Source organism: Mytilus edulis, chromosome 7 (genome assembly GCF_963676685.1).
Source record: "Mytilus edulis chromosome 7, xbMytEdul2.2, whole genome shotgun sequence".
NCBI classification, from domain to species: Eukaryota; Metazoa; Mollusca; class Bivalvia; order Mytilida; family Mytilidae; genus Mytilus; species Mytilus edulis.
This window is the reverse complement of record NC_092350.1, coordinates 63004801-63076889: the sequence shown is the minus strand read 5'-3', so window position 1 is coordinate 63076889 and position 72089 is coordinate 63004801. Positions and strand designations below refer to the sequence as shown.

Genomic DNA, 72089 nt, shown 5'->3' with positions numbered 1-72089 from the left:
TAACATGTTTAAGGTTTGAATTATATTTTTTGCAGGGTGCAACGTTGCCTCAAGTATTGTATATTCAAGCGGACAACTGCTGGCGGGAAAACAAAAATAAATATGTTTTATCGTTTTGCGAGTTACTGGTGCACATGAAAGTATTTCAAGAGGTAGACATTTGATATCTTATAGCCCACAGTAATCATACTACTGTTAGATAATAGAATTCCTATTTTAAAAAAATCAGGGAATACAATCATGACAATGAACACACGTATTTTTCCTACTGAATTGATCGGTGATTCCTCCTACCATTTTTATAAGGGTCGTATCATTATGTATTAACATGAATAACTGTATCCAAATGAACATGATGAATAAGATATAATAAAGCGAGAAAATATACCGACGGAGAATCATAATGAAAAGTCGATTAAAATAAATCATCTCAATATTCAACAGTAAAACAACTTAGACAAACCATTACATAACTAGAGGCTCTCAAGAGCCGGTATCGCTCACCTGATTCTACTTGGGTTTTTGAAATCATATAAAAAATATATAAAATTTGGCTAAAAGTGACAACACAACCTCATTTACATGTATAAGGAAAGGAACATGTTTAATTTCATTCAAAAGTCCCCCACTGGCGGCCATCTTGGATGACGGATCAGCTACAAAGTAACAACACTTGGTCAGCACCTCATAAGGAACATTCATGCCATGTTTGGTTTTATTCCATTCAGTGGTTCTCTAAAAGAAGTCATTTGTATGCATTTCCCATAGGGTCCTATGTTAAACTAAGTCCCCCACTGGCGGCCATCTTGGATGATGGATCGGCTACAAAGTAACAACACTTGGTCAGCACTCCATAAGGAACATTCATGCTATGTTTGGTTTTATTCCATTCAGTGGTTCTCTAGAAGAAGTCATTTGTATGCATTTCCCATAGGGTCCTATGTTAAACTAAGTCCCCCGCTGGCGGCCATCTTGGATAATGGATCGGCTACAAAGTAACAACACTTGGTCAGCACCACATTAGGAACATTCATGCCATGTTTGATTTCATTCCATTCAGTGGTTCTCTAAAAGAAGTCGTGTGTATGCATTTTCCATAGGGTCCTATGTTAAACTAAGTCCCACGCTGGCGGCCATCTTGGATGATGGATCGGCTACAAAGTAACAACACTTGGTCAGCACCTCATAAGGAACATTCATGCCATGTTTGGTTTCATTCCTTTCAGTGGTTCTCTAAAAGAAGTCATTTGTATGCATTTCCCATAGGGTCCTATGTTAAACTAAGTCCCCCGCTGGCGTCCATCTTGGATAATGGATCGGCTACAAAGTAACAACACTTGGTCAGCACCACATTAGGAACATTCATGCCATGTTTGATTTCATTCCATTCAGTGGTTTTCTAAAAGAAGTCATTTGTATGCATTTCCCATAGGGTCCTATGTTAAACTAAGTCCCCCGCTGGCGTCCATCTTGGATAATGGATCGGCTACAAAGTAACAACACTTGGTCAGCACCACATTAGGAACATTCATGCCATGTTTGATTTCATTCCATTCAGTGGTTTTCTAAAAGAAGTCATTTGTATGCATTTCCCATAGGGTCCTATGTTAAACTAAGTCCCCCACTGGCGGCCATCTTGGATGATGGATCGGCTACAAAGTAACAACACTTGGTCAGCACTCCATAAGGAACATTCATGCTATGTTTGGTTTTATTCCATTCAGTGGTTCTCTAGAAGAAGTCATTTGTATGCATTTCCCATAGGGTCCTATGTTAAACTAAGTCCCCCGCTGGCGGCCATCTTGGATAATGGATCGGCTACAAAGTAACAACACTTGGTCAGCACTACACTAGGAACATTCATGCCATGTTTGATTTCATTCCATTCAGTGGTTCTCTAAAAGAAGTCGTTTGTATGCATTTTCCATAGGGTCCTATGTTAAACTAAGTCCCACGCTGGCGGCCATCTTGGATGATGGATCGGCTACAAAGTAACAACACTTGGTCAGCACCTCATAAGGAACATTCATGCCATGTTTGGTTTCATTCCTTTCAGTGGTTCTCTAAAAGAAGTCATTTGTATGCATTTCCCATAGGGTCCTATGTTAAACTAAGTCCCCCGCTGGCGTCCATTTTGGATAATGGATCGGCTACAAAGTAACAACACTTGGTCAGCACCACATTAGGAACATTCATGCCATGTTTGATTTCATTCCATTCAGTGGTTTTCTAAAAGAAGTCATTTGTATGCATTTCCCATAGGGTCCTATGTTAAACTAAGTCCCCCACTGGCGGCCATCTTGGATGATGGATCGGCTACAAAGTAACAACACTTGGTCAGCACTCCATAAGGAACATTCATGCTATGTTTGGTTTCATTCCATTTAGTGGTTCTCTAGAAGAAGTCATTTGTATGCATTTCCCATAGGGTCCTATGTTAAACTAAGTCCCCCGCTGGCGGCCATCTTGGATGATGGATCGGCTACAAAGTAACAACACTTGGTCAGCACCCCATAAGGAACATTCATGCTATGTTTGGTTTTATTCCATTCAGTGGTTCTCTAAAAGAAGTCATTTGTATGCATTTCCCATAGGGTCCTATGTTAAACTAAGTCCCCGGCTGGCGGCCATCTTGGATGATGGATCGGCAACAAAGTAACAACACTTGGTCAGCACCTCATAAGGAACATTCATGCCATGTTTGGTTCCATTCCATTCAGTGGTTCTCTAGAAGAAGTTCAAAATGTAAATTGTTAACGACGACGACGACGACGGACGACGGACGCCAAGTGGTGAGAAAAGCTCACTTGGCCCTTCGGGCCAGGTGAGCTAAAAATATAAAGTAACTCCAATACCACCGGAAAACTCGGTTAACAGCTCCTCGAGGGACACCCGTCGTATTTTTAGACCAACTGAATTCATGGTATGGAACACCGTCCCTGACATCCACTATCATGACTGTCGCAATATTGCTTCAGAGAAATGTCAAAACAATTAGCAAAAGAATGCACATACAAGAATCGTAATGCGGACAGTTTTAAAATATAAATTAATATAAAATTTGATAGAATTTTTTATGAAAATATTTTTTTTTGCAGGTTCACCTTTCTTTTCTGTATGTTGGACACACACATGAGGATATTGACGCCGGTTTTCAGCAAAATAGTAGATTCCCTCCGTCGAAATGACGCAGAAACAATCCCTGAGCTTTTGGATCTCTTACCAAATCCAAGCAACTTAATTTGGCAATACGATATTAGGAACTGGCTTCAACCATTTATTGCTGATGTACGGAAACATACCAAGCCATTACATTATAAATTTACAATGGATGAAGTATCTAATAAGATTAAACTGTGTTACAAATCCAATCATGCGGGGCCTTGGAAGATTTCAACAAGTGGAATGTTCATGTTTAACGATAAAGGTGAAGTAGAATTGCCAAAGGGTGTACCAAAAGTATCCACGCCAGTTTTTGACAAAATATTTATCGAAAAAAATGAAAGTGGAATTAATGACTGGAAATGTCTCTTCACGGATCAAATGTCAAACGCGTTGTCTTTGCTTGTTAACATCACTGAAAAAACTAAATATTTATCTTCTTTTCAAATTAAATATTTTTCATTTGAGCAAAACATCTGGACGTTTTATTAGCGAACTCAACTCGAAATCGGTAATTGACTACTTTATAATATTTATTTGTTTTTCTTTGATCATCAACCAACAACATTTAAGGTCGAAATCAATCGTTGTTTTTTTATGTATTTTCAGGAAATACGAAGAACATAACAACTAGACGCACCATATATAGCTCATATGTATATGGCTATATATGTCAAAAGAAACAGATATTTTATTCTATAATACAGGAACTAATAGAACTCATTTTCTTTTTTGATTTGATTTGTTATATACATGAGGTATCATATTTGTTGTAGCTATTTTACCTAGCAGTTGAACAACATATGGTTTCAACAGCAACAGTACAATTATGTTTTATTCAAAATAATGTGCATGCTTTAATATGTAATTTTCAAGAATTTAAATTTTCTACTTGTGCTGTACTGATATTAAACAGTTTGTAATTATGTTTTCTCTTGAAAAAACATTGATTTCTATCTCGTTTACTTTCCTTTAATTTGATGGATACACGAATACGTGGTAGCGTGATCAACCCGAGTGCGAGAGGTCGTAGTTTGGAACCCGGCTGGATGAAAACGGAGACTTTAGAATTTGTATTTGTTGCTTCTCCGCTTAGCACGCAGCATGAAGGAGTTTGATCAAAGGATTGATTGGCTCGAAGTGATAATGCTATGTCCGTTTCGGTGGACTGTTATCTTATGAACAACGTGACGGTTGTCACATGTGAAGCAGTATTTTCTTCCCTTTCGGAGTTGCCGAGATCACCCCAAGCTTTTGGTGGGATGCGTGTTGCTTGTAGGTTTTAATTTCTTTGACGTTTCTTCTTCACTATTGTTTGTCTTTTCTTTTGTAGCCATGGCGTTAGTTTACTTTCGATTTATGAGTTTGAATGTCCCTCTGGTATCTTTTACTCCTCCTTTATGAATTAGCTTGTTGAAAATCCGACTCTGCGTGTGGTTCAAGTGAAAAGTAAAGTTATTTTTCATGTTAAATTAACTTGTTCTTGTCCTGAATATGCATATTTATTTCCCGCTGGACAGTGCGAATCACCAAGATTCATCTTTTATTTCGTATTTGAATGTTTCAAAGTCATTTAAAGTCTTGCACATGTACATTAGTTAGTGTTAATTATGACCTTCAAATCTAAGGCCCGTTATCTAACTTTGCTAAAAGGATTTAAAGCAGTATTTTCATTAGCTTGACTTGTTTGCAATAAAAAAAAATCAGTCGAAAAGTGCATTGAGAATCACACTGCTTTTCCAAGCTTCACCTGATAATGTTCGTCATTTTTATATTCAAGATTGGCATTTTTAGACGGAAAGTAAATCTTTGCAAAATGCTGTAGAAATGGATAAATACACATAATGGGGACATTTTCCCATTCCATGTATATTGTTTATTTCTTCGACATAGAAAATGACCAATTACACAGCTTGTTTTAAAGATTATTTTCATGTGGGGAAATTTCCCCAATATTGTTAAGTGTTCACATATGTGTTGTCTTCCTGTATGGATGTTTTCCCACTACTTGTAATTTAATGGGGAAATTTCCCCATTTCGTATTCTTTTATCACCATATTGAAAGTCATATTTAATTTGGGGATATTTCCCCACTTTATTCATGATGTTAATTACAGTTACTTACACACACTTCTCAAACTTATAATTATATTTGAAGAAAAGTGGGGATATTTCCCCAGTCTGAAGGTCTTTTTTCTGGGGATATTTCCCCAGTCTAAAGGTCATTTTATTCCGGGGATATTTCCCCATTTTCATTTATTTTTAAATTCATTATGATAATAGATGAGGAAAAATTTCAATGAGTTTCATCATTCTTTGTTGCTGAATGAATATAAAGTTAACATCAGGTGTAATTCTGGATAAATTTTCACTAATTTTTAGCAACTGAATCGCCTCGCTTCTTCAAATAAAGATGTTTTTTACAATAAACGTTGACAATCTTTTTGTTTACCGAATTTGAAACCACACTAAAAAGAGAATAAAATAGATATTCTCTTTTTCAAATAGAACGCGTTCAAATCAATTAAACACTGCAGTGTCAAAGTTACACCATAATTATGTACATTTTGATTACAACGAAACTTCTTTCAGCACTTTCAACGCACGCACGTATCACAATCTCCATGGTTCTGTTTTCAACGTACACCATAAACACAATTCAGTAAACTTTGATACCCGAAGTCGAAAACTAAACATCAGTCAAATTTCTCGATTAACAAACACTGAAGGCTTTGTTTTTTTTCAAGTTCATAGCATACCATGTATACGTTATAGGTACGAGGAAATTATGGAAATGAAAATCAAGTGCGCTTAGGACAGAATTAAGTATTCATGCGTGCACTTTTTCACTAATAATATTTTTTTTTACATAAGCAGAAACTTGTTATACATGTTATATATGACGAAAATGATAATTTAAAATAACCGATTTTTGTTCAATAATCCTTACAAAATGTTTTAATTTTATATCTATGTATATATCTTGGTTGACAGTATTATTTGATTAAGCATTCGGTGGTTTTTAAAAGGATGTCAGAGCTAGGTACAGAGTAGATAACTTGATAACAGATCAGTTGACATTCCACAGATGTGGCTATATCTTACAGATAATAAAGTGTTATTCTTGACTGCGTAAATTATTAGATAATTATCGTAAATACAGCTTTTTAAATCGAAATCTTAACTAGTGTTGGAATTCCTCAATAACATCCGTTCATTTTGTTGTTTTACTTTTGCACTGATAAAATCACACAAATCGGGATATTTTTTATTCTAAATATTTGATAAAGTATATTATTTTGTTCTCATCAAACAATGAAATGAACAAATCATATGCAACAATAGATTATGGCTTACACCATATAGTGTTCCCAACATTTGGTACAAAAAGTTACTAACCATTCTTTTCGGATGGACATTTTTAAGTAAGCTAGCGAGTCATAATTTCTAGAGGTTGTATATCAGGCGTTTTTTGTTCTCTTTCATGGTAGCGAGTAATCACAGACAATGCCATTAGCGACAAACAGCGGCTAACTCAATTAGCAAGGGCGAAAATTTAACTTCAATATTCTTTAACAAAATATACCTCACCATATGTCTTGTAATATTATCATGTATGTCTATGTTTTTCTGTATACCATTGTATTAACATAGGTTCTTCAGAATAAAATATATATATATATATATATATATATATATATAACACTTTCACCATGAACTGTTGAACAACTTGCAACTTTCACGTTAAGCGAATAACACATTAAAAGGCATCTACACTGAATGTTTTTCTATATTTACTGGGTTATTAGTAGTTCATTTGTCAATCCATGTCATCATTAAGGAATACTTTAAATAAAGCTTATTCGTGCAGAATGTGCAAAATACAATTATTTTATTCTATTTGAATATTACAGCTATGGACTTCAAGACGACTCCATCCGACTCATATTTCATTACATACTTGTACTATTTGAACTGTACAAAAAGTGAGACATCAACCATAAACCAATCAATCACAACACCATTTGATAGTTATGAAATAACGACATCAGGTATATATTTACATGCATGTGTTTTTTTCAACAGATAGACTTTAAAACTATAAACATGAAAAACGTAATTAACAATAAAGTATCTGCAAAATACAATCACTTTCACCATACTAAAAGGAATTCGAAGCAACCTCTCCCTCAAGTAAGGAAATACAACGAAAAGTTACCAGAAAAAAACCCCTGCACACTCTAATTTCGCTCCTGTAACATTTAAATATGACAATCCATTTTAAGTGCATCGATTATCTATACCATAATTCATTTGTAAATTTTTGTATTGCCTCTTTGTGATATATAAATTGATCATGTTTAAACTTCGTATTTTTTATTAGCGTCCTTCTCAGATTTCTGTTAATATGCGTCGCATTTTTTTCTTTTATGATATGAAACATGAAACATATGAAACTCTGTGCCTACCATAATTAGGCTAAAATCGACTTCAACCCTTACCTTTTTTTCAGATACTTTGTCATCAATTTTCATCATTAGTGAATCTTTCAAAATACCGATTATGGGTGCTGCAATTTTTGGAATGGTTATGGCTATTATTTTGTATGCAGCTGCCTACCGAGTGTGTTGTTCTGGAGGACAACCTTATCATGATTCTTACACAAAGTCAGTAATTCATGTCGTAATTACTTTGCTTACATATATTTTGTACCTGTTCGACACTGTATCTGATGTATTCATGTTCATACATTACATATCAATTGGACAAACTTCAAAGTTTGTGCTGGTCATGGCTTTTACTTTCGCCCCTATTCTTTTCTTAGCATTTGTTTTCTTTGCAAAGCAACACGACAATTGGTTATGTACATACCAAGATTTATCCTGTAAACAGCAATTGATATTCCAGTTGTTTGGTTTGGTGATAATACTGATTGTCTGTCCATTTGCAGCTTTGTTACCAACATTCATGTAAGTTATTATTTTGGTAATATGCTTGTTTTTGCTGTATACGAAATAATGAGACAACACTCCGTCCAAGTCACAAGTCACAATGTGTAAAAATTTGACCATAACAAACCTAAGTACTACTCTTAAACACGTGGCTTAATATCCCACCGATCAGCAAGGTTAAAAAAGCCCCACAATAAATTATGTTAAACAATTCAAACAAGAAAACTAAAAATTTAATTTATGACGTCATGGTACTCAAATTGCACCGAGTACCACAATGTACTTATTCAACATAAACAGCAGACAAATTCTTAAAAAAATTCTTTGTGACTCAACAATTTGTATTTAGATTATTTGACATTATACACGTCTTACAGAATATGTGAATATATTCAAAAATACAATTAACGTTCACAGTTTACATCAACATATGGAGCTTTCATGGATAATCATAGATAGTTTGGCGGTTGATTGAACCCCATTTTTCTATGACTCAATATGGATTAAAAATCAAATTGGAAACCTATATAATAAGGAGGATACGGCTACACAATTAACACACAATGGACATTTTTGTCTTCAACATAAAAACGTAGGTGAAAAAACTGTCAAAAAGGTGCAATTTGGGTACCGTCATGTTAAAGAAAAACGAGAGACATCTATAAAAACCGCCAACAAACAACAACCATTGAACAACAAACTCCTGACTTAGGACAGGAACCTGAAAATGCAGCGGGTTTATATCTGTTTACATAAAACATTATTCACCCTCATCTGATACAGTACTTTACCATTTCAATACTAAAATACAAACTATAAAAAATCAATTGAAATGACTTCATTCGACCAAAATACACTTAACCTGAAACAAGGTAACATGCACTTAACGAGAAAGTTTGATTTGTGACACAATATCAATATCGAAATCAAAATGTATGTGCGCATATAAAAAGTAAAATTACAAAAATACTAAACTTAGAAGAAAATCAATTCGGAAAGTCAATAATCACATGGCAAAATCAAATAACAAAACGCATCAAAAACGAATGGCCAAGAACTGTCATATTCCTGACTTGGTACAGGCATTTTCAAATGTAGAAAATAGTGGATTAATCCTGGTTTTATAACGCTAACCCTATCACTTTGATGACAGTCTCATACATACAAAATACAGGTAGGATGTCACGTATTAATACAAATGTAAGGTCAATATGACTTAACTCGACTTGGATTAAGTGACATTAACTAAAACAACGTTATCATTTATATTTACACATCCTAAGTTTTTGGTTAGGTACATTGTATACAGAGGTAAATATTATTTCTTTTTTACAAAATAGATAAATCAGTTGTTCAGTGAATCGTTTTAAATAGTAGTTAATTCTTCCAGTATACTTTGTGTTTCAGATATGCCCAGCTACTTGCACGTGGCAAAGAAAATATTAGATGGCAATATCTAACATCTTATTTGACTCTGGTGGAAGCTACACTAGAGTCTGCACCCCAATTAACAGTGCAAATATACCTGGCAATAACAGACACACATTTGGACACTTCTACTACAAGTAAGCAATTACAGTAATTGAAAATGCTATCGGCTAGTTTCTAATAGTTATCAAAAGTACCAGGATTATAATTCTAAAAGTTGTTATTAGTAAGAAACAAACGGACAACGCTTTGGATAGAAATAATAGACCAACATATAATCAAAGTACAAGGTAAAAATTAATAGTTCAAAAAACACAACTAAGAAAACTTAAAACTGAATATCACGAACACCAACAAAACTCTGATGGTGATTTCAGGTAATTAAGAAGTGTAAGCAGATCCTACCTCACATACGGCTATTAAAGTGATTTTTTACAAACCCAGTAGTCTAATGTATGTCAAAGATTAACAGCAATATCTCAGACTTTCAAATCACATTATACATTGTGTTTGCAATGTTACTACTATGGAACACGAGGTTTAACTACTGTAGACTTTCCATTTTGAATTTTTATCGGATTTCAGTAATTGTTGTGAATTTTCTTTTTTCGAGTACAAACCAATGTACCACTATTTCTTATTAGAGTGTAGGATTTTCATTGTAAGTAGTTCAGATGGGTGCAGTCTTAAGCTGTACAGCACGTTAACTTTGATAACCAGTCATTTGAACTGGTCAAAGTTAACCTGTGACCGGATTTAGACTGCTTTGACCGGTCATTTGGACTGGTCAAAGTTAACCTGTGACAGGATTTAGAACTGCTCTGACCAGTCATTGGACCAACATCTAGTTAACTTGAAAAGCTCTCCTAGGATTGTTTTAATGTCTGCCAACAAGTTAACTTGGAAACAGGTCCGCTATTGATATAAGTTAATTTCGAAATAGTCATGTCATAAGTTAGCATAAGTTAACTTCGAAAACAGTCCTGCAATAAAGTTAACATAAGTTAACTTTGATTTGACAATTCCGATTGAAACCAGACCTTTTTCCAAGTTAACCTTTGACAGCTCAACACCAAGTTAACTTGTAACCAGGACCGCTCTACATCGATTTAAGAAAAATGAATATCTTTATTTCTTGGTATAAACATCGATTAATACTTCCGTTATATAAACAGGATCAAACACATATATTTGAAAATAAAGTACGTATAAAACGTTGCTTGGTAATGCGGGGTTCACACATTGCCGATTATTGCTCCCGTTTGAGATCAGACAGCAATACGACACGAAAAGTGAAAAAGTCGGATTAGTATCCTCAATTATCTGGAATGTCCTATCATTGTCTGAACACAGTCGTGTTAGTTCGTAACAGATTCTTACGGGTCGGGAAGGGTCCGAATAGTTCGGCAAAGCACCCCGACAGTTAGGTGCGTCCCGTAACATTCGGGACAACTCAACCGATTTTGTCTAGTCGGATTACAATCGTGGCTATGTCGTGACAGATTCTGCTGTATCGGATCGAATTCCGAACAATGTCTTGTGTATTCTGGACGGTGTCTTGTGGAACGGGAATGATCTGGAGTAATTTTTCATATTTGTTTTTCTGCCGATTGAGTCCAGAATGCATCCAGATCTTGTCGATTGCGAACCGTTTTTTGCCGAAACCGTTCCGAAACAGTCCCGTTATTAATACGAAATTAATCAATGATACCCACGTCAGAGTCCCGATAATTACAGAGTACAATACGACTGAGACCAGACAAAGCCGTTTGCAATGCGATAGAGCGGACCGTGATAGGATTACGTTCCGTCAGTACCTGATCATCCCGAATATGCCGAGAGTTTTCTAACGGATATCTTCCGTCAGCGTCGGTTCACTGTCTGGTCACTGTCTGATCTCTGTCGGATTACGTTCGGTAGAGTCGGGACGAAGTCGTGACATACTCGGTCGAATTTTACCTGGCGAGAAATACAAATCGGATTAAAAGCGGATTCAGAACGGGATTGTCGGTACTAATTCGCTTAGAAACGGTTGAATATCTTCGCTTCCTGAACACTATCTGATTGTTGTCGCGATCAAATTATTTTTTTTACAAATTTTGATTTAAGTTTGAATTTCCATCCACGATTCACAGGATCTTGATCAGACTTTTGATAAATTTTAATCGGGAATGGTCCTGTCGAGGACGGTAGTAAAAATCGTGAATGTGTGATCCCAGCTTAAAGGAGTAGGTTCGGTAAGGACCGATATTGGCCTCAAATTTCAATTTCATCTAACGAAAGATTTTGGACACTTTTTAAACACTTAAATGTCTATTTCAGTTGATTAAATAAGTTTTTGGGAAAGATTTTAACTGATTTAGTCATTAAGGTAGATTCATGGTATACCGCCATCTTGGATTGAACAATCACAGTAAAAAATAGGTCTAGTTATTTGCCTAAATCTGCAAATTTGAAGACAGATTTGCAATTTAATGGTTAGACTGTTTAATAATATAAAGAAAACTTGGCAATTTATTGTATAATCCAAAATATTTAAACAAATATAATTTTTCTTGCTTTTAGAATCTTTTTTTTTCAAACGAGCCATTTAAGGGAAGATAACTCTTTTAGTAAAAAATTTATACTGGACAGATAGGGAATTTTTTTCTTTTTACTTGTAGCAAGAAAACAAGTTCGGTGACACCATTTTTTCTTTTTATTTTCTTAAAACATATTACAAAACCTATCTTTTCACAATTTTTTTCAAAATTCTATCTCATAGATTTTTTTTTATGCACACAAATGTGTTTTCCCATGAACAATCTAACCAAATTTAGGTAATTTTCAACGACTCATAGCTTGAAAAATAGCACGGTGACCCCTCCTTTTTATTATATATTTGAAAAGAGCATATTAAAATCTTCATTCTGGCTAAGTATAAGAAAATTCTGTCTCAAAAAATATTTACTTATGATCTACCTTAAAACGCTCCGATTCAAGCTTAAATATGAAAAATCCATCAAATATGCCAAAGAACGTCACTTTTCAGATGGTTTGTGTCAAAAATGAAAGTGGCCGCATCCGTGTCATCCTCAACCTTTATATATGGTATGTATTATCACCATATACAACTTACATTTCAATATTATGAATGAACACAAATGCGGCCACTTTCATTTAAGACGGAAACCGTCTAAAATTTAACTAAAATGCTAAAATTGTGAAGATTTCAGTAAATTGGCGTGACTTAATGATGCTAGTACCCGATATATGTACATTGTATTGTCAAAAACAGCCCATATTTATGTAGAAGAAGAAATTCTACTTTTCAGTAAATATTTAAAAGATTACATTTGTTGTAAAACTGCTATATTTTGGGGCCAAAAAGGGTTTTTTACTGAACCTACTCCTTTCTGTTATCTGCCAATCTATAAATTAAAAAACGATCTTGGTTACAGTGATAACGGGCATTGAATATATGTTCCAATACCTATCAGATTTAACCACATCAGCAATGTCTTAGTTACCAAGAAAAACTGATAATTTTCATGATCGATTCATTCTTTTCTTGAAATTATACGCACACGCATTTTTGCAAGTATAGTACTCGTTAAAATATAATGAAATTTGTGGCAAAGGTAAATGAACTAATATCAACATGATTAAGATCATGTTAAAATAAACATAGTTCATCTATTGGTTTCAGCGAGTAGTACTCTGTTAAAATCTAGACAAGATGGAAGCACCGTTACATATATAGTTATCATAGTTTTATCATTAATTGATATTTATACCTGCTATTAGATACCATGTTGCTTTGCATAATTATAATAGTTTCAATAGTTACAACAAAATTGTAAAGTAGTCGGAGAACTGTGATCAAGCTAATAAAATGCAATAAACAGCACATATCTATGATTTATACAATTTGATTAATCACTCTTTGTTGCAGGTATCATTCGTTACTTGAGCATGACTGCATCTGCCCTTGGACTTGCTTGGTCGCTGAATGCCCTCAAACATCAAGTTCGAAAAACAGACAATGAAAAGGAGGATGACTTTAAGGTTAAGATGTTTCACTGGTGTGCACGATTGTTTGAAATTGGGCCACGTATTCTTTTGATAGCACTCGTAACTGCTGAATACAGTATACTTGTTTTAATATTTATAATGTATCGTTTTGCATTTGGATGCATATACGGATGTTGTGAAAGGTGGTCGGTAAAAGAACGCTGTAGATTTTTAGAAGAACCTGATTTAATTTTAGGAATAATTGGCAACATTTTTTGCTTTTCTGTGTCAGAATTTTATAAATGTCACAAGAAAGAACAATGTGGCGGGAAGTTCTTTGCAGTTTATTACATTTTATATTACACAGAAAATAGTATTTTGTTGTATCTTTGGTATAGCGATGATCCTGGTTTACTTTACATAAAGCTAGGAGGAGCATGTTCAAACCACGAACGTTGGGCACCTGGTGTATTTGCCGTGGTGACTCTAGCTTGCGTTCTGCATCTATTATGTTTAAATTTATATTATTGTTCACGTCGCAAACAACATCGCACAATCGCCAAGGGCATGTTGGACGAAACATGCAGTCACAATGCGTCCCTGGATAAAGTTGATCAGTTTTCTTCAGGCACAAATCGCAGACAATTTGATAACTGTGGTTTTGAAGTTGAAAATCAGACAAATAACTATCAGAACAGCCTAGAGGGCAATACCTGTGATTATGGCGTAACATATGAAAATGACTCACATATGCAAAGATACTATGAGTATGATAGTGATCGACATGTAGACCAATATCGAGGAGAAAAGCTAAATACTAGACAGTTATACGAGTCAGAAGGCAACTCAAGATGTAATACTGAATCGTATCAGTCTCAACCAATTCAACAATACAACACGAATCAACAACACTTGCAACATTTGAATGATTATCCTTCCCAAAGTGATTGGTATGCAAGCAATCAGCAACATTTTATTCCTACATTTCACAACCAAACATTTGGAGGAAATGTAAGATCCACGTATCAAGTATCCATGCAGTCGATGACTCAAGGTTCCGTGTTTATTGGTTCACAATATAACAGTCAAGGAGAATGCAGGTTTAGTGGATATTAATATGAATAATAGAGGCACAAAAGTCCTTGCTGGTTAATAATTAACGCATACAAGAAAAGAATTAATATGTAAAAAAATAAAAATATATACACATATTCATTAAAATAAATATCCAATCTTCTGATTTCATTCCTTTGTGATGATTTCCCCGAATTTTTGCATTAAAATAAGAACATAATACAGTCTTCACATAACATTGGTTTAACTATTTGTAACCTTGTATATTCTGCAGTTGATGTTATCATACGATAGAGAATGACAAATAATGTCTCAGGTAGTTTTTTTAGAGAGGTAAAGCTTGTTAGCTTTAAATGTAAAATAATATACTGAGTTGATAAGCGAAAATTCAAAGTATAATACCTCTTACACCCAGACGTTTGCTAGTAATAATTTATTCTGAAGAACAGATGTATATTGGATTGATTGATTGTTGTTTGCTTTACGCCGCATTAGCAAAAAAAAGCGAGAGGTATATTGGAAGACAACTATTGACCACATAACAAATGACGTAGAGGTTACCAAAATTTGATCACATCATGGCTTTCAAAAGTAAGCAACACACATCAAGTCTTAAAAAAATGCACTATGCGTAACAAATTGAAAACAACACGTTTAATAATGTATTGCGTTCGAAGCGCTTTTAATGATATACCTTCATCAGGAACGCTCAAAGCCAAACATTTAAAATCCGAGGATGTATAAGTACCAAAACCGTTGAAGAGCTATATGACAAAAAATACATAACATGAATAGCCAAATTCATCTCAAGTTAACTTTGTCTGAGGGAGTTGAAACTTTACTTTCTGAATAATTTTAAAATTTATAAACAGACAATTTTAGTAAAGTTTATAAAATCATGTCAGTAGATAAGTACTGACTAATGATCTGATGATACCCTCGGGGAATGATAGTCCACCAGCAGAGGTATCGACCCAGTGATTTAAAAAATTTAAACCAGCACGTTTATTAACTTCTTGCGTCCAAAGCGATTTCTGGATTTACCTTCATAAGGATCGCTCAAAGCCAAACATTTGAAATCCGAGGATGTATAAGAACCGAAACAGTTGAAGGGCTACAAAAATACCTAAAATAAATATCCAAATTCACAAAAGTCAACTTTGCCTGAGGGAGTTAAAACCGTAGTTTCTGACAATTTTGAAAACAGTTTTGTTAGAAGCAACTACGTGTTTTATCTATTGAATTTATTGAGCTTAAAATGTGAGTCAGTTGTATGCATATACATATTGGAAAATGACTTTTTATGTACTCAAAGTAACGAAAAACAACCAATTACTGAGAAAGTAATGAGTATTTGTCAATTGTATTATTATTGATTCACAATAAACATGATATAAAAAGAAGATGTGATTTAAGATAGATCATAAGTATAGAATTTTTAAACAGAATTTTCTTTTAACTTGCCAAAACTAAGATTTTGCTATGCTTTTTTTTTTTAAATATAATAAAAAGTATGGGTCACCTTGCTATTTTGAAAGCTATGAGTGGTTGAAAATTGCCTAAATTTGGTTAGATTGTTCATAGAATTTTGAAATGAATTTTGAGAAGATCATTTTTATGATATGTTTTAAGAAAATAAAAATAAAAAAATGGTGTCACCTAATTTGCTTTCTTCCAACAAGATAAATAAAAAAAAATCCCTATTAGTTCGGTATCATTTTTTTTTACCTAAAGAGTTATCTCCCCTGAAATGGCTCATTTGAAAAAATGATTTAAAAACAAAACCTTATGGTATTTGTTTAAAGATTGTGTATTATATCTGTCACCAAATTTGCAGATTTGGGTAAATAACTAGACCGATTTTATACTGTAATTGTGCATATCAAGATTGCGGTATACCACGAATCTACCTTAATAGCCAATAAGACAAATCTCCACAAGAGTCCAAATGGCATAGAGTTTAAGTACTATAGATCATTTTATAAGTACATTTTATGATCGCAAATGAAATATGTATATGATATTCTGTGCATTGTAGAGCGTATTTACCTGACGATATTGTGATATACGTAATTAGTCGGATCTTAGCATGTAATTGTGATTTGTTTACAACCGGTATCGATAAATAAAACCAGACAATGTCGAAATGTTCAGGAATTAATTACATCTGTATTTTGGTAAGTTGATGCAAGCATACGATTTGTGTTGCGTCTTACACTTTGAGAAGCAAATAATCTTTAACAACTTTATTAAAATATTGTGTAAAAATGTTAATTATGAGCTATGAATTCGAAGGTCAAGTGACTCGAGCATTTTTCTGAGTAAGTTTTAAAAATTTCAAAGAAACATTTTTTGCAGTGGGTTAGCTTTCATTAGTTTTCACTTTCCTATAGATTAAAAACTTGTGGTTATATACACATGGAAAAAAGTATTGCAACACCTTGATTTTTTTAAAATTTTGAAAAATCAGCCTCTTTTTTGGATGGAATATAATAAAAGAGGGACGAAAGATACCAAAGAGACAGTCAAACTCATAAATCTAAAACAAACTGACGCCATGGCTAAAAAAGAAAAAGACAAACAGAAAAACAATAGTACACACGACACAACATAGAAAACTAAAGAATAAACAACACGAACCCCACCAAAAACTAGGGGTGATCTCAGGTGCTCCGGAAGGGTAAGCAGATCCTGCTCCACATGTGGCACCCGTCGTGTTGCTTATGTGATTACAAATCCGGTAAATAGTCTAATTCGGTAGGTCATATTCATGAAAGGGAAGGGGATTGTAGTTACGACGTAAGGAACATATCCGATATCATTTGTGAAACGGTTATTCCATAACGGTCAACCAACTCGTGATGGCGTCCGTAAAATTTACGAAGGGATGATTTCATTTCACCATTTGGAACTCTTGGTTTAATAGCTTCCTTGTGAGCAGCAAACCTCTATCAAGAAAATCATGATAGGAAATGCAAGCACGGGATTATCGTATCAATTGGGAGATATATACCCCGTATACAGGTGCTGCTGGAATGTTGCTACTTAGAAATGGAAAGTTCACAATTGGAAAGCTGAAATCATCTCTTTTGTCGTAAAGTTTTGTTTTCAACCGACCCTCATTGTCAATTTCTAGATATAAGTCAAGATATGAAGCCGACTTAACTGATTCTGTAGTATTCTTTATCTCTAGTTCGATTGGATAGATGCGTTCCACATAGTCACCAAAGTTTGAATTGTTTAGTGAAAGAACATCATCTATATAGCGGAAAGTAGAGTTAAAGGATATTGCTAACTTCTTATCTTTCTTCCTAAGAAGTTCCTGCATGAAGTCAGCCTCATAATAATAAAGAAACAAGTCGGCGAGTAGAGGGGCACAGTTTGTTCCCATTGGAATGCCGACAGTCTGTTGAAAAACACGTCCTCCGAACGTAACAAATATGTTGTCAATCATGAAATCAAGCATCTTGATAATATCAGTTTCAGAGAATTTTTTGTTTGAATCAGAGTGATTCTTTACAAAGTCGGATTTATCCCTCCCTAAGACAAGATACTTGTATCTACGTTGGCCATTCTTTTTTATGAAGCAAAGTAATACCAACTCTTTCAATTTGTCTTTTAGTTTGTTAATAAAATATTTGTATAATATTATTGAAACATAGTTTATGATAACATTGGCATTGAAACAAACAAAAAATGTTTGAAAAAAAATTATTTATATAACCACAATTTTAATAACAAAATGAAGTGTTTTTTGTACAAAAAAAAAATGCATTTGACAACTTTTACAGTAACTGTAGTCGAACCTTACAATGTCAGACATTTCAAAATTAATCTTCAGATGACTGTTCACATCATGGTTGATTGTTATACGCCAAAGAATTAGTAGTTTGTGCGCAGCCTCCATTCAAACGGATAACCGCATCTAAACGTCTTCTGATTCCTGCCAACAATCGACTAATTTGTTGCTAAGGTAGCAGCAACCATTTCTGATGAAGAGCATTCTTTATTTCATGATGTGTTTGAACTGGGGTGTCCTTTAGCGCACGTTCCGCCCAATAGTGGTCCATATATGCTCGATATGGTTCAAATACGGGCTACGATCCGTCCAAGGAAGATGAACAGAGTTCCATTGGAACAATGGATCTTCCTCCACGATGCTAGTTTTCAACTTTAGCGAGCTCTGCACTACATTGGATACGGAAAAATGTGTGTCTGTTTGTAAGCAAAGGTCTCTAAAATGGTCTTATCGCACGATAACCAGTAGCGATGAGTCGATCACGAACAGTTCTTGTTAAAAAGCTCCTGTATGCCCACCACTCTCTTTTTAGGATTGTATTGTATGCAATGGGTTTCCTTCTGACCAACCTTCATTATGCTTGATTTTCCCTAGCAAATGGTATAGGGGGTCTTTTTATCTCGAAAGGTCTTGAACATCGTTTAATGCCTTATTTTTAACTCAAAACGACTTATAGTGGAATGGTGATGACGAACAATACGTGCAGTTGCTACAGCGACATCCCTGCTTCTCTCATGCTGATAATATGCCATCTTGCTGCAGTTTAGAGTTGTCGACGACCCATTACAAGGTGTCAATCACATAACTTTAAAAACTTGGTTATTTAAAGTGTTGAAAACAATGAGGATGAAAACATCTGTTTTGCTGTTAACGGGTACAGTAGCTGCATGTGCAGATAAAAACTTATCGATTCGATATTTATTGATTAAGCTCAGGTGATACTTAAATAATGTTTAAGTTGTTCTATTTTACCAAATTATATCACAAAAAAATGAAAAGTGTTTTTTTTATATCAATTTCAATTTGGTGTTGCAATACTTTTTTCCATGTGTATATTTATAATTTAGAAGATTCATTGAAGGTGGAGCGCAAATGCACAGATAATTAATTCGATTGATGTGTTATTTGTATGCAGCAGTTATGTCCCTTTGAACTATGTTCAATTTCATAGAGTCAATGTGTTGATTGTCTACCTTGAACAGGGTTATAATTTTATATTTCACATATATTTTTTTTTAATGAATTCAAAATCGTTACAAAATCTGTAAATGTACAAGATATTCCCATTTTTCATAAGTCTATTAAAGACATTTATGTATATCCATAATTTCTTTTATTTATTTTGCAATGTTTAAAATTAATATATACAAATATAAAGAATTATTTTATTATCTTAAATGTATCACATGTATATGTTTTTGTTACTTTTAAATATTCAAACCGTGCAAGAACGTCAATAAAGATAAAAAAAAAGAAAAAAAAGAACGTCAATAATGTGCAGGGTCAGATCAACCCTCATCAATAACTTTCTTACTGCGATGAGACAATCTGCTCTAAATCACAGATCACAGGGACTTGCTTCAGAATAACCTGAACTTGGTTTTATAGCTAGCTAAACCTCTCACTTGTATGACAGTCGCATCATATTCCCTTATCTGTCAAGAAAACACTGTTTCAAGTTGTGGTATGCATCATAAAATGTCCAACAGCATTCGTCCTTCTTCTCGTAAAGGCATTTGTTTCTAAGATATGGTGTAAACAATAATTCCAGAACTCAAAATGAAGCAGAAACGTTTATGTAACTCTTATATACCTATATGGAGTTATTTTCTTTCAGAACGACAGGTCATTCTTTTTCAGAATCAACCCGGACGATACCATGTTTCAATGATATATGCTCCAAGGCATAAAATAATGACCTGTGTGAGGTCATTATTTTCCTTGGTAAAAATGCAATCTTTGATTTACTTCAAAACTGTATTCGTCTAATAGTTTTTTGTTGTCGATTTGGAAATATATTTTTTAAAGTTCAATTTATGATAGGTGTAAAAGAAACCGTCATTGTAGTCCCGTATTTTAGTTTTAGAGACAACTAACGTGAAGTTTTGTTAATTTATCGCTACAATAAAGAAACTTTATCATATATGATATATGTCTGATGGATTTTAATGTAGACTTTCATAAAATAAATCCAGATTTAACATATTCGTGTGTAAGATTTTGAAAATCTTACTGAGTCAAACTGAATAGGTTGGTTGATTTTTGGTTGCTTGCTTAACGTCCAATGGCAAATATTTCATGCATGTTCAGAACGATACACACTGAATAGAAAAGCATACTGTGACCTACATGTATTTATATTCGTCTTCGTGTCAGTTCTTAACTTTTTAAAATTTATGTATACCTGTTTTACTCTATCAAATGATCAGCTAATAAGATAATCTTATATTCTATTGAATAACATACGTAACGTAACTCACAAAGGGGTCGGATGCGGAGGGTATATAATTATATTCTGATTATCTTTAAATAAAATGTACTGCTATTCAAAAGACAATCTTTCTGAATTTTTCATTCGATTCAAGTAAAATTGTTAAAAAAAAACCACTTTTCCGCGATAGAAATAACATAACAAATAGAAAAAAATATATACCCCCTCCCCCTTTTCCATAAGCTAAGTGGTACAATAAAGTACTTACATTGTGTCTTGTATTTGTCATACACCGTTATCGGATGGTAACAATACATTTGTGTCTTACTTCATGCAGTTAAAGTAATATTTTTATTGTGTATGGATAATAATTTTAAAAAGGTTTATATCTAAATTATTTAGTGAGTTTTAATTCACATTCTAAATGAGCCGCAGGGCGAATTAATACCTGAACGCATTAGAAAGGAATATCCCACTTTAGTGTTGTCGGTAAAATAGGATACAAAATTACACATCTTTATAAAATTAATATTTTTTTGACGGTATATAAGTCAGATAATGCATATTTTAAGGTTTTTCTTGTCGTAGAACACACCTCAGGGTGTCATGATTGTTCAAAGAAAGACCTCCCTCCGGTCGGTCTTTCATTTGATCAATTCTGACACCCCTCGGTGTGTTCTACGACAAGAAAAACCTTAAAATATGCATTATCTATAACATCTGATTTGCTCGATCCTAAAGACAAATACATCAAAGTCGTGTATTAACGCCTTACACAACCACACATACGCACAAACACAAAACAGTGCACCATAGCAACCACTTTATTCCAATACTTCTAACTCATGCCGAATGCTCTGGTGAAAAATTGTAATTGGACACTACATAAAACAATTAGAACTTTTCTGAAAAAGACTATAAATAAAAACAGAAATATATCATCTTCCCATAATGATTGAATGTTAGAAAAATTTACCAGAGTTATCTTACTTTAATCACAGAGAGGGGATAGCAAATAATTTTTAATTTAAGCCTAAATATCATTAAAACAATTTTGCACTAACAAATAATGTTACTTTATTTATATACATGATATATCATGTATATAAATAAACTGTTCCCATCTCCTTTGGTGTAAACTGATTAGGTAGATATATTAGTATTTTAAATTATAAGCCCAAATGCTCAAGTAAGTCATACAATATTTCCTTATTTGATGTACGTAAATTTTCTAGGAAAAAATCTTATAAGGTATCCAATGTGAAACCAGGAAGATATTGGTTATCAATGTTTTCATCATATTTTCTGTACATGACTTTGTGAAAAAGAGGCAGATATTATCAAGGGAACATTCAAACTCATTTATAGTTCAACATCTGACATCGTCATGTAAATTTGAAAATGCGGAAAACGTAAGAGCAACATGTACTCGCATGCAGAGGTTGCCTTTGACGTTAACCTCAGCGTTAACGAAACAAATCGCGTCTTCTATTTTTTGTATAGTGAACGGCCGTTTACCTCCGCGTTAAAGTGCAAGTGTGTCGTCTTTTTAGTTGTTGTTGTAGAAATTAAATGCACGTTTTCTACTGCATGACTGGACCAATGAAAGCATACCGTCAGAAAAATGACAGGACCAAACTGAAAACGGTCATATATTTTTATCATTGGAATTATATTTATTTGAAATATCACAAACCCTTGATTTTTTTTTGTCAAAGCTTGCAAAATCGTGTCATATCTGAAATATAATAATCATTATAATTTTGTAGTTTGTATACCTCAATATAAATTGTTAGACATAAAATTGAAGAATTTTAAGTTGCAAAATTTGATGTTGTATTAAAAAAATTGTTAATATTTTCCATTGTGTTAGAACATAATGCAACCGCGTCAAAATTATGTTTTTTTTATGGCTAAAGATAAATAGTTTTACACACATTGATAGGTCTATATGTGTACGGTTATGCATGTCGATAACAAGAACAAGTGACAGTAATTAATTTTTTCATTAATATTCCTTAACTGGCCTGATGATTAAAGAATTTTTAAACTTCATAATGAATTGTTGTTCAGACAAGATATATATTTCACAGATGCCGATTTATATATTGAAAATGACGTATAATCACAATCATGTAAGCTTATCTTGGAACGAGACATCTTCTTATATTTCAATAGCAAGTATAAGCAATTCACAAGTATTTGTTTTTTTTTCAATATAATCGTTGTCTGTATGTATTAACAATATATCTTTACAACCATCTACATATACATAACAATTTGCCTAATAAAATGCAGAATTTTGTTTTCAAAACATTTTGAAAAAGATTGCAAAATGAATGCTATTTTAAACAAACTTTTGGTAAGATTTAATCTTAATTTCAGTCATGATCAGAATGACGACTGCTTCCAATATGAATATCACTGATAGGTACTATTTGAACTGTATTCAAACTGTCACATTGACCATGCACGATACCTTCACCATACCATCTTGGAGTAACGACACAACAGGTAATACTTGTATTATTTTCATATGAACAGCCACGTTGTTTAACACGCTGAGATATGCAAACAAACACACACAATGCCACGTTAGAATAACTCAATTAGTTAAAAAAAAAAAAACAATTTGAAATATCTTCATAGATTTACGCCAGTTCTGACAATTATCCGTTCTATTGGAGTATAAACTATTTGCAATTTCCTTCAGACCGTTCTCCCGTAAATGCAAATTTCTTCTAAACCACAGGATGAATTCCGACATATTCATTACGTTGTGTACTCATTTATGGCCTATTTGGTTTTTAATTAAGTTGATATGTAGTGTTTCCTAAACATCTCCTCCTAGATTTTACACTTTGTCCTTTTATATTGTAGGTCCCTGTTCTCAAATCCTCAAAAACATGCAAAACCAGTGAATGGATTTACATTAAACTTTCATAGTGCATAAATGTACATCTCGAATTAGCTATCCTGTGATTTCTGTACATAAAAAAACCATACCTGTATTTGTTTATTAGCCCTTTCCAATTAAAGGTGTTAACATCACCCTTCTGAACATCTCATTATTAAGTTCATTGATTTCAATCGAACGTTCACCGATTTGTCATTTGCAATTTACATTTTGATCAGAATGATTTCTGGACTTTTGTATACAAAATTGTGTACAGTTCAATTTCATTTCATACGGATGACCCTCCGCAATCATCAACATTTCCTTAACTAATGAGTGTATTGCAATCAAATATCAGTAGAGTATTCATGGTACAGTTCAATTGTTTACCTCCTCTTTAACGTTTTCATTTCAATTTTGATTTCGTTTTCTAAGTTCCGCCTAACACAGCATGGATTTTGATATTGATTTTAGGGTATGGGGCTACTAATTTTCTATCCGCACTTCTTTTTTAATCGCTCAATGTAATTCATTGAAACATTTTCAAACTTATGAACATCATAACCCTTACCAGTGCATGGACTTTGCAATTAATTCATCTAAGGGTACTCATGTTCTTTCCACAAGAGAGACACAAGGAACATGTGTATTAAATTTTCCAATCTTTTATCAGCAACTATTTAAAAACTATAAATACAATTGATTGAGACATTCTCACAAAAATTTCTTACAAAAATAACCAATTCAAGTAAGGATTTTGTTCAATTCCTGTTTTGGTTTTGATCACAATTTGCTTGGGTTTTCCTTACTGACGAACTTGTGAGTGATAGAGATCTTTTTTTTAAGCTTTGCTCACAGTACCCCAAATTAATCTAATGTTGATGAGTACAACTTATTCATTTAAAAATAAAATGAACAATTCAAAAATACTGAGCACACCTGTTCAAGAGAAGTAATAAACTATAAACTTTACTATGATAATATTTTAGATACATTGTCAACGATGAGTGAAACGAACGAAATAAAAATCATGTTTACTATAATTGGTGTAATGGTAATGATGGTTATCGTCTGATCAGTTGCCTATCGATTGTACTCTTCAGAGAAGTACCACGAATCGTTTAAAGAGGCTATACTCCATGTTGCACTTACTTTGTTTGCATATGTTTTGTACCTATTTGATATTTTGTTGGATGTGTTCCTGTTTGTACAGTATATTATAAATGGACAATATTCATCAGTCTTGCCGGTTATGCTTTTCACACTCCTTCCAGTGTTTTTTCTAGCCGCAGTTTTTTTATAAACGAATTGTCGAAGATCCTATGTCGGAGGACACTAAACAAGAATACACACAATGTGCAGATGATCATCCAGCATGCTCCTTATGTATCTGGTTGATGGCAGTATTCTTCCTAAGTATACCTGCAGTTTTGTTCCCAACATTAGCGTATTTATTTATATTTTCCCAGTAAAAAACAAATCTTAAGTATTTAAACAAACACATACCTTTTCATTGAAAATAAAATAGTAAATGTTCAAATATCATAAATCAGGTCAAGCAGGAGTATATAAATAAACTCATCATAGATAGCAGAATTAAAATTTCCACTGCTATCTGAGTGTCGAATGATTTTTTTATGTATTTCAATAACATGAAAAATATTCTATTGTGTCCTCCCATCGAGAACACCTGTTATAAATTTTTTAATGTGTAACATTGCTTGTATATTTGGAGTGTAAAATGCTATTCTCAATTCAAAATATGTTTCGTGTCGAGTGATTGCAGAGCAAGAGTTTGAAAAGGCTTTTGGTCACAGTTGTGCAGCTGATTGTTTTCGGATATTTTATTGTGATCGGGTGGTTTGTTCAGCAATGTACTAAAGTTGTACACCTTTCAAAAAATTTCGGCAAAAGGAATAGCTGGTTTTGAATGATAAATTAAAAGACCAGGTTAAACAGTGTAAAAAATGCGAAGTGCTTTTAAAACTTTTTTATTCGAATTGTTTCTACATGATCCTAAAATTCGGCCATGTTTGAAACACCAGATATCTGGTCATGACAACAGGCCTTAAAAAATATGAAAGCTACTGCGAATATAAAGAGGCAGGGTACTTAAACATCAATGTTTTAATTATAAGGTTCCCCCAAAGACTGACCTTGTTTTAAAACACAAAAACATGAAAAGATAAATATCATATTCGACTTTTATATTTGATTTAACTCTTCAAATTATTTGATTCTGATGTCACGTGTGAGTTCTATAATCAAACATGTAGGACAAAAACGCGTTTTTAATCCTGGTACCATTGACAACTATGTTGACGCAAATACAAGCGTTTACTGGTCACTATTTTTTTCCAGCAGTTCTATAAGCGAATATTGTATATATCTTAGAAAGTTAACATAACTACTGTATATTCTAGAACAAAATCACGAATTTCATGAATACGGATATGATTTATGACCTTCGCGCATATAACACATCCGTTTTTTTTTATTCTGAAATAAAAATTCAATTACATTGGAATTGCAATCGTTTATACAAAGAAAAAACACGTACACGTACATTGTATCTTTGAATATTTGAAACGCAACACTAATGTTGCATATGCAATTTGTATACAATTAATGTTCTATCTTCTGTAGTTAAGTAATATGTACACAATGTTCATATTTGCAGGTATGCTCAACTACTTGCACGTGGAAAACCATATTCTTAATTGGAATATGTCTTAGCTTACCTTACTCTCATTATAGCTAGAGTAGAGGCCGCCCCACAGTTAAAAATACAACTATATATGTGTATTACTGATACACACACTGACACTTATCAAACACGTAAGTTACTATAGACACTAAAATACACGAAGGAGGGAAAAGGTATATTCCCGAGCTTGTATTTCCTATCATGATTCCCTTGATAGAGGATTACTGCTTACAAAGAAGCTATTGAACCTTCAATCGATGAGTCTGACTGTCCTGTACCTCTGGTATCTTTCGTCCCTCCTTCCCTTTCGACAAAATAAAAAAATGAAAAAAAAACAATCATATGACAGCATATAAGGTGTGTCATTGGGATTTTAATTTCTAGTCCATTTGAGAATAGATTATTTTATCATAAAAATATCAAAGTATTTGCCTAATATTTAAATACATGTAGCTGGAAATATGTAAATTGTAGCTAACACGTAAAAGAAAACGATCACATATTCAGAGAAAAAAAATGTAAATTACTTACATGTACTTTAAAACCATCTAGTATTGAAAATTCATATAGCTGTCGTATGAGCTGTATACAATTATAATTTACGAAACATATATTCAGAGATTATTCGGTACCTGAGGATAACTGCATCTACCCTCGGATTGGCTTGGTCTTTAAATGCCTTCAAATATCAATATCGAAAGACGGAACAGAACCAAGAACCAGTGTTTTGATCAAGGTCATTCACTGGATATCACGTTTAGCCGAGATCGGACAACGTATTAACTTGCTTGCACTCAATACAGCTGAATATGGTCCTTATGTTTCCATTTTCATTGTCTATCGTCTTCTTCATGGATGCATGCTTATCTGTAGTAAGAAGGACGACATTGGGCTATATTTATTTTTAGGAACATTTGGCAACATATTTTGCTTTTCCGTATCACATGTTTTTCAGTGCCACAAGAAAAAAAAAATGTGGGGGATTATTCTTTGTATTTTACTACGCTTTATATTATGTAGAAAATGCCTTAATGCTATACTTTTGGTATAGTGATGATCGTGAGTTACTTTATTGGAAGATTAGAGGAGCCTGTTCAAATCATGCATGGTGTGCCCCTTTTGTATTCGGTGTTGTCAGTGTGGGATGCGTTTTTCAACTCTCGTTATTGCGCCTTTCTTATTGGCGTCGTAAAAAACAGCAACTAGCAAATATTACAAATACATCTGACATGTCAGAATAGAAACTTATTTGCAACAACATATGACAATGACCAAGAGTATAATCTTTTAATGTACAATATCGTCTTTTTTTTATCTTATGTCAGTATGTGTAATCAAACAAATGAGGCTAATAACATGATTTTTACTTGTATAAGCGGAACGACAAGTGTCTCATATGAAGCAGGATTTGTACACCCTTCCGAAGGACCGAGTTAGTATAGTCGTTTTGGTTTGGTTTGTCTTGGTCAATTCCAAGTTTTTTGTGATGTCGGTGTTGTTAATCTATACGTTATTTTTTCGCTTTTCCATTTTTTGCCCTGACGTTGCCGATTGTTTTCGGCTTCTAATTTTCCGTTTCGTTTTGAGTAGGGAAAATGCAGCTAGTTTATTCAACAATGTAATCAGTAAGTTAATGTGCTGTGCTGCGTTTGCCATTGGACAAAATTAAATCGTTCAAAAAAACATTTGTTTATACATTAATGAACGACATCGTTGGTCCAAATTATAATCAATTTGGCATTTAACAGTTGCTGTGAGTACAAGAACAAAAAGCATCCACGTAAGAAAATTAAAATATGTGACTCAACAAAAATATTTGAAATTCGAAGCACTCACAATGACTTTTTGTTTTAGATAATATAAAAAATAACTGAGAGTCAAGTCACTCCATGACATGATCAAAAGTCAGAGTTTAAGTCTAAAAATGTAAAGGGAAATGTTTGTCTTTCATTTTTGTTTCTGTGCTTCTTCGATCAAGTTTATACATGACTTTTGGATATTCTTTGTTCGACATAGTTGTTTGTTTCTACAGTTTGTAAGATATTTATGGCAGATTGTCTGTTATAACCCATGTTTTTTTTTATTTTTGCCTGTTTTTTTTTACGCACACAATGTCGTCAACATAATCGAACTTTATGCGACTGTCATACAGGTCAGAGGTTAAGCTAGCTATACAACCACATAAGGAGATGCCTTCACCATGTTGACCACGCACAGATATGACAGTTGTTCCCATTCGATTGATGTGTTTGAGCTTTTGATTTTGCAATTTGATAAAGAACTTTTTTCCTTCCTTGCAGTCTTTTTGTAACATTACTGATTATATTGATAAAAATAAATCGTAATTAACACTAAACCATTTTCGGTTTTTGACATACTTGAGTTAACAATGATTTCAAAAAATAAATGCTTTATAAGTTCTGTAACTTGATATATAAAAAAAGTAATAAGTTCTTTCAGTTCATAAAAAGTATAATAAGGTTTCATTTCAAAATTGTATTGTATATAGATTGTAAATATTGTTGTTTTTGGTACTGTTTATGACATATTATAGGACATTACCAATTTCACATAACTTAGTTTACACTTAGTTAGAAGATATGCCTTAAATTGTCTACAAAATATGCAATGGTTTTATAGTTTAACTGTTTTAAGTTATTCATTAATTAAATTAAAACTGAATAAATAAGAGTCAGTGATTGTTTATCATCAAAAACACCGGTACCATTCATTTGATCATCTGATGTACTTCAAAGGCGCAATTCTACGTCAGATTAATGTTAACCTAACCATGTATGCATGTGTATGTCAGGGTAAGGTTTCGGTTCCAGTACATAAAATCTTTCAATCGTTTATGGGTGGATTAAAATTAGATAAATAAAATCGTATAAAAAAGTAATAATGAATGGGGTTAATAAATTTCATATATGCCTGTTTGTGTTTTTTTTTGTCACATATTTGTTTGTTTTATACTGATTAGGTTTATATCACAATGTTCAATGCTCTCTCCCTATTTTTGACATTTTTACCTATTATGCCTGTTTGGTGTGTTCACTCTTAGTCAATATATTTGAATTTGATGACATTGTTATACAAGTGAGAGTTTTAACTTTCTATAGAACCAGGTTCAATCCACCCTTTTCTAAATAAAAACAATGAATGTACTATTAGTCAGGAATATGAAAGTTCTAATCAATTCGTATGATTTGTTTGAGCTTTTGATTTTGCCATTTTAATATGGACATTCAGTCTTGAATTGCTCGCGGAGTTCAGTATTCCTGTGAGTCTACTTTTTGTTTGCATCAATAACAAAAGTTACCATAATCGTCTAGATGAATAACGTTTTAGTTCAGATCATCAAATTGTGTAAATAGTTGTTATCGGTTGACTTCAAATATAGTAATTCTTGTGAAAATGTCACTTTGCTCACAAGGAAACAAGTAAACCAAGAGTTCCAAATGGTTAAGTTGAAATCATCCATTCGTAAATTTTACGGACGCCATCACGAGTTGGTCGACCGTTATGAAATTACCGTTTTACAAATGATATTGGATATGTTCCTTACTTCGTAGCTACAATTCCCTTCCCTTTCATGAATGTGACATACCGAATTAGACTATTTACCGGATTTCTTATAATATAAGCAACACGACGGGTGCCACATGTGGAGCAGGATCTGCTTTCCCTTCAAGAGCACCTGAGATCACGCCTAGTTTTTGGTGGGGTGTTGTCAGTTTATTTTCGATTTATGAGTTTGACTGTCCCTCTGGTATCTTTCGTACCTCTGTTGCTTATTCTTCAGTTTTCTATGTTGTGTCATGTGTACTTCTGTGTGTCTGTTTGTCTGTTTGTCTTTTTTTTCATTTTTAGCCATGACGTTGTCAGTTTATTTTCGATTTATGAGTTTGACTGTCCCTCTGGTATCTTTTGTCCCTCTTTTATTAGATTACTCAATAATTTATGTATTTTTTTCTAATCGTCGAGAAAAACCTTGTATGCAGTTTTTACATTTTATCTCTAATATTAGTATAATTGCTATGATATGTTATATGTATATATTCTACAGTGTACAATGATGCTTATTACAAAGACACTAATCTGTTTGAATAATGTATATTCTTCAATCTGTATTGCTTACAATAAAGTATTAATTATTATATATTTTGTCCGGGAATAAATCAGACATTTTTTCTACTTCCGATCGAAGAAAATATCTCAATCATGATCACGTCAAGTGTCTTTTAGCTAGCTATAAAACCAGGTTCAAGCCACCATTTTCTACAGACTAAAATGCCCGTACAAAGTCAGGAATATAACATTTGATATCTATTCGTTTGATGTGTTTGAGCTTCTCATTTTGCCATTTTATTAAGGACTTTCCATTATAAATTTACCCCGGAGATGTATTTTTTTTGTATTTAACTTATTAATGCTCAGTTTCGTTAAATAAATGGAGGATCAGGTTTAGAAACTGTCACCTTCAGTTGAAAGGATAGCTATCAGTCCACTGATAACAAAACTATATGATGTCGATTTCGATTAAATAAAGACGATAATTTGTTACTTCCGGTTAACACATTATCCAATCGAGTATTATACGATAGGTAAGTGTATATAAAAAAGGAGATGCGGTATGACTGCCAATGAGACAACTCTCCACAAGAGACCAACATGAGAAAGAAATTAACAACTATAGGTCATCGTACGGCTTTCAACAATGATCATAGCCAATACCGCACAGTCAGCTATAACAACTTCTTGTTAAACTTTTCAAAATCTTATCTTGCCCAGCCTTTTTCAAAATTTGAAACAAGAGCTGATTGACCTGAAATCGAAATCGGGAATAACTCCTTTAAGAAGACATTGAATTATTTCGGATAAAACATTCTGTTTCAATATTGCATTAGCCTCAACAATTGGGACAAGCTTGTTTTTAAATATTGTTATAGGTTCAGAGGAGACGCACTCAGACACACGGGCTTTATTAAGAGCACGACCAACCCATCGCTTAAAAAAATAGAAAGGCAATATAAATTACATTATTTGATACCAGATCGCGTTAAGACAAATGCAACGTTTCTCCTTAAAAGTTGTTAACATTATTTGATATATAAATTTGTCGACACCGGAAACACGTGTCGTAAGGAAACCTGAAATAAGTAAAAATACATTCGTTTTCTTTCACTTTATGCAATTTTTAGTTAGATGAATAATACATGGAAATGAATTCATCATATATATCAGAATTAAAACTGTGTGTTTGTGCCAGACGAACGTTTCGTCTTCAAAAGCCTCACCAGTGACGCTCGGATGAAAAGCCCCCACAATTGTCCCACTTGCCGCCGAATTGTTCGTGCATTTTTATGAGCTGACCTCATACAGGAACTTCTTAGATAGAATAAAATAAAGTTAACAGTATTACAAACCTTACTTTCCGCTATATAGATGATGTTCTCTAACAAAACAATTCTAAATTTGGTGATTGTGTTGATTGCATGTTTTTCATCGGACGAGAGATAAAGAATACAACAGATACAATTAAGTATGCCTCATATCTTGGCTTACATCTAGCAATTGACAATCAGGATCGGTTGAAACAAAACTTGACGACAAAAGAGATGATTGCAGCTTCCAAATTGTGAAATTTCCTTTTCTATATAGCAACATCCTTACAAAGCCTGAATACGGAGTATATATCTCCTAATTGACATGCACAGTCATCTCAGTATCAGAATCTATGACAAACAAGACGACCTTAGAAGCAATATACCAACTGCATCTGCATATGAAATATACGTTTCCTAACTTACTTATTCGGTATTAGAGAGCTTACAGCTCCTACTCAGACGTAACCAGTCTCTTAGCAGAAAGTTAAAGAACCAGATGCATGCCATAGAACATCTCGTCCTTTTTCTAAAATTCTTCGGTACCACGATCTTGTTTACAAATTATAACTAAGTATAATGTCTGATGCTGAAGTTGTCTATTATATTACTAACGTGTACTAGTGTTCTTTTATTTGTCTTTATTAATATATATATAAAAAAAGAAGATGTGGTATGATATATTGCTAATGAGACAACTGTCCACAAGAGACCAAAATGACACAGAAATTAATAACTTTTTACTGTTTTGTCTGTTTTTGGTGATATCTATTTGACGTAGCTCTATACTTATATATACCGTCATTGTGATATTGTTCTATAATATTTGTATTATCTTTCATTTTTGCTAAATGCGCCTTGTACGTGTGACTTTTTTTTATACATGTGACGTGGCTCTGTACTTATACATTACGGCATTGTGTTATTATTCAATGATAATTTTGTATTCTTTTCTTTCATTTTATAGTGCTTTGTGTATATGACCTTCAATTATTATTAGATACAAAATGACGTTTATGAGTTTTTTAAAGAAATTCATAATAAACATAAAGACAAACGACAAAAAGAACAACGGAAACTTTTTATTTAGATTCTGCAGATAATATGCCTAAAATAGCTATCGACTATATATTGTTCATACTTTAAACGACAAAAATAGTGTATGTATCAACCTGTGTGACGTTTTGTTAAATATTTGTTTGTTTGATATTGAATAAAATCATAACACAATGTTGACTGCTGTACCCCTATTGTTGACATGTTTTGCCTATTACGACTGTTTGTTCAGTTCACGCATAGTTGTAAATATAATTGAATTTGATGCAACTGTCATATAAGTGAGAAGTTTAGCTAGATATGAAACCCAGGTTCAATCCTCAATTTTCTACATAATGAAACGCCTGAACAAAGTAAGGAATATGAGCGTTGTTTTCAATTCGTTTGATGTGTTTGAGCTGTGGATTTTGCCATGTGATTAGGGACTTTCCGTTTTGAGTTTTTCTCGGAGGAGTTCAGTAATTTCGTGATTTTACTTCTTGATATTACCGGGCTTGTATTTCCTATCATGATTTCCTTGATAGATGATTTCTGCTCACAAGAAAACTATACACCTAAGAGTTCTGAATGGTGAACTAAAATCATTCTTCGTAAATCTTAAGGGCAGCATCACGAGCTAGTTGACCGTAACGGAATATTCGTTTCAGCGATGATATCGGGTATGCTCCGATACTTATCTTGTAACTACTATTCCGTTCCCATTTCAATAGTATGACTTGCGAACTAAATCATTCACCGGGTTTGTAATAGCATGAGCTACATGACAGGTGTCACATGCGGAGAAAGATTTACTAACCCTTCCTGCATGTCCTGGGTACCTGAGATTATCCCTAGTTTTAGTGGGGTTTGTGTTAATTAGTCTTTTGTTTTCTATGTTGTTTCTTGTGTACTATTATTTGGCTGTTTGTGTCTTTTTTTAGCCATTGCGTTGTCAGTTTATTTCCAATTTATGAGTTTGAATGTTTTTTTGTCTCGAAAATTCATAGTTTAGTCAACAGATAATTTATTATAATGACCATATCAATGACAATTCCTGTCAACACAGAAGTGCTGACCACTGGGCTGATGATACCCTCGGAAAATAACTACGATTCCGTTCCCATTTCAAAAATAAGACCTACCGAACTAGACTATTTACCGGGTTTGAAATAACATGAGCTACACGATTAGTGTCACATTTGGAGAAGGATAAGCTTACACTATCGGAGCAGCTGAGATTATCCCAAGTTTGTGGTGAGATTCGTGTTGCTTAGTCTTTAGTTTTCGATGGTGTGTCTTGTGATCTATTGTTTGTCTGTTTGTTTTGTCTATTTTTTATATCCTTGGCGTTGTCAGTTTGTTTTCGATTGATGAGTTTGTATGTCCCTCTGCTATCTTTCGCTACTCTTCTATTCCTTAGGTAGAAAGGCCTTAGTTTTTTTTCTCTCGAAAATTCGTAGTTTTGTAAACAGCGAATTTATAATTATGACCATATCAATGATAATTTCTGTCAACACAGAAGTGCTGACTACTGGGCTGGTGATACCCTCGGGGAATACAAACTCCACAAGCAGTGGGATCGACACAGTGGTTGTTAATAAACTAATCATACACAAATCTGCGTTGTGTTTCATAACAAAGGAGTCTAACAAAACGACATTCAACAATACTTACCAAACGGACTTATTGGATGTTAGTGATTTATCGTTAGAATGGTAATCTAAATATTCAAACTACTGTGCAAATGTAACACTATGAAAATAAAAAGATGAGGAAATTCTCCACAAAAGATCAAATGACATGAAAATCAACAACTATATGTCACCATACGTCCTTCAAAAATAAACAAAACCCATAGTCAGCTATAAAGGGGCCGGAAATGACAGTTGAAAACTATTAAATGTATTAAACTAACATCATCACTAATGTACAAAATAAGGAACAAAACAAAAAATAACACATCAACATTGAAGTTGTGAGCACGCACAAGTCAGGTGCTTCCTAATCCAATCTTTACTGACGAGAATTGCCAGTTGCCTGACAAAGATCAGTACTTATCTGGTACCCTTCCGTTGTATATATAAAAACCACACAAAATCGTCAATAGAATCAAAGTACAGTGCAAACCCCAAAATCTTAATCACTCAATGATGTAAATTTAATATGCAGTTTTAGTTTTGAGTATTGACAATATACATTTTACAGCCTCATCCAGATTGATACGAATCCATCATGCTACACTACGCATCATTAGTTAGACATGTGTAAAGGTAAATAATTACATTAGTACATTAACTGTAATGATTTGTTAAACTGTATGTTGTATCATCTTAATGTGCAAATTAACTGCACAGAAAGTAGGACAACGACTTGAACGTCTGCTATCATGTTAGATAATGAGTTATCTCATTAAGATTAAACGTTCAAAAACTGTGACAGGCTTCTTATGCAAAGAGTTTAAATTATTAGCAGTGAGTAATGTTAAATCTTTTAAGTTATTTGTCTTTTTAAGAACTAATATAATTGGGGTTTAAACTAAAATACTAAAGGTATCAATTAAGTTAATTGTGTCTGCTCAATGAACAGTAGTATATGGTTTTCATATGTTGGAACGTAATATTACATGCATTTGCACTTGTTTACCCTCAGTCTTTTAACTATGGAAAAGACAACTCTTACCCAACAGGTCTGACTGTATACACGAAAAGTTAGACCTTTTTTTATAATACACATGTCTCTAAAAGTAGTCTAGCAATTGCAAATCGCGTGAAAAAATAATTTGCTATACATCATCATGAAAAAGGATAACTTCAGGAAAGTTGAAAGAAATCAATATGAAAGAGATCTATGGTGTTACATAGCATTAAAGGGAGATAAATATGTTAATATCAGCTGAACTTTTTAATCACGTCCTATTGTTAAGAAAATATTCAGCCCATCATTGATTAAAAATATCATTTGTCAAAATGTTATCTATCCATATGAAACTTTCCCGATAAATGAGTGGTTTAAGTGTTGTTTTTTTTCCAAATCTGATGAGAATTAAACTACTATAATAAATATAATTCAAAGAGTTTTGTCCCACCTTAATATTAATTAAATATAAAAAAAAAACAAGAATAATTATTTGCTAGACATTTTTAATATGGATAATGAAATTTCAAGATAATTTGTATGTGGCTGTGTGTAGATTATAACATGCCCTTTTCCATATTGGCCCTTGTATCCTTCCGAGACTCCCATATTTAGCAATGGCTGAAATGGTTTAAGAGTTGATACCAGATACAATATTGAAGAGGTGTTATAATCTATTCATCGTATGTGTAAGTTCTGCAGAATAGACAAAAACTGTTTATGACTACAAAAGATAAATCTAAAATGAGTTTATCTCTTTTTCATATGTTTTGTTTTATTTACAGCATACACATGTATTGTAACATTTCTTCTTATATTTGAATATAATAAAGCACAAAAGCAATAATTTGACATGGCTGAGACCAAGTCGATAATAGTTAGTTGCATATTGTTACTACTAGCTATTGTAACTTAATTCTCAGACTTATTACTTTAAACAACGTCATTGTTCGCAACTGTCGTTTAGAAACATTTTGAATGAGGGCACAATAACCAATTACCTTTCAATGTCCCGGGCAGCAATAATAGTTGAACAATTTTGAGGTTATTGCATATTACATATGCAAAACCCAACGTTTTGTAACAAATATGTAATAATAGTTATTATTCTTTGATATTTCAGTCATGACAGAGATGACGACTCAGTTTGGTTGGGATTCCAATATAACGCCATGGCATCGTAACTGTAATAAAACTAGTACATCGCTCATGAATAGCGCTTCCACCACACCGCTTTGGAACTTTGAGACGACATCCGGTGTATACTATCATGATCAAGGTAAAGTCATCATAAATTTTGGCTCAAAAGAGAGTAAATGTATTCGTATCATATGGTTATAACACAATCAACCGACAAATATAATAAAATAAAGCAAGAACAATTTAATGTTATACATTTTATATATATACCTATATATCTGTCTATTTATAAATCTGTTCATATGTTAGTTTAACATATATAATATGCTATCAATATTTACTTATTTATATACAGTTTGCTTATGTGTGCATTTATACCTATGATTATCAGTATTGATTAAAACATGATCATTTGTAAATTTTAAATAACATTATATTTTTCAGATACGTTGAATCCAATGAGCGGCATTTTTAAAATACTAATTATGGTGACTACAATTCTAGGCATGGTCATTGTTGTTATTTTGTATGCAGCTTGCTATCGAATGTGCTGTTCTGGAAAGGAAAAGTACCATGATTCGTGCAAATTAGGAACATTACATGTGGCGCTAACTTTATTTACATACGTCTTGTATTTGTTTGATACTCTGTCAGATGTGTTCTTGTTCTTGCACTATATGACGGTGGGGCCATTTTTTAATTGTTTGCTTGTTTTGGCATTTACTTTCGCACCAGTACTTTTCTTAGCATTTTTGTTCTTTGCAAAACAACACAACAAGTGTGACTGTGGGTACCATAACATATCCTCCTGGAAAGAGAAATTGTGCTTCCAAATATTTGGTTTGGTGGTGGTGGTCGTTTTTAGTCCATTTGCAGCACTATTGCCTACTTTCATGTACGTACTTATATGTAAAAGCCATGTTTATCTATTATACCAGTCAAGAAATACACAGGACTTGTCAACTTCAAACCCAAACTGCATATTCAATATGATGAACACTTCATTAATTTACAAGTTAGTTGGTCATCAGTGTACATCGCATAGGTTTTCATCATGTTGCAAACATACCACAAACATACTACAAAGAAATCGGATACACGCGAGTTCAAAACGACACGAATAAAAATCCTACTGGTTAATTGAGAAAATAAATATCCTAGTTTGCAGTATTTTTACTTGTTTTCAAAATGAATCTTTTTTTTAGAATTGGCCCTTTTTTGTAATATGAAAGCACACTATGGATACGTATAATGATGTTTACAAATCTGTTAGATGAAGCTGTTCTAATCACGCTGTGTTCCTCTGTTGGTTTTAACTATACTGCAAATACATTATGTAAACCATACATGGTATCGTAATGTGTTAACCAAACTCGAAAATGATTTATTACTATTGGATATCAAATGAGTTATCAATCATCAGTTACGTATTTACAGGTTAAACATTTTTTTTGTTATTGTAGTTATGCTCAGATTCTGGCAAGTGGAAAATCTGATATTAACTCCGATTGGGTTGTGTATATTTCGTCTTACCTTACTTTGGTTGAAGCTACATTAGAGTCCGCTCCACAATTAACCATTCAAATTAACCTGCTAATTACGGACATGCATACTGACACTACATATTCACGTGAGTAATTATACATGTTATACAATATACCATGTATGAAGTAGGAATGCATTAAACATCATTCCAATGAAAAAGGTTATCTCATCTCTGTTTAAGTATGTTTTATGGATATGTCCTTTACAGTTATATTCAATAGCTCGCTTCTTGGTACATCTATTTAACAGTTAAGCACCTTAAGTTTGTCCTTTACGCTCTTTGACCTTTTTTTTATTTATTAACTTAGAATGGGGAATGCAAAGGTTTTTCATTGATTTTGATGTCTGATATTTTCCTTAATACAAACTTCAATTCATCTTTTCTATAAAAAAAAACCCGATGTTATCACGTTATTTAAGAACCACACTCTCTGAAGCTTAAATACTTTCAAACTCACTAAGATGTCCTAATATTGGTTGTTGCAAGGCAAATATTCTTTATATAGAACAAACAGCTTAATATTAAGTGGCAGTCTAAATTTCCCATATATATCACTGTTTACTCCCCTAACAGAACCAACACATTATATTATCTATTCATAGGTTCATGCTGAACTGGAAATTATTATATGCTGACATCAATGACATTGTATGACACACGAAAAAGTCGATATTTGCAAAACGTTGATGCCTTTGATGATACTAATTGTATTGTATTCGCATGATATACATTTAAACAATGCATATAAGAGTTGCGGAACGGAAAACTTTTTTATCGAACTCAAATCAGGATTCATCGAATTTGCATGTCATTAGCTGCTTTAATTTAAAATACGCACGTACGCAATGTTCGGTATATCAACAATGTTTATCGTTCCTTTATAATGTAAAAATAATTCTATTTTTTCTTGTACTACAGGAATTCTTCGTTATGTTAGTATAACTACATCTTTCCTTGGACTTGCTTGGTCTTTGAATGCCTTCAAGCATCAACATCGTAAAAAAGAACAGATGGAAGACGACAGCATGTTAGTTAAACTCGTTCACTGGATATCGCGGTTTGCTGAGATATTACCACGCATTATTCTTATTGCCCTCGTAGCCGCTGAGTATAGTATGCTTGTTATGTATTTTATTCTCTATCGATTACTTGTTGGAGTAGTTTATGGCGCATGTGAAAGATGGAATGATGACAACAAATTTCGAGTATTAGAGGAACCGGATTTATTTTTGGGAATGATAGGAAATATATTTTGCTTCTGTGTATCAGATGTTTATAAATGCCACAAGCAAGATCAATGTGGGGGGAAATGTTTTGCATGGTATTATATAGTATATTATGCAGAAAATGGATTATTACTGTATTTGTGGTATAGTGATGATCAGGCATTACTTGAATTGAAGGGAAGAGTAACATGCTCAAAACTCGAATGGTATGCACCTTACATATTTGTAGTTGTAATTTTGGGATTCATTCTTCAACCTTCATTTTTGTTCCTGTATTATCGGTTACGTAGAACACAACATGAACCAAAAAAGGAGAAAAAAACTAAAACATCATACCATAAAACTACGTCACCTGATATATCAACGATTTCGTCGAATCGTTGCATTGGTGACAGATACCAAGAGCAAGACCTACAGAGACACCAAAACACTTTGCACGATCCTACAAAAAGTCAACAATGGGAATCAAAAATTGATCAACATCGTGATAATCAAGAAAATCGACAACAATCACTCGATTACGATAATGCTCAACTGATCAACAACTATAATGTCGAAGATGAACGGTCAAATTTCTCACAATTACAAAAATTTGGGAGATCTCACCAAACTTATGAGCAGTATCCGGTAGAACGACAACATTTTTATCAGGATCACCAACAACCACTCGATAACGATAACAGTCAATTAGGCAATAATTATAATGTCAGATATGGTCGAGTAAATATCTCAAATTTGAAAAAATATGAGAGATCTCATCAAACTAATGAGCAATATCCAGTAGAACGGCAAAACAATTATCAAGATCAACAACAACCACTGGATAAGGATAACAGTCAACTGGGCAATAGCTTTGATTTTAGAAATGAACGTCCAAATTACTCACACAGATTTGGGAGATACTCAGGTGAACGACATACTAATAACCAAGATCGGCAACAACCCATCGAAATAAATAACGGTCAACTAGAAAATCATAATAACTATGATGTTAGAGATGGACGGCAAAAACTGCAAAAATATGAAAGATCTAATCAAACCAAAGAGCAATATTCGGGTGAACCGCATAAGAATAATCAATATCTAAATCAAGCCCTCGATTATGATAATGGTCAACTAGTGAATAATTTTGATTGGAGAGATAAACGGCCAAATAATTCACAATTTCAAAGATGTGAGAGATCTTATCAACGTGGTCACCGTTATTCAGGTGTCCGGAACAACGGTTTTGAGTCACACGGTATTACGGATAAAAGAAGCAGGAGTACTAATTTGTATAGCAACGAAAGGCAAAATGTGGGACAAATTTCCAATCAAGATACAACTCAGATGCAACATAGGGGTAATAATTATTCCCAACGTGGGTGGTATAATAATCCATCAACATCTATTGGTTGGCCTGCAGCTGCAAACAATCACAAGTCTAATTTTGCATCCAGATTTCATAATCAATCATTTGTAGGAAACGTAGGTCGCGTTAATTCTGTGGGACAGTATGACAGCCACGAGGAACACGCGTTTAGTGGTTATTGATGGAACTTACACAGAAGTTGCTCGGAATTATATAATCTGCTTAAACACATTTTGCTTTAAAAAGAAAAAGAAAAAAAAAGTTCACTTATTTAACAAAACCAATAGATACAAGTACGCACATATAATTCATTTGAATAAATTAAAATTTCTTTTTAATTATATTCCTGTGTTATGATTTGTCATTTGTACTTGGAAAACATGCAATTGTTTTCTCTAATCACACGAATCATGCTAGAACTTTTTATATTTTTTTCCGATATAGTGTGATAATAAATGTTGCAGGAATTATTCGACAGGTATGATCACTACGTAGAATTTTTTCGTATGCAAAATATAACCTTTTAGAAATTGAGAATATAAATTGGGAATGTGTAAAAGAGACAAAAACCCGACTATAATGCAGAAAACAGCCGGCAGCCATGGCCACCAATTGGTCTTCAATACAGCGAGAAAATCCCGCACCCGGAGGCGTGCTTCAACAGACCCCTAAACAAAAATGTGCACTAGTTGAGTGACAGTGAACGTCATACTTAACTCCCATACACATAAAAGAAAAAAAATTATACAAGACTTACAAAGGACAAAGGCCCCTGACTTGTGATAGGCACAAAACTGCAGCTGGATCAAACATGCTTTTTGAGATTTCAACCCTCCCCCTATACATCAAGTCAATGTAGAAATTAACGTTCATATAAAAGTAAGGACATATGATATGATTGCCAATATGCCAACTTTCAACCAAAGTTAAAATGAAGTGGATTTTAGCAGTTTAGAATTTTTTGCGTGCAAAACTCCGTCATATAATATTCCTTTTTGCTACAACAGAAGATAATCAGTACACTGGTAAAGCATATATCGGTACTTTAAAAGCAGCTTTCGGTATCAATTTTGATAAGATAGTTCATAAAATGTTTTAGTCATAGTCATCGTTGATCAAGTGTTTCTGTTGAGTGTTCAACTTACATACATGTATAGAAACATAGAATACAATTTCTACACCAGTATATATTATTCAAACTGATGTGAATTCACAATACATTGACTCACGTATTTAATACATGTACAAGCATCTGTACAGCCCTTGAATGGTGTAAAGTTCCCAAAAAATAATAACGTGTATGGTGTAATGGTGTATGGTATATGGTGCAATGATAGATGATGGTTTAAGGAGAACGGGGATATGGTATATGAGGAGTAGTGTGTTTGTGTAATGTGTATATAAAGTGTGATTATCAAAGTTTAAAACTATGCAAAATATTAACTGAAAATTCTGATTTTTAATTTTATACATTATTTTACAATATTGTGATTTTGTAGCCGCACGCTTTCTTAATATTCAAATGCATTATGGGTTATTTCTGACAGAACAGCATAACAAAAAAATGTTGCATGACCTTATTCTTGCTTTCATTCAGTTTGGTTTTTTGATAGTGTTTGGTCTAATTGGCAATCCTTCAATGTTTTCTTTGTATTTATAAGGAATTCGTAGTTTAAAAATCAAAAGGATTGTGTTTAATTTCTTTGTTTGTACAATGAAATAAAAATAACGCAATATGACATGTTAAATTTATATGGTTTGGAACGAACAATCTTAGGAACAGAGTGGCGAAAGATATCAAAGGGACATTCCAAATAAACTGACCATGTCAATGAACACGTTTTGATGTATACGCTTTTGAAAATAATGTCAAGAGTGCATTTGACTATGAAAAAGCAAATTGCAAAGACATCTGCAAAATTTCTTCCTCGATAAACGAAGAACCCAAAGTTTTAATTCAGCTACTTAAAAAGAACATAAACATCTCTTTCGGAAAATTTTCTGATATCTTGTCATGTTGATTTTTTTCTATGTGCGTAATATCCACCGTTGCTAAAATTGCAGGATTTTCTCCCCTTCCGGAACATCTGAGATCATCCCAGGTTTTGTTTGGTTACGTGTTGCTAAGTTTTTAGTTTTCTTTGCTATGTGGACTTTTGTTTGTCTTCTCGTCGGTTACCGTTTTTCGCTATGACTGTGTCGGTTTGTTTTCGACCTCTGAGTTTGATTGTTCCTTTGGTGTCTTTTGTTTCTTTTTTTAATGTTACCTTTCCTTGCAAAAGTAAAGACACGTACTGTACATAGAGGAATTTTTGTAGAGTTAAACATAATGTTCCCAATATATTTTTGCGGAAGCATAGTTATAAGAGTTAATCAGATCTGCACACACTTTTAGTGTAGCAGTCATGTGTTCTCGTGTATGGCCGAGTAGAGATCGAATAATGGTCGAATGTGGTCGCGAAGGGATCGGGTATTGGTCGAGTTTGTCTGGCATAATATAAATATACAAGTCGCAGGGATCTGGAAGCAATCGGGCATTGGTCGAGTTAATCTGAAAATGATCGGATATTGGTCGAGCAAAGGTCGAAATGATCGAATACTGATTGGTAAATTTTTTGTATTCCGACCAAACTCTATCTTTATACGATCCTTTCCCGATCAATTCGACCGCTACTCGACGAATTCTCGATATTTTCTCGAATGACTTGCTTCTCGATCCTTACTCGAATGTTTTTTTCACATGTCAAAAACTCTCGGGTAGAAAGTCAGATCGATGACGAGCAAGGTAGACTATCCCGAACATTCTTGTCGATTGAATCATACCAGCCTCCCGATCACGTAATTTGTCTTGATCGGGCTTGATCGGGTTGATGTGATCGGCAGTGTGAACCTAGCTTAAGCAAGGCTCAGACTGCCGTTCAGACCAACTCGATCAAGATAGATTAAGCAATCGGGAGACTGGTCTAACCCAATCGACAATAGTGTTCGCGATGGTCGACTTTGGTCGTCATCGATCTGACTTTCTACCCGTGAGTTTTTGACATGTCAACAAAATTCGAGTAAGGATCGAGAAGCAAGTCCCTCGAGAAGAGATCGAGAATAAGTCGAGTAGCAGTTGAATTAATCGGGAAAGTATCGTGAAGAGATCGAGTTTGGTCGGAATACAAATGGTTTATCGATTAGTACTCGATCATCTCAACCTTTGCTCGACATTTCCCGATATACGCCAACCTGTTCGATATGTGATCCAGTTCAACTCGACCAATATACGATCGCTTCATGATCACTGCGATTTCTATACATATTTTTTATCCAAGACTAATACGGCCAATAACCGATCTCTGCTCGACCATACACGAGTACACATAACTGCTACAGGATTGTTTTAAAGGGCGACTCTCATAATTTTTTCATCCGCACACATTTTTTTTTACTACTAGTATTTATTTTTAGTTCCACACAAATTCCTGTATGTTCACAAGGAGGGCTGAAATTTAAAAAAAAACTGGACAAAAGATACCAAAAAGAACAAACAAATGCAAAGGTTGAACCCCACCCGACACAGCCCTAGCAAAAAACGAAAACCGACAAAATGACAACAGTCCACAAAACACAACATAGAAAACTTAAAACTTGGTAACATGAAACCCAACAAAACTTGTTTTTCTTTGGAAGAGTTGTAGATTCTACTTTTTAGCCCCGGAGTATTTTTCATATATGAAAGTAATTGTGCAGTAAATGTCATTATTAGACAGTTGATGACTGATTTAGCCTCAAAATTGGTTTTTAAGAACATCAAGAGTTTAGTTTATCTGTTTTAAAGGGCTATTTTTGTTTGAATGTTCTTTTCGAAAGTCGAAAACGAAAGACAAACAATTTTTATTGATATATATACATGTGTAACAGTGTGAACAGTTTCTGAAAAAGTAGCAGTCCATGGAATCGAAATTTTATATTTAGCAAAATTTGGGAAATATGTGACATATTGTATTTTTGCTTTTTAGTAAGAACAAGTAGGATGTTGCCATGGACACACCAATGAAATATAAATATATTTAACCACTCAACTACTGGATATCAAATATATGGGGAACATATACATTATATTAATAATTACATACACATGCATATAAATGACACAAAAAGTAGGCTTGATTTGTAAAAAGGCAAAGAAAAGGGGATGGTAAAATGTATGTATTTTGCTATCTAACATTAATACTACATGTAATCCAGTGTCAAATTTCATTTTGTGGTGTCATTTTCAAACTCCCTACTTCACTCTCACGGAGTTTTTATAATCATTGGGATCCTCTGTGTGCTTTCCTACTGAATCTAACCAAATAAACAGAGAATGTGTTCATGAGACACAGATACTAGCCCAGCTTACATAAGAGGTTACAAAGAGTCAATACCCAAGCACGGTAAATGTGACGCAACATCATTTCGTTATGTATCTGTGCTTGATGGTAATAAAATTTGGTTGAGGCAAACTAAAATTAGAGAAAAGAAACTCATTGTTGGGACGTACTTCCCTACTTACGGACAGATAAGGATTACACGTAATACCCCCCCCCCCCCCCCCCGACTGCAGCGGGTCATATAAAAAAATGCAGACGTTTTTGTATTGAAATTCTACATACATACCTGACGAAATCCCGACTATCCCTACAACCCCTATACGATGAGGGCGATATGGTCTGGTCGAGATCAGGCTGAGATCAAGTATAGTTGATTTGGTCTAGCTGGTCGAGTAAAGATCATGTAGAGATCGTAAATTGATCGGAATTATCGAGTATGTATGCAATTAGTGGTCGGATTTGAGTCGTTGTGAAGTCGTAAAGGAATCGTGACTGATCGTGGTAAGGTCGTGTACAGTTGGATAGCAGTATGGTAGAAGTCGTAAACAGGCCCGATCAAGAATCTGATAACGCTTGGTCGTGGACATGTGGACAATCGGGATCATCAGATTGATCTGATCGGCAGTGTAAACCTAGATTAAGCATTTAGCATATACTATAATCAAACCTATATCACGGAAAAGAAAGTATTTTGTTATTGTACCCATGAATCGAATTGTACCATTTATTGCAGTGTAGTCATGTTAAACACAATATTTCTTGATTTTATCAGCAGTAACAAAAGTAATTTATCTTCTTAATATGCAGTGCACATGCTCACAAAGTAGGACAAGTACACGATTAACTGATATCTTGTCAGATTATGTAATCTATTTGCTTAAAATTTGAAGTTCAAATAATACAATTCAAACGGATTTTGTCGACAACAGATTATAATAAGCAGTGAGTTTATTTAAAATCTTTTTAAAACTTATTTTTATAATTGTCTTTTCAAATTTATTATCAAAGTATTCAAACTAGCTATTTCAAATATGCTTTTTCGTTTATCTACAAAACTTAGCTTTTAAAAGAAACTCATTATTCACATACTTTTTTTATAAATAAATATTGCGTGTGAAATGTGAAGTATGGATGCATGCTCAATTAATTAATATTCACGCAATTACTACCCCCTGATACTTAACTTGAGTTATCGTATAAAAACCAAAGCTTCTCAAGTCTCCGCCAAAGAAAAACTCACTGCGCAGCTGTTGTACTATCGGAAGTGTATAGATATGTATCAATGTTTGACATTGGACATACGATTAGCGGTTAGCATGTGATTAGAGTAAGGAACAGTGGAAATAGTAAATGAGCAAATTAAATATTTGCATGTTGGCTGTTTCGAAAGACGCTGCGTGAGAATTCATCTTTATAAGTCTTAAACATGAAAAGTAATGACAGTGTCATTGCTAAAAACGAAAGGAGACCTATATACTGATGCACCAGAATACAAAGTACATGTAAACCATAGAAAAGTAAAGACTGGGCAACACTAGCCCTATGAAACCCGGGGTTGATCCAATGTTTCACAGACAGGAAAAAACTCTTATATGTTATTTGGGAAGCTGAAATTCCAGATTTTCATAATTTTCACACGTTTAAGAAGACAGGTCGGCTTTTTTTGTTAAATCATACTTTCGTATCAATTGTTCACGTTTAACAATATTAGATAGATGTTTAACAACAATCGTTCAATCAATAATTTTCAAGAGATAGAAAGCTATTTATTCACCTCTTTAAGTTCATTTCAATAATAATCAAATTAATAAAGAAAGTAAAACTGAAACATTTAAGAGAAAAACAAATTCCACCGCATTTTTGCACCTGTCCTATGATAAGAGCCTCTGGCCTTGGTCAGTCTTGTATGCTTGTTAATGTTAGTTTCTTGTGTATAATTTTGAGTTTAGTATGATGTCCATTATCACTGAACTAGTATACATATCTGTTTTGGGGCCAGTTGTAGGACGCCTCCGGGTGTGGGAGTTTCTCGCTGTATTGGAAAGTAAAATCACAAAAATACTGAACTCCGAGGAAAATTCAAAAAAGGAAAGTCACCAATCAAATGGCAAAATCACAAGTTCAAACACATAAAACGAATGGATAACAACTGTCATATTCCTGTCCGGTACAGGCATTTTCTTATGTAGAAAATGGTGGATTGAATCTGGTTTTATAGCTAGCTAATCCTCTCACTTGTATGACAGTCGCATCAAATTCCATTATATTGCAACATTAAATTTAAATTTGTTACAAAATGCAAATATGAATCTTACAGGTATGGAGTTCATGACAACTGCATCCAATTGGGACTTCACCACAACTCCATACTATTTGAACTGTACTAAAGCTGGGGTATCGCTCATAAACAACACCATCACAACACCATTTGAGAGTTTTGAAACTACGACATATAATTATTATCGTGATTATGGTAAATGTTACTATAAATAAAGACATACATTAAAACTCAAAAAGCTCAGGGTGAAAGCAATGATTCATGAGTATTTCTATTCTGTTATTTTGTAGCATAGGGATGTTTAAAGTTTAAGTTAGTATTTGAAAAAAAAGAAATACAATAAGCTGAAAACAGATTACATTTTCTGAACAAGAAACGATTAACTAAAGGTACTATGAAAATATCAAACTAAAAAAAACAAGAAAAACTGTCAACGCAATGACGAAAATCGTAACACGACGAAAAGACGAACACATAATAACAACACATAGAAAACGTAAGATCGAGAAACACAACATGCACCCAGAAATAAACTGGAATGAAAAGTGAAAGAATACAAAAATACTTTGGTAGTAAATCGTGTACGCAACGGTTAATACTTATATTTCCTCAAACTATATCTTGTCCTTCATTATGGTCATAAAAGGAGTTTGTATTGAATAGACTGGATTGGATATCTTCTCCTAGCGCACATTGTTTTATTCGTAGATGATTAATTGTAAACTTAACAAACCACTGCACAAAAAAATCCGTGTATCCGTTTGAATTGTTTTACATTGTCATATTGGGGCCTTTTATAGCTGACTATGCGTATGAGTTTGCTCATTTGTGAAGGCCGTACGGTTACCCATAGTTATTAATGTCTGTGTCGTTTTGGTATGTTGATGAAAGTTGTCTCATTGGCAATCATACTACATCTTCTTTTTATATTAAAGAAAATCTGCAATACAGCGATTCTTTAAAAGTCGTAATGCAAAATATTTACAGAAAAAACAAAGGTTTACCTATGAATATAGATTTTTGGAAACTTTTATATGAATTGTTAATTAACATGGATAATCATATAATACAAATATGCGCAATATATGCCCGATAACCCTGTGTTCAATATGCCAGACTTATTTTTCTTCCTTCTGGTCTTGGTTAAAACAATATATTTAATTGAAGTCAAAACGCCTATCATCCTGAAGATAGTCAAATGGTTGTTCCCTTGTATGTTTGTAATATGGAAAGTTTCACGGCCTATCAGATTCAAGGCGGAAAAGGTCTCAATCTTCAATAAATAGTAAAAATATATTTTCAGATGCACTATCAACGTCGAGTGAAACTATCAAAATAATCAGTATGGTTTGTGCTATTTTTGGTATGGTTATGTTAATAATTTTGTATGCGGCTGCCTACCGAATGTGCTGCTCTGGAAAGCAACCTTATCATGATTCGTGCATTAAGGGAACTATCCATGTCATACTGACTTTGTTAACATATGTCCTGTACCTGTTTGATACTCTGTCGGATGTGTTCCTGTTCCTACACTACATTTCGATTGGACAAACTTCAAAGTTTCTATTGGTGATGGCCTTTACCTTCGCACCAGTTCTCTTTCTAGCGTTTATTTTCTTTGCAAAACATCACGAAAAATTAGAATGCGACTATAAGGATCTATCATGTAGAGAGCAAATGTGTTTCCAGATGTTTGGTTTGGTGTTAGTTCTTGTGTGTAGTCCATTTGCTGCATTGTTACCAACATACACGTACGTATTTTAATGAAAATACATTTTTTCTATAACGAAACCTGATTTATTTCACACACGTTCTGATACCATTCCAACTATAGAGGTTGGTCTGGTAATATTTTCCGTGTTAATTATCATTTTTAGGGTGTAAAACAAACAGCTAATAGTGTAAACCTGCCGAATAGCAGCTAACGAATAAACCAAACATATATAATGTGTCTAACAGCTAGTATTTTACAATATAGATGTAGTAGCTTTAGAAAATTTAATAATCACACAGAATCTGTGCATTTTTTTTCAAATATGATATTGCTCTTTGCAAATCGTCGAACTAAAACGTGTCAAGGACCATACGAAATGTGCAATATTGTACAACAGGTTTATGTGACCTCCTTTAACATTTTAGGTAATACGATTGGTTAAGAAATAATAAATGGTAGCCGTACATTTGTTTTCATTTTCAAGGGTTGGGCATTTATACTCGACTAATTTACCCTGAGCGTTATCAAATGGGTAAAATATGATTATAAACACCCAGTCTATAGTTAAATGAAAACAAATCTACGGCTGCATGCCATGCATTATTTCGATACTAATGGGACAAATTCGATAGTTTTGTTTGCACCCATATGCTAATATAAGTAATATTATATAATTCAATAATATATTTTTTAATTTCATTTATCACCAATATGTATGTTCTTTTAATGTAATATTATTGCATTATGAGGCACCCACGAAGCTTAATATAACGCCTGGTGTTTAAATCTGTTTTTTTGTTTATGGAAACATTAATATGACGTCACCTTGTGTCGTTGCCATGTAAACACGATAACATCATTTCGCAGAATTTTCGATTTATGAAATTTTACCACAGAAAATAAATTAATCGTATTTTGCTATAGAATAGAGATAAATATATTGTATTTGAAATTTGGCCTAAGTGACACAACTAAGTTTTCTGTGTAGTTATTGTGTGGGTAGAGCGAGCAGGGTGATGAACTATTCGGTGAGCTTACTTTCGGGTGCTGCGTGCTTCTTAAAGAAAGCTGACACAATTGTCTTTGGCAGGCCTGAAAATAGTCAAAACCAAGGATTCAATAAAAAGGAGTCTTTATTTCTTGATAGCGTATGGCAGAGTCTATAATATATATTACATCACAACATAATAATAGACAGCAAACTAACAATATCAAAATTTCCTAAACTAAGCCTTTACATGGCTTAGTCATGTTAGTATAATAAAACCAAATAAAATATGAATTTTTAAGATAAAACATTCTGACTGATGTCTATTCCTGAATAAGGAACATGATTTTATAACGCCTTAACCAAACAGATATAAATTTCAAATTGTATTTTTGACTAAAGATTTATAAATTTCAAATTGTATTTTTGACTAAAAAATTCTTAAACATTAAATTTTATCATCTTTATAAAATATTAAAACTAAATATAAACAATCTGCATTGTTTAAAACGACTCTCCATAGACATGCCACAATGAAACATGTAATTAATCTCAAACAAGTTTATATACAAAATACTCTAATTAAAACAAACACTTGCAAACTAATTTGCATATCAAGGGGGGATAACTACTTAAGTTATCTCTGGGGACCTAGCTCACATACTAAAATAAAACATTCTGGGACTACTGAGTTAATTTACTCTAAAGTGAAATACAATTTAAATAAAGTAATATATTTAAATGCGCTTAAACTATAGGCATCAGTCTTAACTATTAGGATAGTAAATAAACAAAGTCTCAAAATATAGAAATCACAAGGCTGGAATGGGAAATTCAGGAGAACTAATGTTTCTTTGCTTATACAAGCTTTGTTACTTGGCGACAATGGAAAACTAACATTAATGTATTGAATAATAAATGTATAACACTAACCATGACTTATTTTGGCTCTAAACTGGTGAAAATACACAATATTATTTGTCCCGCAATTTTGTCGCAAGTAAACCCTGAGTTATCTCCCATATAAATAAATCTATGGCAGCCCACAATACCAAAACTTAACTGTACATTCAAGATATGTACACAGTGACATAATTAAACAATAATAGTAAACTAAAACTATTACAAACTTAACTGTAACTTTGAAACAAATATATTTACATAAGTTATGTGTAAAATTTCTGTTTACCAAATTAAGTACTTTTTGCCAAAAGTACATCAGTTAACTTTTCAAATAGAATATGAAGAAACGCTTTGGATTTTCATTTTTGATGGTTTCTTAAATAATTTGAATTAAAAACCCAATATTTAATTCAACTAATTAACCTTTCAAAATTGAATAAATTACCTTCGTAGTTTAAAACATAATAGAAAAATGTATATAAAATATGTACTCACCTGAAAATAGTCAAAACCAAGGATTCAATAAAAAAGAGTCTTTATTTCTTGATAGCGTATGGCAGAGTGACGCTAATCAAGAAAAAAAGTGAATCCATGGAATTAAACTAATTTTCAGGTTTTGAGCCAATCAAAATTTATTTTACAAAATTTTCAGTGTAAAAGTGGCAGATTATCGTACCACGTGCAAAACCACTCATTGTCAATGTGGCTATTTCTATTTCCTTCTATTATCAACTTAACTTGTCAAAAGACGTCTAATTACATAAAGTATTTATTTGTTAACCCTTACAAAAGAACTAATGGACATTACATAATTTAATCTGTCGCCTTGCTTTTTCATAGACGAGATAAATACATACAAGATAACTTGAAAATAATCTCTCTTTGTTTAGCAGATTTACACCTTATATTTCTGTATTAAGATAGATAATAAAGTGAAAGAAAACTTGTGAACCAAACTTCAAAATGTTTAAGCCAAATATAAAATTAAATTTCCAAGATGTCTAAAATATTTAACATAAAAATAAGAATATTCCCTATAAAAATCTAAAGGAAATTTAATGCAATTTCTAACTATGACAACTCCCCACAAACCTACCAGCTTTGGACCCCAAAGCTTCAAAATGTTAAATTTATCTTTAAATATTCAAATATAATCTTCATTTCACATGAATTAATTGTAAACACATCTGAAAAAAATACCAAAACTGACAGTACAGTATATTCAAAAATGTCAAACATGATAACTTTATGTCAAGAATGATGTCTTTGAATTGTACATGTATAGGATTTTCATTAAATCGCACTGAATATCCTCCAATAAGTGTGTTGAGTCGAATCCTTCACGATTACTTGATATGTACACATGGAACTGAATATCTTCCATAGAATTGATTAGATGAAGCGAGTGTTTTCCTATAATTACGGGTTATGTTTCGATGCGGTCAGTACAGCAACATTTACGGTAATTCAGTAGCAGTTTCGTTTCCATATGAACAGAGACCATAAAACAGAATAGTGTCTTAAGCATGATACTAATATTATAAAACTGAAAAAAAATACATGTTATATACACAATAAAAATATAAGTCTTGTTCATCAAGGTCATATAAAACTAAGGGGAGATAATCAAGATATGCCATATGAATATTGATCAAAATAAGAAAAATTTAGTATTTACATCTTTGTACAAAGAGTTCTTCAAAAGTTAAACCCAAATGGAAACATTACAATATAAAACAAAATTATCTTTGTCTTTAAATCTTTTTTTAAGTCAATCAGGTGGTGACTACCGCTCAAAACCAAAAAAAATAAGATAATTATCCAAAATAATAATGGTTTTATAAAAATGTTTATACAAATGAGGTCAAATCAGCTGCAGATGCTATCTTAGTTTTATTTGAAGAATCTGCTGGCGGATTTAGAATATTAGCGAATCCTTGGTGTGTCACATAGACGTAGGCATTGAATGGTTGATTTAAAATATATGGAAGCTTATAACGATTCCTTAAGCTAAGTGAAATTGTTGTGGGAATCTGAATACTTTGCTCAGTTAACAAATTAGTTACTTGAAAGGATGACCATGTGGCAAATAATTTACATGAGGGAAATGCGGCAACGGTCAATTCTTTAACGGATGGTTTGGAAATTTGATAGTAAGATGGGCACAAAGACAAGTTTAAAATAGGAACAATAACACAATCGCCACCTGAGGTAATTTCTAAAACCAAAGTCGTACATCGGTTATGTTTTGATTTGTACAAATAGCAAATTAAAAATATCAAAAACAATAAGACAATTATACTCAAAATAACTGATGCGTGTACCCATGAAAATTCTGAAATAAATTGCTGAACTTTTGTTGAAAAATCATTGTGGTTCTTCAGTGGGTCTGCGATATATAAATGATGGGGGAGTTTGAGATTCTACACAAGAGAAAAATTGCATAACTGACATAACCATTGCCATTCTTGGTGCTTTACAATACATAAAACTGACAGCTATAAGAACAAAAATAGCCATTTTACTACATAATATATGATCTCTAAAAGTCTGGAGCCAACATTCTTTGGCTAAAAATAGTCTAGATTCTTGTCGAAACTCTGCACCATTTTTCAAACATTGAATGATATCTTCTTGATTTGTTGATTCAATGATGACACACAAACTTATAAGGACTATGAAGGTTGAGAAGAGCAGACTGTTCCAATTCATCAGAGAATAGCCTACAACGATATTGAAACGGAAAGTTAGATGGGCCTTGGTCTAATTTGACTGCATATTTGAGCTCTAAACATACAATCTAGCACTATGAACTACAGAATTAACTGTAAAAATATGACAACTGCTCATCCAAATTTCGAAAACCCAATACATTGTAAACCACTTATCTAGGATAATGAAACTCTGAACAAATAAGAACTTGTCTGTACATCGGTGTTTTTTCTTCATCCAACATGTACCATAAGGCATTGAGTCAAGTTTGTATTGGTGAGATGACAAAATAGGAACTAAACTATCCAAGGATATCAATGAACATAAAGTGGGTAGATACCTGTGTATCACTTAACATATAAGGGGGGATACCTGTGTATCACTTAACATATAAGGGGGGATACCTGTGTATCACTTAACATATAAGGGGGGATACCTGTGTATCACTCAAACATATAAGGGGGGATACCTGTGTATCACTCAAACATATAAGGGGGGATACCTGTGTATCACTCAAACATATAAGGGGGGATACCTGTGTATCACTCAAACATATAAGGGGGGATACCTGTGTATCACTCAAACATATAAGGGGGGATACCTGTGCATCACTTATATAAACAGATAAGACAAAATAGGATATTAGGCCTTTACAAATCAAGGTTTAAAAAGGGATTTTTTTCTCTTTCCTTTCTTGGTCAATCTACTGTTTATGTATTCCAAAATATCCTGATCAAAGTTTGTATCAGGTTCCCAAGTATTTGTGTTATCAAGCCATTTAACATACATCTCACGACGTCCCTGTTTGCGTCGACCTTTGATGATTTCTTTAAAAGTATACTTTTTCAATGGGTCAATGACGGATTGGGGAGGGGGTTGCACTACATTGTCATGTGCGTCTTGGATTTCTGCATCATCTTCTAGAGATTCTGTGTCTGAATCAGGTTCTGGGGCATCATTTTGATTTGGTGGGTGGACAGTCAACCGTTGACGAACTGGTTCAGGGCGAGTATAGAGTTGAAGATTAGTAGCATTCATGAGGGATTTATGTTTCTTTTGGTCAGACTGTCTTCTTAAAGCATATGTGTGATTTGGACCAATCTCTTCAATATGGTATGGACCCTCAGCTTTGTCACAGAGTTAACTTGACATTCCTGTTGGAAATTTGTGTACTTTGATTAGAACCAAATCACCAACAGCAAAAGTTTGGGTTTTTGCTTTCTCATCATGGCGAACCTTGTCTTTTTCCTTGTTCACTGCCTCGTTTTGATGTGCAATTGTGTGTGCAACTTTTATATTGGAAATAAATTGGTTGAGGTAGGTTTTTGTGTCCTGAGGTAAATTATCTTTTGGTTCTAGAGCTATATCAAAAGGAATTTTCATATCTTGACCAAACATCATATAAAAAGGAGAAAACCCTGTAGCTGATGAGACAGACCTTCTGAAAGCCATCATTATACTTGGGATTAAAGAAGGCCATTTATCATGACTTTCATTGCAATAAGTACGAAGAGATTGAGCAAGAGTATGGTTTTGTCTTTCCACAGTACCATTTGTGTTTGGATGGTAAGAAGAAGTGTGGTGTTGAGTAATTTGAAAGATTTCACATATAGCTTTGACAATCTTACTCAAGAAAGCCTGTCCCCGGTCACTGCAGAGGACTCTTGGACTACCGTACCTAGTTACAACTCCATTGTAAAGATTTTCTGCTATTTCTTTTGCATTTTGAGTCTTCATAGGAAATCCCTCACACCATCGACTAAAGGCATCAACGACTAACAAAACATACTCATAACCATCTGGTGATTTAGTAAGTGGACCAAGAACATCAATGTGCCACCTATCGAAACGACCAACTTGGGGCATTTTTGTAAGAGGAGGCCTGTTAGGGTTACAATTTTGTTTGCTCTTTGACATCTGTCACACGATTTGACATAATCAATAACATGTTGGTGCATGTTATTCCACCAATACTTTTCCATTAGAGAATTGTATACTTTTTCCCTACCAATGTGACCTCCAGAGGCTAAAGAGTCATGATAAGACTTTAATGCATCAAGTCGCAAACACTTAGGGAGGGCAATTTGTTTAATTCTTTTAAACTCTTCTGCTATACCACGACATCGTCTTTGGTACCAATGATTTAAACACCATCACTTAAACTAAAATACTTGCTTTCTGAGACCACCTTGTCTCTAAGTTTGCGATCATCTGGTAACTCCCCTAAAGAAAGATAGGTATAGATTGCAGAGAAATCGGGACACTCTTTTTGTAATTGAGAGAGAGAAACTTTGTCATCAATTTTCTCCTGAACATTTTGAGCTTCAATAGCAGCTACCATAGGGCTTTCATGTCCATCATCAATATGATCAAACTCATAAATCAGTTTTACCTCTGTTCTCCACTTTGGTTTATACTCATCAAATTCTTCTGCATCAGAGAGTACATCTTCAGACTCTAATGGTTCTGACAGAGACTCAGTATCATCAGAGGACTCCGAAAGAATATCTTTTGACAAGGACATAGCTTGAACAGAATCAGTATTGAAAGGATTTGGGATACGACTAAGACAGTCAGCCACAACATTGCTTTTACCAGGTCTATGAATGATAGAAAATTGAAGATCTTGCATTCTTAGTGCCCAACGTGCCAATCTACCTGTGTGTTTTGCTGATTTTAACCATACAAGGGCACTGTGATCAGTGACCACAGTAAAGTGACTATTTGCTAGATAGGGGCGATAGGTTTCTACACCTTTTAAGATTGCCAGACACTCTTTTTCAGAGGTGTTGTACCTTTTCTCTTCTTTTGTTAAGGTTTTGTTTCCATAGGCTACAACATATTCTTTATTCTCAAAATCTAACTGACCAAGAACAAAACTAATAGCTTCATCTGACGCATCACATGTTAAGATGAAAGGTTTGCTTAGATCAGGGTAAGCAAGTACAGGAGCAGTTATTAAAGCCTGTTTAATAGATTCAAAAGCTGTTTGACACTTAGGAGTCCATTTGAGTTTGACAGGTTGATTATTGTGAGTGAGAGCAGTAAGAGGAGAAACTATTTTAGAATAGTCTTTTATGAAGCGGCGATAATAATTTGCCATGCCAAGAAAACTTCTGACCTGTTTCTGGGTTTTAGGTACTGGAAATTCGTTAACAGCTCTGGTCTTTTCTGGGTCAGCTTTTACACCATCTTGAGAAATGTAATGACCTAAGAATTTTATCTCTTTCAAAGCAAAGTGGCATTTATCAGGGTGCAATTTAAGATTTGCATGTTTGAGTCGTTCAAATACCTGAGAAAGATGATTTAAATGATCTTGAAAGTTTTTGCTAAACACCAGAATGTCATCAACATACACTAAAACAAACTTCCAATTGAGACCACGTAAGACATCAGACATCATTGCCTGGAAAGTGATTGGAGCATTCATCAATCCAAAACTCATACGTTTAAACTGATATACTCCTATATGAGTTATAAAAGCAGTTTTGGGCTTACTCTCTTCTGTAAGGGGTACCTGATAATAACCAGACTTCAAATCAAGCGAACTAAAGTACTTGGCCTTGTTTTCACCAATAGCATCAAAGACACTCTCCATGTGGGGGAGGGGGAAGGATTGAGGGAGACAAAGCGAATTCAGCTTGCGATAGTCAATCGCCATTCTCATAGATCCACCTGAACGTTTAAAACACATGACCACTGGAAATGCCCAACTAGAGGAAGAGGGTTCAATTATGCCACTTTCCTGCAACTCTTGAACTTGTCTATCTTGTTCATCCCGAACATTAGGAGGTTGTCTGTAAGGATTTAACCTAACAGGTCTAGCCCCTGGGACTGTTTCTATGTTGTGTTTATAGAGATGTGTACAACCTAATTCATTTAAAGAGGTTGCAAATGCTGACCTGTTCTTCTGTAAAAAATTAGAGAGTTCAGATTTTTCATCAGAAGTGAGGCAAGAGTTTGACAGATCAAAGTGAAGGTCTGTGTCCTTCTGCTTGATGTTTGTTGTTGACACTGCTGATATATGCTTAGTATTGTCATCAAGAGGGTATATATCATCAATATTGACCTGTGACACCTTAGCAATTTCTTTGTGTGCTTTTAACTGAATATCTGAGTGAGTTGGGTTTAAAAGACGCAAACAAGCTTTACCATTCTGAACGTTTACTAGACATTTTGCAACTACAAGATTTTTAAGTGCTGGACAGTATGATTCAAGAGGTTCCAATAGAACAGTACTATCACGAGTTTGCCTTGAAACCGACACAGGGATATTAATTTCTGAACGTTTTGGAATAGTAACAGCTTTAATTGTCCTTACTAACCCTGCCTTTATAGATATGGACCCTATAATCATCTTGGGTTTATTCCTTTCTAATGTAAGGTCATCAAAATTTATAAAAGCACCTTGATTTTTCATAAAATCAAATCCAAGAATTAGAGTGTGATGTAACTGATCAAGCACATGTACGGTTTGGGTAAATTTTGTGCTACCTACTGTAACAACTATATCAATTTTACCCAAAACTGCGACCTGATTTCCATTTGCAGCTACTACCTGTCTCACATTACCTGGCATAAGATTATGATTGGCATAAGTTGTCTTATTGAGGAAGTTTTTGCTAATTACAGAAATGTTTGCACCGGTGTCAATTAAAGCTTTGGTTGTGGTTTCCCCCACAGTGACTTGTGTTGTACATTTTTCAGAGTCAAGAGACGTTATAGTAAAAATAGTTTCTGATTCTTTTGTTTTTACTATTTCCTTATCTTTGTGCCTACCCTCAGACTGTTGCCTTAAGGCAGGCCCGTATCCCTATGGGTATTGCCTATAGCCTTGTGACATCGCCTTAATTCGCTCATCACAAACAGAAATAGAATGTCCTGGGGTCTTACAATGATGGCATATCTTTTTAAAAGCGGGGCATAATGACCTTGACTTACAAGACTTACCACAGCCTTTACAGGGTCCATTTTGTTTATTAGCATAATTTGGTCTGCTGTTCTGATAACTGTTCTGTGGTTGCATGTTTTGCTGAGGGTATTGAACTGCTTGTGGATACTGCACTGATTGATGCTGTACTGGTTGATACATATATGGCGGTGGCATCTGAAATGGCTGTTGATATGGATTAAAACACATTTGTTGATTATTATAAGCACTTGTTGAATTATCTATCTGTTGTTTATTTTGTGGAGGTGTAGAAATAGCGGCAACCGATTGAAAGTGATTTGCCAATCTTTCTGTCATAGAGTTCTCCAGTGATGAAATGGCTTTATGTATGGTATCTTCAACTGAAGTGTTGTTAGTTTTTCGCATATTTACTGTCATTTCAGCGGTGACAGCTTTTTTTAGTAAATCAGTCATAGAAGTAGGGTTTTGCGGGATAACTATTTGCTGAATTTGTTCTTTCATTCCCCTATATGTTAACTTTATCAAATATTTGTCTATAACACTTCTGTCTTTGTTATAACCTAACGCCCTATGAATGTATTCAGTAACCGATTCATGCTCTAATTGCCTGAGATTTGTTAAGCCTACATCATCTTCTTCTAATGGTCTAAATCTATTTAAAAAGGCAGTTTTGATATGGTTTAATGAATTGTTTGCAGAAGTATCTAGCATGTGCCACCACTGTTTAGCGATACCATCTAAGTAAAAAGGAAAGCATAATATTGCTTCCCATTCTTCATATCTTTGAAGCGTAATAAATGACATAAATGTAGTCCACCACTGTGCAGCATCAATTTTACCGTTAAAATGGGTCATATTGACGTGTACCTTACTTCTACCTAAGTGCCCTTGTTGATTGGATTGGTTTTGAACTGGAGGTTGAGCTGGTACTGCAGCATGAATCTGTGGTGGTACTGTACCAGTTGGTTGTATTGTCTGAATAAGCTGGGCTGGAGCTTGTTGTTGCTCTGGTATCTGTTGAACAGGCTCTGGAGCTGGTGGTGGCACAAGTGGTTCTGAAGCTTGGTTTTCATTGTTGGGCGGTTGATGTACCTGTACCATTTCCTCTGGTGCAATCTCAATCAAGGGTGCCTCTCCAATTCTTGCATTCATGGGTTGTGGCATGTTTGCAGATCTCAGCCAATAGCTCATAAATAACCGGAACTTTTGGGCCTTCCACCAGTTGACACAACTAAGTTTTCTGTGTAGTTATTGTGTGGGTAGAGCGAGCAGGGTGATGAACTATTCGGTGAGCTTACTTTCGGGTGCTGCGTGCTTCTTAAAGAAAGCTGACACAATTGTCTTTGGCAGGCCTGAAAATAGTCAAAACCAAGGATTCAATAAAAAAGAGTCTTTATTTCTTGATAGCGTATGGCAGAGTCTATAATATATATTACATCACAACATAATAATAGACAGCAAACTAACAATATCAAAATTTCCTAAACTAAGCCTTTACATGGCTTAGTCATGTTAGTATAATAAAACCAAATAAAATATGAATTTTAAAGATAAAACATTCTGACTGATGTCTATTCCTGAATAAGGAACATGATTTTATAACGCCTTAACCAAACAGATATAAATTTCAAATTGTATTTTTGACTAAAGATTTATAAATTTCAAATTGTATTTTTGACTAAAAAATTCTTAAACAGTAAATTTTATCATCTTTATAAAATATTAAAACTAAATATAAACAATCTGCATTGTTTAAAACGACTCTCCATAGACATGCCACAATGAAACATGTAATTAATCTCAAACAAGTTTATATACAAAATACTCTAATTAAAACAAACACTTGCAAACTAATTTGCATATCAAGGGGGGATAACTACTTAAGTTATCTCTGGGGACCTAGCTCACATACTAAAATAAAACATTCTGGGACTACTGAGTTAATTTACTCTAAAGTGAAATACAATTTAAATAAAGTAATATATTTAAATGCGCTTAAACTATAGGCATCAGTCTTAACTATTAGGATAGTAAATAAACAAAGTCTCAAAATATAGAAATCACAAGGCTGGAATGGGAAATTCAGGAGAACTAATGTTTCTTTGCTTATACAAGCTTTGTTACTTGGCGACAATGGAAAACTAACATTAATGTATTGAATAATAAATGTATAACACTAACCATGACTTATTTTGGCTCTAAACTGGTGAAAATACACAATATTATTTGTCCCGCAATTTTGTCGCAAGTAAACCCTGAGTTATCTCCCATATAAATAAATCTATGGCAGCCTGCAATACCAAAACTTAACTGTACATTCAAGATATGTACACAGTGACATAATTAAACAATAATAGTAAACTAAAACTATTACAAACTAAACTGTAACTTTGAAACAAATATATTTACATAAGTTATGTGTAAAATTTCTGTTTACCAAATTAAGTACTTTTTGCCAAAAGTACATCAGTTAACTTTTCAAATAGAATATGAAGAAACGCTTTGGATTTTCATTTTTGATGGTTTCTTAAATAATTTGAATTAAAAACCCAATATTTAATTCAACTAATCAACCTTTCAAAATTGAATAAATTACCTTCGTAGTTTAAAACATAATAGAAAAATGTATATAAAATATGTACTCACCTGAAAATAGTCAAAACCAAGGATTCAATAAAAAAGAGTCTTTATTTCTTGATAGCGTATGGCAGAGTGACGCTAATCAAGAAAAAAAGTGAATCCATGGAATTAAACTAATTTTCAGGTTTTGAGCCAATCAAAATTTATTTTACCAAATTTTCAGTGTAAAAGTGGCAGATTATCGTACCACGTGCAAAACCACTCATTGTCAATGTGGCTATTTCTATTTCCTTCTATTATCAACTTAACTTGTCAAAAGACGTCTAATTACATAAAGTATTTATTTGTTAACCCTTACAAAAGAACTAATGGACATTACATAATTTAATCTGTCGCCTTGCTTTTTCATAGACGAGATAAATACATACAAGATAACTTGAAAATAATCTCTCTTTGTTTAGCAGATTTACACCTTATATTTCTGTATTAAGATAGATAATAAAGTGAAAGAAAACTTGTGAACCAAACTTCAAAATGTTTAAGCCAAATATAAAATTAAATTTCCAAGATGTCTAAAATATTTAACATAAAAATAAGAATATTCCCTATAAAAATCTAAAGGAAATTTAATGCAATTTCTAACTATGACATAAGTAAACTGTGGGTTTTGATGTCGAAAATTGAGAATACCTGGCAATATAATTAAGCTGGACGTAACGCGGAATAGCCAGTTGTGTGTTTGTATACGCGTGCACTAAAAGTAGATATACCGTATACAGACTAGTTGACGATAATAGGTCGTCATATTAGAATTTAAAAAATCGCATGGAGATTGTGATTATTCCATAGTACGTAGTAGATAAGGCATTTTTCAATACACGTTTAATAGTGGGATTACGTCTCTTTAAAAAAACAAGCAAGATGTTTATAGTTATCTTTAAGATATCAATAGACAAAGAAATACATCGATATTGATGATTAAATTAAATTCATAAAACACATGTAAAGCTTATAAGTTGCTATTGGTGGCATTATTTTTGTATCTAGACCAATGCACGTAAGTTATTTATGCCAACGATATTTAAGACCTTGCTCATTTTTATAGGCCACTAGCTAAATACTAAGTAACAAATGTTAGGAAAGTCAATAAGATAAATTCGTTACTTAGTGTGATGATGACCTAATACGATATATATGGGGTCAGTAAATGCAATATGAGATGTACAAACCCATGTAGTTATAGCGTATGAAGTCACAAGCACGCTATTTACATATAAATAATATTATCGCTATTTTGTGCATTTTTTCTTAAATCTTTTTTAGTGATAATGTTTCATATCATTCTACTCGCTTGAGACTGAAGTTATCGCTAGAAACTAAGATGACACGTAGTGTTGCTAATAAAATTGACATGAAATTGACAACGTCGTTATAGGTAAAATAGCGATAAACAGATTATCATTGGTCATCTCGACTCGACTACCTTTCGCGATTTCGCCGTACCGGTTCAAGCGAGAAAATCAATCCCGTTGAGATGATCAACGATAATCTAGATATAGGAAGACGTGGTGTGAGTGCCAAGGAGACAACTCTCCATCCAAATAACAATTTTAAAAAAGTAAACCATTATAGGTCAATGTACGGCCTTCAACACAGAGCCTTTGCTCACACCGAACAACACGCTATAAAGGGCCCCAAAATTAATAGTGTTCAATCATTCAAACGGGAAAACCAACGGTCTAATCTATATAAATTAAAAAAAACGAGATACGAGAAACACGTATAAATTACATAAACAAACGACAACTACTGTACATCAGATTCCTGACTTAGGACAGGTGCAAACATTTGCAGCGGGATTAAACGTTTTAATGGATCCAAACCTTCTCCCTTTTCTGAAACAATAGCATAAAATCACAACATAGAAAAAGACACGGAAAAAAAATTCAATTGGCAGGCTTAACTCAATCAAAAAACGTACATTAATACATTATAAACGAATAAATTTGATCTGCGTATATATCATTGTTGAGTTCGCTGGTTAGAACGAATAATTTAGGTCAGACTTTTTTTGAATTATACGAAATACTATATCTAATCTTCTGATTTATAAATATCTAAGTAGCCCAGGTCTCATGCTTACGGACCACTGTATTTCAACAGCCTCACTTGACCAGGCAAAAAGCAAATGAGTTTATACTAACAATAGTTTTACATACATATATTTTTTTTAAATAGCCAATACAATTGATTTTACCTGATAAGCATCACTGTATAATCACTGGTATAAAAGAGATAATCGTAACTGCAATTACGACTATCCCAATATGGCGACGGCAGATATAGATAAAATCTTTACAGTCATTTTTTTCTCAAATGTAGCATGTTTTTTACTCAGCTGCAAGGTTTTTCCATACCATTACATCATTTTTTAATCGTAACGGTGCACTGAAACTGTTTAAGCGCTTTGAAAATTGCCGTTGAAAAATTCGGGATGATAATTGTAACTCGGAAAAAAGATAATCGTAATTATGGTATTAAAAAAGGAAAAGATAATCGTAACTGGAAAGCGTTTTATTGATATTATAAAAATGACAATACAAACGTATATCTGATAGCATATGATGAAATTATGGCGATGAATTAATTACGAAACGTTTCAACATCTCTTGACATTTCTTTTTATGCATATATTATTAATTGGAAGGGTGAACAATCTTGAAGGAATTTGGAAATGGGGAAAACACGAACTATGTTAACATACGGAAATTTCCAAGAACTAGGGATGTCACAAAATATGGGAATGAGCGAAGAGGCAATTTTAAAGGAACTTATGATATATGGCAATAATTGTCAGGCGAAACGCATGTGTCACCCTCCATCAGATTTCTGATTAAGACGGTAAATGAACAGTTATTTATGCTGAATAAAGATATAGTAAATATAGTAAATATTGTTTTAATTCATGTATTGCAAGTGGCTATATGTGCTATTTCTGCCCCCGGGAAGTTAAACACATTCTAACGTGGGGTTCATTGGCAAACATGGATAATAAACTCATCATAGATACCAGGACTAAACTTTGTATATACGCCAGACGCGCGTTTCGTCTACAAAAAACTCATCAGTGATGCTCGAATTCAAAAAATTTAAAAAGGCCAAATAAAGTACGAAGTTAAAGAGCATTGAGGACCAAAATTCCTAAAAGTTTTTGCCAAATCTAGCTAAGGGATTTGTGTTCTTTTATAGTTTGGCCAAAAGCCCGAAAATCAAGAAATAAAATTGATGTGGCTTTAAATTTTCTTACTAGAAATACTTATTCAAAGAATGACTGCAACGTTGAGAAAAAAAATAACGCATATTCCGCAATATTAGAAACAAACTAATTAACAATTTCATAAATACTTGATATATGAAAAGTATGCTGCATACATAATAAATTATATAGATATAGGAAGGTGTGGTGTGAGTGCCAATGAGACAACTCTCCATCCAAATAACAATTTATAAATTAACGTAAACCATTATAGGTCAATGTAAAGCCTTCAACACGGAGCCTTGGCGCATGGAAGATATTGTAGAGAAAAATATTGAAGGTAATAAAGAAGGAGTATTTTTGTACTTGCATACTTGCCATATAATTAGTACTTTTCTATTAAATGACAGCAGTAATTAGTCTTACCTAATTGTCATGCATTTTTCTGAAGCACAAAATATTTGTTTTAAAATCTATAAAAATCTTTGTAATTAAACAAGATCCGACTGTGATGATCTACATGTTATGTCTTCTGATGTAATTTATCAATATACAAATTGGAGGCAAAACATATGACATATGGAAATGTGGTATGCTTTGTATGTGACTTTCATGTTGATCGATGAATTGCAAGGATTGCCCTTTTTGGATATGGGAAATAGCTAATCCACCCTCCCCCCCCCAAAAAAAAACCAAACAAAGTTAAACGCGCATCCACAAATGCGAAATTGAAATTTTGAAAAAAACTAAAAATAACTACTAATCACAATAACTGACTCTACAGTTGCTTCATTTTCCATATCTTTTACAGGTACATGTATATATTAAAAGGTTATTCGTATTGTTGTAAGTTATAAATAGAGATATATAAGTAAATTTGTCCTAGATGTTAACCTGTAAGTTTCTTCATTTATTTTTATATGCGTTAATGTCATCGTTAAACTGGAAATTTGTATTTTTAACACATAATACCATTGAAATGCTGAAAGACACATTTATTATGTTTCAGTTACTATTATCCGGTAAAGAAATTACGATTATCAAAGAAGAAAAATGCCTTAGAGTTACGATTTGTCTACGGCAATTTTCAAAAAGCTTAGACAATTCCAGTGCGTCGTTACGATTCAAATATGATGTAATGGTATAGAAAAACCTTGCAGCTGAGTATCTTTTGATAAAAACATGCTACATTTGAGAAAAACGACTGTGAAGATTTTACCTATATCTGCCGTCGCCATATTGGGATAGTCGTAATTGCAGTTACGATTATCTCTTTAATACCAGTGATAATACATACTCATTATATCGTATGTCCGGTTCACTCAACAACCATGTGTTGATTTAAACTAGAAAAACTATATTTGATTGAGAAAAATGAGTTAAAGTTTGAATTGGAAATTATTGATAAGATTGACCAAAAATTGAAATTCTTCTGTTATATACACATGGATTATAAAAAGGATAAATTACACATGTTGCCAGACTTGATCAATTCCAAAATTAAATATGTCGCTAATGTTTTAGTTAAAATCAATTTATTCCTACACATTTTGCTTGGTTTGCAGCCTGAAAAATCAGGATTGGATACTGAAAATTCTTCTTCGTTCTTTGTATTAACTTTCGAATTCTCCGCGTTTGATTCTTATTATATAATTAGTCAGATTGACCCGATAAATCATCACATCACTCCCTGAACTACATAGTTTCCTATAATATAGATCACATTATGCACGACGCTTGTTGCTTTATCAAATTATGTATGTAATAATGATGTCCGTATATCTGAGGATTAATGACCTGCTTTGGATTCTTTACTTTTTTAAATGTTGAAAATAAAGTAAAGGGTGGACATTATCATTGCAATCGTTTTTCATTTATTTGCACTTGGAGAGGAATAAACTGTTTACTGTTCATTTCCGAATTAAACCTGGTAGATACGAGGTTTTGTAGTATCATGGGACTATTCTGTATAAAAAGTTTAAAAAAAAACAAATATGTAGCCAAACTCATACATGAAAATATAGATATGAAGGAGGCATATGCATTTCTCAGTTAATTAAGATATTCAAAAATTGCTACCAGCAAGTTTCAATTAAGATAATATCAATAATTGTCCTGTTTTTTTTTTTTTTGTCATGTTTTTGTTAGGTTTTTTTTTTTGCGAAATTGTGAGCTTGAATGGCCTTTCGATATCTGTTGGCGCTGTTATTTATATATACGGAATGCATATTTTTTTATAAGTTTTTTTAATACATAGACCATCCTTCTGTAAGTCATACCATACATTCATGACATTATTGTGATAATAAATGTTTTACTCGCACCACGAATGTATTTCATTATTTGTATATTTGAAGGTATGCCCAGGTACTTGCACGTGGTAAAACAAATTCAAAATTTGAATATCTAACATCTTATATTACGCTGGTTGAAGCTACACTAGAGTCAGCTCCACAACTAACAGTACAGATTTACCTGTTGATCACTGACAGCCATACAGACACTACTTACACAGGTAATTCATTATTGTTTATTAATGTATGTTATTATCTGTATGCATGTTTTATTTATCAATACACGGTTTAAGAACCGTGTAATTAAGTATTAATGAATACAAAGTATTTCGGTTTCGGCAATTTGAAATACTAAGTGGGATGAGACGTTGTTTATTAAAGCTCAAAATGCATTTGAACATGCTTATTATGTAAACTAACAAACACGATCATCTTTACTTATTGCATTATTATATTGTCAAATTATTGACCGTGAAAATTAAAATAAAAAAAATACTAAACTCCGAGAAAAATTCAAATAGAAAGTCCGTATTCAAATGGCAAAGTCAAACTTTAAAACACATCAAACGAACGGAGAACAACTACCATATTACTGACTATGAATAGCAATAAATAATGAGAATTCAACAGCAACTAGTGTATAAATGCCATGACTGTTATTGATTTATTTATCTTATTGTAACTGTTAAGTGATTGATCCAAATTAGATAAAATAATATAAAACTAAAGCAAAAACGAAAATGTCGGGTATCGGTGTCTTTTTTTTCAAGAACGAAAGAAGTGTAAAAATGAAATTTATGAGAAAAAAAAAACTAATTTTATCATTTTTAAAACTGGTCATTTCACATTTGAAAACTAGCAAATGTTATTGGCAACCCATTTATTATTGAATCTCATTCAGTTGATGACAACATGATAATACATGATAATTGATCTCATGTACCTTTTTTATCGTTAAATAATAGTCGTTTTTGTTGACTTGATACATCATGCACTTATGTCATATATGATATATAAAAAGTAAAAAAAAAAATCTGATCTGATCTCCGAGAAAACTTACAAGGGTAAACGACAAATAGACAGAGGGTATTATCACAATTTCATCCGCTGAAACATATACATGTATACATGAATACATAAATACCGAAACATACTGATAAACTAAAATAAGTGCATGAGTTATAATATATCAACACATTGTGTATCTGCTTTTATTTGAGTTTTACTTTCTGTTATAGGAATGATTCGTTCTCTAAGCATAATTGCATCTTCTCTTGGGCTTGCATGGTCATTAAATGCATTTAAACATCAAAATCGAAAGAAAAACCACAACAAAGAGGACGGCTTTTGTGTAAAATTTATTCACTGGATATCACGATTTGCTGAGATTGTGCCACGCATTATTTTAATTGCACTCTGTACTGCTGAATACAGCGTATATGTTTTCATTTTCATACTTTATCGTATTTTATGTGGATGCATGTACAGCCTTTGTGAAAGATTGACTATTGGTAAAAGCTTTCGCTTCTTAGAGGAACCTAATTTAATTTTGGGAATAATAGGCAACATATTTTGCTATTCTGTATCAAAAATTTATCAATGCCAAAAGAAAGAACAATGTGGGGGGAAATTCTTCGTAGGTTATTATGTTGTATATTATATAGAAAATAGCATTATGTTGTTCTTTTGGTATAGCGATGATCCTGCTTTACTTCAAATGAAGATTGGAGGGGCATGTTCAAACCATGCATGGTGGGCACCAGGTGTTATGGTTGTTGCCATTACTGGATGCATTCTACAGTTGGTATTTTTGTATTTATATTATCGTTTACGTAGGAAACAACACAAAACGAATGCTCAGAACATGTCGTCTAAAACATGCCACCAATCTGCATCACTAAATATTGACTCTTGCACTAATCATGGACAATTCGATAACCATGGTTTTCAAGATGGACTGCAGACATACAATTTTCACGATGGCCAAGTGGCCAGTCCTTATGATTTTGATAGTCAATATGCAAATGACTCACAAATGCAGCCATATTGTGGATATGAGAGAAATAATCAACCTGTATATCGATATCCAAGGGAAGAGCTACCTGTTACGCAGTCATACGAGTCGGATGTCCATAACAGATGGAACAATGAACCGTACCCAAATATATCGCAACAGTCTCAGCAAATTCAACAATACAATATGAATCCGTTGCAACAGTGGAATGATTACCATTCCCAAAGTGGATGGTATGAAAGCAACATGGGCAATCGACAAACACATTTTGCTTCTACATTTCACAATCAAACATTTGTAGGAAACGTAAGTTCCTCGTATCAATCATCCATGCAATCGATGACTCAAGGTGCCTTTTTGACTGGTACTCAATATAACAGTCATGGAGAATACAGGTTTAGTGGCTATTAATATGAATAATAAAACTGACGGTTAATAGTTTACGCTTACAAAAAATCAAAATGTTATGTAAGAAAATGAAAATATATACACATATTCATTTAAATATATAACCAATCTTACGATTTCATTCCTTTGCGAAGATTTTTTTCCGAATGTTTGCTTTCAAACAATAACATAATACAGTCTTTACATAACATTCTTTGAACTATTTGTAACCTTGTGTTGTCTGCTGTTGTTGTTATCATACAATAGAAAATAATAACATGTATCCTGCAATTGGATGTATTTTTACTACATATATCGTTTTAAAGCTCCGCACACTGCCGGCCTTCGTTTATGTATTGCTGTTGACGAGTGTTATATGAGAATGTGCAACCTCAGAATATGTATTGCAGTCGTATTTCGATGTCGTATTGTTTCACCTCACGCGAACTAACGATTACTTTTATACGTTCTGTTTGTTTTAAAACACTTCTTTAGAGCAATAAGAATAAAATCAATTTTCTATCAAAAGTCAAAAATGAACAACAGTATTTTGTACGACGATAATCATCCATTTTAAAACTTTAATGTATTCTCGTAAAACAGAAATAACCAGGTCAAGGGCAGCATGCATGTTAAGTGAATGTCAAGTTCAGTTCAAAATTCTGAAACGTGGAATAACTCGTACGCTTCTGTTTCAAATTGGACAATGATTTTTTTACTTTGTGTTTATGTTAAAATAAGTTGTAATGTTAAAATAGATAATTATTCATCATGATGATCATTGTGTGGACGTAGCGCGCGTCTGGTGTATAAAAATATTTTTTAACTTGTTACCTTTGAATGGCTATTATTCGTTTGTTTCTCTGTCCTATATTTTGACCCATTTATCTGTTTATTTATTGTAACCCTGTTGTGTAGTGTTGTTAGTTTAATTTTATAATTAACACTGTCATAAAAGCGGGAGGTTTGGCATGCCAAAAAACCAGGTTCGACCCACCATTTTTACATAAAGTGCCCTGTACCAAGTCAGGAAAATGGCCATTGCTACATTATAGTTCGATTCTCTGTTTGTTACGTTTCGGTGTTGTGTCTCTGTTGTGTCGTAGTTCTCTTATATTTGATACGTTTCCTTCAGTTTTAGTTTGTAACCCGGATTTGTTTTTTTATGTATCGATTTATGAATTTTGAACAGCGATATACTACTGTTGCCTTTATTGTGAACCCGTCTTCAGCTGAACGGGTGATTTAAGTATTACTACGAGGGTCTCAAGGGATTTTAGATCGAACAAAAATGTGAGTTTTGTGTGTTTTTGAAGGCACAAACAATAAATTGCAGGATACAGAAAATAACTGTTTATTGTCTTTGAAGACCAGCTGTATTTGAACTCGGCTCGAAACAGGAGTAATAGCTCGCTAAAGCTCGCATCACACCTGTTACATAGCCTCGTACAAATATAGCTGTTATTCAGAGACACTAAACGGTTATAAGTAGATATTAAGAGAGGTAAAACTTGTTAGTTTTAATTAGAAAATAATGTACTGAATTGACAACCGAAAATACCTCTTACAACCAGACATTTAGCCAGTATTACACTTTAGACTTACGATTACAGGTGACAAAAACAAGGGGTCATCTCAAAATACAAATAAGAAACCAACGATACAGAAACAAAATAGCAAAAGGTGTCTTTTGAAAAAACGATGGAAGCAACACGTTGAAATTGCATGTGTACGAAGCGCTTTTCTAGATTTACCATCAGGACCGCAACCAGCTGAATATTTGAACAAGGATTCATAGGTACCGAAGGTATAGTCTGATATATATATTATTAGAAGGAACACTATACTTTCCCCGAAAAACAGGATACTTTTAATGCAATGGTTAGTATAAGGAAACTAGTTAACATATTTTTCAGAGGATACTCTACAAACTGTTTCATTTTAAATAGTAATGTTGGAGTCGTTTTTGTTATGCACGATTACAACTTTGTTTCTGCAACTATTGCCATGCCGAATTAAATAAATTGTGATTTTTTTAACAATTTTTTCTCGACTGCTACACTTTTACATATTTTATTCCTAACAATCAATTAAATTGATTTGCGTATAACATTTGTGTTGAAATCAACAACATCGTTCTGAAAGGTCACGGGCTGTTCCGGTGGTTAGAACATCCCTTTTCTTCTCGATCATTGCTTTTAAATAGGAACATATCGTCGGACCCACCCCGGACTTTTATCTTGGGTTGGAATCCCCTTTTGAAAATGGCTTGGTCGACTCGGGCGTCGTTAGTGCACTCTTTATTACAATTCCATGAAATAGTACCAGTCTCGGAACAGGGATTAAAGTTCCATATGGTATGCTCGAAACATGAACTTTTCAATGGGGATAATATCGTCACCGCGAGAAAAAAAAAACTTCCATACTTAATGATTCCCAAGATCTCTTTTATGATAATTGCATAAAAGAAAAACAACTTGGAACTCGTTTGTCATTCTTTTTTATTGTTGCTGTTGAAAATATAGATAGCAAGTTTTAACTACTTGAGTACACTTATTCATACATTTCAACTGAGTCGGGCAAACAGCCTAAAATATAGAGAAGTTCGTTTATAAGGGGTTTTTGTTCATGTTTCCTTTCTCGAATAGTTTTTTTTTTCTCTATTGAAACCAAAACCGTAGATAAAAGTGTTTGTCCCTTTTAGGAAAAATAAAAGATTTCAAAATTATACCGAACGGCAAGTGAAGTATCGTGAAAAATAAAAAGCTCAAAAACACCCGTCCGATGTATTCCTAATTCTCTTTAAAACAAATTCTAATATGACATGCTTCATACGCTTTATGAATAAACCCATGCTCTAAATCCAATAACATGTGTTTGCACGTGCGTATATTGACTTCTACAGAATAATGAGTTTTATCAAATTGGCATGCAT

The 72089-nt window shown here is 33.4% G+C and overlaps 4 protein-coding genes across 4 annotated transcripts; 3 read left to right on the top strand and 1 right to left on the bottom strand.

Annotated features, from left to right (window-relative positions):
* Window positions 1-7085: 7085 nt before the first annotated feature.
* On the top strand, window positions 7086-14727 carry LOC139483562 (XK-related protein 8-like). The gene is made up of 4 exons (XM_071267575.1): window positions 7086-7214; window positions 7676-8132; window positions 9522-9679; window positions 13477-14727. The coding sequence occupies exons 2-4, from the start codon at window positions 7726-7728 to the stop codon at window positions 14649-14651; spliced, it is 1740 nt and encodes a 579-aa protein (XP_071123676.1). The 5' UTR covers window positions 7086-7214; window positions 7676-7725; the 3' UTR covers window positions 14652-14727.
* A 20556-nt stretch (window positions 14728-35283) lies between these two features.
* LOC139481966 (uncharacterized) lies at window positions 35284-41053 on the top strand. The gene is made up of 5 exons (XM_071265541.1): window positions 35284-35332; window positions 36619-36774; window positions 37080-37530; window positions 38099-38265; window positions 39100-41053. The coding sequence occupies exons 2-5, from the start codon at window positions 36621-36623 to the stop codon at window positions 40938-40940; spliced, it is 2613 nt and encodes an 870-aa protein (XP_071121642.1). The 5' UTR covers window positions 35284-35332; window positions 36619-36620; the 3' UTR covers window positions 40941-41053.
* A 7405-nt stretch (window positions 41054-48458) lies between these two features.
* Window positions 48459-69279, top strand: LOC139483560 (uncharacterized). The gene is made up of 3 exons (XM_071267574.1): window positions 48459-49145; window positions 66817-66974; window positions 67992-69279. Exons 1-3 carry the CDS (start codon window positions 48739-48741, stop codon window positions 69176-69178), a joined length of 1752 nt encoding a protein of 583 aa, XP_071123675.1. The 5' UTR covers window positions 48459-48738; the 3' UTR covers window positions 69179-69279.
* On the bottom strand, window positions 53367-59523 carry LOC139481965 (uncharacterized). Its single transcript, XM_071265540.1, has 2 exons — window positions 58662-59523; window positions 53367-53722 (listed from the first exon to the last, which is right to left on the bottom strand). Exons 1-2 carry the CDS (start codon window positions 59476-59478, stop codon window positions 53367-53369), a joined length of 1173 nt encoding a protein of 390 aa, XP_071121641.1. The 5' UTR covers window positions 59479-59523.
* Window positions 69280-72089: the final 2810 nt, after the last annotated feature.

Excerpts from the sequence above, each read along its gene's own strand:
- LOC139483562 (XM_071267575.1), top strand. The coding sequence starts at position 7,726 with ATGGGTGCTGCAATTTTTGGAATGGTTATGGCTATTATTTTGTATGCA. Across the intron at positions 8,133-9,521 it reads GCTTTGTTACCAACATTCAT|ATATGCCCAGCTACTTGCAC; the intron begins GTAAGTTATTAT and ends TTTGTGTTTCAG. Across the intron at positions 9,680-13,476 it reads TTTGGACACTTCTACTACAA|GTATCATTCGTTACTTGAGC; the intron begins GTAAGCAATTAC and ends TCTTTGTTGCAG.
- LOC139481966 (XM_071265541.1), top strand. The coding sequence starts at position 36,621 with ATGACAGAGATGACGACTCAGTTTGGTTGGGATTCCAATATAACGCCA. Across the intron at positions 36,775-37,079 it reads TGTATACTATCATGATCAAG|ATACGTTGAATCCAATGAGC; the intron begins GTAAAGTCATCA and ends TATATTTTTCAG. Across the intron at positions 37,531-38,098 it reads GCACTATTGCCTACTTTCAT|TTATGCTCAGATTCTGGCAA; the intron begins GTACGTACTTAT and ends TTGTTATTGTAG.
- LOC139483560 (XM_071267574.1), top strand. The coding sequence starts at position 48,739 with ATGGTTTGTGCTATTTTTGGTATGGTTATGTTAATAATTTTGTATGCG. Across the intron at positions 49,146-66,816 it reads GCATTGTTACCAACATACAC|GTATGCCCAGGTACTTGCAC; the intron begins GTACGTATTTTA and ends GTATATTTGAAG. Across the intron at positions 66,975-67,991 it reads TACAGACACTACTTACACAG|GAATGATTCGTTCTCTAAGC; the intron begins GTAATTCATTAT and ends TTTCTGTTATAG.
- LOC139481965 (XM_071265540.1), bottom strand. The coding sequence starts at position 59,478 with ATGACCCATTTTAACGGTAAAATTGATGCTGCACAGTGGTGGACTACA. Across the intron at positions 53,723-58,661 it reads TGGACCCTGTAAAGGCTGTG|GCTATTCTCTGATGAATTGG; the intron begins GTAAGTCTTGTA and ends ATATCGTTGTAG.